The 64,786-nt window shown below is 52.8% G+C and overlaps 1 protein-coding gene across 1 annotated transcript; it reads right to left on the bottom strand.

Annotated features, from left to right (window-relative positions):
* Window positions 1-6,394: 6,394 nt before the first annotated feature.
* On the bottom strand, window positions 6,395-56,655 carry LOC101917439 (BCL6 corepressor like 1). The gene is given in 21 exon segments (XM_055817992.1): window positions 6,395-6,515; window positions 10,319-11,557; window positions 11,559-11,640; window positions 14,007-14,160; window positions 18,963-19,040; window positions 19,981-20,126; window positions 20,307-20,473; window positions 20,563-20,766; window positions 20,879-21,124; window positions 22,131-22,149; window positions 23,725-24,121; window positions 24,280-24,360; window positions 24,606-24,771; window positions 25,088-27,655; window positions 27,929-28,019; window positions 30,943-31,081; window positions 33,676-33,842; window positions 34,322-34,420; window positions 52,704-52,819; window positions 53,654-53,801; window positions 56,211-56,655. Coding segments are annotated over 15 exon segments (4,620 nt in total). The 5' UTR covers window positions 31,029-31,081; window positions 33,676-33,842; window positions 34,322-34,420; window positions 52,704-52,819; window positions 53,654-53,801; window positions 56,211-56,655; the 3' UTR covers window positions 6,395-6,515; window positions 10,319-11,422.
* Between the last annotated feature and the right edge of the window lie 8,131 nt (window positions 56,656-64,786).

Genomic DNA, 64,786 nt, shown 5'->3' with positions numbered 1-64,786 from the left:
CTCAAGGCCTTTACGTCCAGTTTCAATTTGATAGGTTGTGGAGACACAGTTCTCTTCAGCACATTCATGCCCAGATATTTCCAGGGCCCTTGCCTCTGAACTTCTTCAGGAGCTACAGTCAATCCAAACTCTGCTAAACTGTGCCTGGCATCCTTCTCAACTGTCTCCAGCAGCTCTTTTGACGGTGCTGCTAGCAAAATGTCATCCGTGTAACGATAACAGTAAACATCTTGGTATTTGTCTCTCACTGAGCTCAGGGCTTGGGCTACAAACCATTGACAAATGGTTGGCAGGTTTCTCATGCCTTGAGGCAGCACGGTCCAGTGGTAGCTTTTTGTGGGCTCAGAGCTACTTCTAGTTGGTACTGTAAGGGCCAACTTGGCTTTGTCTTTTGGATCTAAAGGAATGGTAAGAAAACAATCTTTCAGATCAGTAACTAAAATGTCTCACTCCACTGGTGTCACGGTGGCAGACGGCAATCCTGGCTGCAAGGCCCCCATAGAGGCCGTCACTGCATTGACTTTACGCAGGTCACGCAACAATCGCCATTTACCTGATTTCTTTTTTACCACAAATACAGGGGTCTTCCACGGCCTATGGGATTCTTCAGCATGGCCCGCGTCTAATTGCTCCTTGACTAATCCATGCAGGGCACACAGCTTTTCCTGGGGCAGGGGCCACTGATCTACCCATACTGGTTTATCGGTTAACCAAGTGAGACCAAGGCTAGGCTGTTTCGCTCCCTGTAGCACGTTGGTCCCAGTTAAAAATCCGTGGTGATACAAACTCCCCATTTGACGTGCGGAATTAAACTCTGTAACTCAGCATAGGCTATAAAGCAGGCACGTTTAATTCACCGGCGGGCATCAGGGTGGATAATTCCAAAAGCACCTGCTGCCCCGACCTCTTTGTGCACGTGTGATTTCAAGTATACATTCATACATATTCAATAGATGCCCAAGAAGAGGTTGGGTTAGGATAATGAGTCTACCCAGAAGTCACTAACATAAGTTTCCTCCCATTTGCACTTGCTCACTGCCTCCTGGTGGTGCTCGCGGGGGGTCGTTGAGGATGAAGGCTTAGTAGCCTCCCTCGCTCTGAACTTTTCACCTTCACTCTTCGCGCAGACTCAGTCGTGTCTTGAGTTTCTTCCGATCCATAAAATGGGACAGATGCGGTTTTCCTACCTCAAGGCACAGAGGTTCGCATACCGGTGTCTTCTTATCGGCACACAGAGCATCCCAGGTCCACCTTATCAGTACAAAGGGCCCCAGGACCGGGCCTAATTTGCCAAGTCCTACTGTGAAGCTCCTCGCCTCATTTGCCAAGTCACACTGTGAAGCTCCTCTTTGTGCATACAGTGAGAATTTTAATTATTCTAAGTTTCCCATCTCCTGTTAATCTAGTTATTTCTAAGCTTTCTGTCACATTGTCCTAAGCAATCTCGGCCCCACAAAGTGAGTGGTGCGGTGGTAACATATGGCCAGACGGAGGCGGTCTGTCCATTTGTGTTTTGATCTGTATAGGTTTTACAGACAAGCAGCTAGTAGTCATGCCCCCCAGACCTACAACTCCCGCTGCGTTATTTACCAAAGCCCTTTGAGGCGGCAGTCTTTGCTCCATATGACAGTTACGTCTGCTCCGGTATCCAGAAGACCGACCGCTCAACTTCACTTGTGCAGGAGTACCTCCCGATGACGCCACAGTGCAGGTCAGGTTAGGTCGTTGTGGAGATAGTTCTTGCGTCCAACACGCTTGAGGTATTCCTGTGGAGCCGAATCCTTCATCACCCCGCCATGCGGGCTCTGTTCGGGAAACACAACTCACAAAAGGCACAAGTTGAGCAAGGCCTGTATTTTTCGGAATTGTAACAGGAGGCACCCGTGTGGAAACTAAGGCACATATTTAACCTGTGAAGTCTGCATCAATAACACCAACATGGACTTGGATCTTGTGTAAAGTAGTACTAGATCGACCTATTAGTAAGGCACTAAGGCCCTTCCCTGTTGGCCCCTGAGCATTCAGAGGGACCTTAAACACTCCATGGCTGGCTAGAGTTACCGATTCACTGGTGCATCCATCCATCCCTGCTGATCCTTGGGTCCTCCCTGATAATTGCTCACATGAGGCTGGCTGGCTGGTTGGTGTGGCAGCCAGAGGTACTAGTGTCATTGCGCGCCTCCTCGCGCTCTTGTGAGCGTTTCCCTGGGCCGGTGCGTGGAATCCTTCTCTATCAAAACGAGAATGACATTGCTTTGCAAAATGTCCTTTCTTTCCACAGTGGAAACAAGGAATTTCTGACGTGGACAGTCTAGGTTTTGCCACGCATTTTTTTTTGGAGGGGCAGCCCTGTTTAAGGCGTGCTGACTTACCGCAAGAGTAACATTGCATTTGCACAGCAGCCGTTACTGCTATTTTGCGTTCCAAGGCACCTACCTTGGCACAGGCTGATATCACAGTTTCTAAGCTGGGTCCTCCTGGCAATCCTTCGATTGTTTTTTGACAATCAGCATTAGCACGATCTTTGGCTAATTGCCTTACTAGCATGGCACGCAGGTGAGGGTCAAACACTTGAGAGGCAACAGCATGTTGCAACTTTTCCACAAATGGCAAAAATGGTTCTTTTGGGCCTTGCTTAATTGCTGGATAACGCTCATTTGACTCTGCTAATTGTGCAGTTTTCATTATTGCTTGCGTGCCTATATTTTTTATTTGATCGAATACTGGGGGGGGGGCACTGAGCCTGATGTTGAGGGTTGGCATACTGCCCAGTACCCACCAACACATCAGGCCCATTACCAACCCGGGGATCATCTTGCGGAAGGTTTCGATTCGGCAGCCCTTGCTGTTGCGCAGCTACCCGCCAGGTTGCGTGGAAGACCGCTAGTTGCACAGGCTGGGACATGATCTGTGCCGTCTGAGAACTATCAAAAGGAGTCCAAGTGTCCGTGGTAAGCACACGCAAGAATTGCATTGTAGCCGGAGAATTCACCCCGTACTGAGAAACAGTGTTTTGCAAGTCCTGCACTATTTTCCAAGCAAACGGTGTATGAACGTTAGGATTACCAGCAGCCCCGCATCTCCTGTCGTAACAGGATATGCATGCGGCGCAGCGGTGGAAGGAGTAGTAACATCAAGGAGCGGTCCGTCTATATGTCCTACTAAATCCCAGTTCCCCTCTTGTAGTGCCCCATCTTTTACAGCCTGCCAAAATTGCCAAGGGTTGCGCGGCGTTACCGTAACGTTGGATACTGGATTTCTACCACCTCCACATTCTTCACCGCCTCTGACTGATAACCTTGTCATAGCTGGGCACAATTCCGGATTTTTGGCGTTTCCATCCTGTGGAGGCAGGGGAGGAGCTGAGGGGGCAGGCGGGAAAGGAGAAGAAGCTGGGGGAGGGGGGAGTGTGGGCTGGCACAAATGCCGTTGGGACTCAGGGGGGCAGGGATCGGTCCACCGAGGTTTCTCCTTGTTGTCCTTGTCCTCGGAATCGCTACCGAACATAGGTCAATGCTGCTGGGCTTATTTAGGGGCTTTGGGACATACAGGAGTGGCGTCTGGTAAGGGGCACGGACTCTCCCCCTCCCCCTCCCCCTCCCCCTCCTGTCTGTAGTTGGAGGGGGATCCAGGGCAGGTTTGGGTGATACACCCCCGCTCACGTCTTGCTGACTTTTCAAGCCCCTACTCACATCTTGCTCATTTTTTAAGCCCCCCACAGCATCTCTAAGCAGTCCCCGTGTAGCCAAATGCCCCGACGCCTCTTTGTCCTCTTTCATCACAGCTTCTGACAGTGTTGATCCTAAATTGTCACAGGTCAACACACTAAGAGCAGTCACGGTGGACGTTTCTACTCCGTGTCTCTTGGCCCTCAATACCATACTGCCTAACCGCAGCCCATCTAAAGTAGCTCCACATTTCTGTAACACTAACTTCCACATTGACAGCACAGTGGTATCTTCCTTAGAGAACTTAGTCCCCATGCTGTCCCTGGTGGCTCACCTTACCGGCGTCACGTTCTCCCGGGATCTAGCAGCCGCCTGCTGTGCTATTCCGCTTCACCAGGCTCCACCTCCCCAGCAACCCGCTGGTCACAGCCTCAGGATCTGCTCCTGACACCCCTTATCGGGGGCACAGTCTCAGGGTCTCCTCCTGATACCCCTTACTGGGATCATATCGGCACGCCAAGGTGACGCAAGTCAAGACGGACATAAAAACACTATATCTACGTGGCTGGGTTCAGACAAAATGGCCAGAATGGCCTTTATTATCTGTACAGATTGCTTATATATCTTAGATAGTACGTGTGTCAGACCCTGATAGGCTTGCTGTCGTCTTCCTCTTGCTTGCTCTTTGCTCTCGCTGTAGGTGCCCGTTTGCTGCGGTTCTAAGCTCCGGTTCTACACATCCTGTTCACATATTTGTCATTTTTGTGGCTGTCTTAAAGGAACACGACTAAGTCTTTAAAGTCAACTAACTCGTCTGCAGACACGCTGCAGACCCCAACACTCCACCTCCAGAGGAAAGGCACTGAAGAGCAGCCCGTGAGGGACCATCCATGCCAGTAAGCAGCTGTCAGCTGGGCTCAGGATGCTGAGCACCGCCCCCCGCCAAAGCCCAACTCACCGGCCAATGCACCACCCACCCCTGGCACTGGTCACGGAGCCTCCCCTCTCTGCTCAGTCCCGCGGCCAGGGGCAATCCCAGAGAGCCTCAAGCCTGTCTGGCACCACTGGCCCCAGGGAGAGCCCAGCTGGCTCTTCCAGAGCCCTGCTCCTCCAGCATGGCCCTGGGAACGGTGTCCAGGAGCGTTTCTGCCAGCACCTTCCCAGGAACGGACCAGCCTGGAGGGTCTCCTACCGCTCCCCCTTGCCCTTCTGGAAGTTGGTTCTGGTGATTGCTCAGGTCACCAGGAGTCTCCCCGCATCAGCAGGCCCTTCTAGAGAGCGGAGTGTGGCTTCACACTGGCACAGCACGGCTCCCTCCAGCCCTTGGATGCTCCTCAGCCACTCACACCACCACTTGGCAAACGGTATAATTAATACACTGAAAGGACCACGGCTGACCCGAGCTGGAGGTCACCCACTGCTCTGCTTGGCTGCCAGTCTCTTGTCTCTTTCTTCAGCAATGGTCAGGCGGATACCCTTTCCATGGGGCGGGGAGATCCACGGCTTGTTGCCCTGCGGCAAGAGAGAAGAAGCCACCTCACATCATGAAACACAGGCTCTACGTCTTTGTGGGGGGAAAGCAGCACAAGCCCCTTAGGAAGGTGCTGAAGGCGTACAGGCCTACATCTGCCCCTTCTGGTCGCGTCCATCAATTACGCACTTCAGCCAAGACAGAAACGCCACCCCCTTCCAACCTGGCAGGAGAGCCCATGGCAGACAGCGAGACAGCAGAGGCATCGCAGGGGAAGGGCGCTCTCAGCCAGAGCAGCTGCCCCGGGCACACCCAGAGCCCAGCGCTGCTCGGCTCCCAGTACTCAGAAGGTTTAGAAAACCACAGGGCTGCTCCTCGGAAACATCCCCATTCCTACACTCATGGATGCTTCCCCTTCCCAGAGCGCTCAGCCCGGAGCAGGCAGAACCACCAGGAGCAGAGCCACAGCTGATGCCAGTGCTGAAGCTTCACCGTGTGGGAAGGCAGCTGCCCACGGACAACACCCACGCCTCTCGGTGTCAGCCAGCAGCCCCCAGCAACGGGAGAGAACCCACCCGCATCGTGTCCGTGCAGGCTTACTTTGCCAAAAAACAAAGATGCTGGAGAGCCTGGTGGCAAAGCTATTGCCATTGGCGTCCCTCACCAAGTGAGACACTTCAAAAGGGGCGCAGGTGCTCACGGGTGGGGCGTGGGCGTCTCCACAGCCATTGCCCAGGGCTTTGTGATGCAGGCAGCGCATCATGCCCAGAGGCCAATGTGATGCGGGTCTCCACGGTGACCGTGGGGGTATTTAAGGGGCGAGAGCCCTGGGGTGTCCACTCCCAGAAGAGCGACTCCCTCAGGAGGCAGCAACTCCCCTGGGTGACCATGGCAGGTCAGCGGCAGACGCCGCCAAAGATGCCCACGCATGAGGAGGCGAACACCCGCCCCCAGCACCAGAGCAGGCTGCCCAGGCTGCAGACCCTGCATCAGGTGAGAGATGGGGCAGGACGGGGTGGTGGCGGTGGGACGGGGCCACATGGATCTTTCTTGGTGCTGCGGCTGGGCTTGCCAGCACTGGGGGGGCCGCTGTGCCAATGTAGCCACCTCCATCACCTGACTCATGCTCTTCCTGCCCACAGGTGGGCCATGGGCAGCCGCGGGCAGCAGCACCTTCCGAATCTTCTTCCCAGAGCAGGGAAGCTGCCAGCAGACCCCGACAGCTTGTCCCATCTCCTCGGGTCTACTGTGGTGAGTGGGATGCAGCCGGCAGGATGCAGAGCTGCAGGCGTGCCCCATGCAGCCCCACAGCCAACACCACAGCTGCACAGGAGACAAACCGGTGCCTTTTGAGGGATTCAGAAAGCAGCATGATGCTGCTGAAAAGGACAAGAAGAGATCAGGTCCGGGCAGCCAGGAGCAGCAAGGCCCCTGCCCCTAAGCCCGTGCATGACCCCCATGAACACGGGAGCACCAGTGCTGCTGGCAGGGTGTCTGTGCCAGCTTCCATGGGTACGAGGCATGTGGGGCCAGGGCACCAGGCACAAGCAGTACAGCAAGGCTCCAAAGCACCAGTGGGACGCTACAAGTGCATCCTCATAGGCAAGCCGGTGCGGAGCCAACAGAGGGCTCTTAGGAAGCCGGAGGATGTGACACATGTGGCACACTGCTCCAGGAAGGAGGAAGATCTGCCAGAGATGGAGTGGAGAGAGCTGGCCCGCAGGCAGCACCCGAGGAGGGGAACTCCTGCAAGCATGGCAGCCCATGTCCACGGGAAGCACTGGGCGAAGGCAGAAAGGGCCTTAGTCCCACAAGTGCCAAAGAACCACCCAGGGGCCCTGGCCAAGCTTGATAGCTGGGAAGATATCAGCACCAAAGAACTGTCCCAAGAAGAGGACATCAAGATCCACAGCATCTGGGTCAACCCTTTGTTCCCAGAGCTTTTGGAGGGGTCCTGCCGTCCCAGCAGCTCTGGCACACACGCGGCAGGAGTCACAGCTGGGCACCTGCAGGATGCGTCTGCTGACCCGGCACATTCCACAAACACCGAGCCAGCAGCTGCTGCCCTGGCTGCAGCTGCTGAGGAAGAGGAGCAGCGCTCGCCACTCGCTCCCACAGAACAGGAGGCGGCAAAGGCACCGGCTTCTCTCTTCAGCAAGCAGGGCACAGCAGCACAGACAGGGAGCCAGGCACCTGCCCCACACAGCCCCACAGCCCACACCGTGGCTCTGCAGGACGCAGCTCAGTGGGACGTAAGTGAGGTGCGGCACAAGAGGCCAGCGGAAAAGCAGGACTCAAAAAGCAGCATGATGCTGCTGAAAAGGGCAAGAAGAGATGAGGTCCAGGCAGCCAGGAGCAGCAAGGCCCCTGCCCCTAAGCCCGTGCATGACCCCCATGAACACGGGAGCACCAGTGCTGCTGGCAGGGTGTCTGTGCCAGCTTCCATGGGTACGAGGCATGTGGGGCCAGGGCACCAGGCACGAGCAGTACAGCAAGGCTCCAAAGCACCAGTGGGACGCTACAAGTGCATCCTCATAGGCAAGCCGGTGCGGAGCCAACGGAGGGCCCGTAGGAAGCCTGAGGTTATTTCACATGTGGCAGACTGCTCCAGGAAGGAGGAGGATCTGCAGAAGCTGAAGTCAAGATTCCTGGCCCACAGCCAGCACAGGAGGAGGGGAAGTCCTGCAGGAAGTCCTGCAAGCATGGCAGCCCATGTCCGCGGGAAGCACTGGGCGAAGGCAGAAAGGGCCTTAGTCCCACAAGTGCCAAAGAACCACCCAGGGACCCTGGCCAAGCTTGATAGCTGGGAAGATATCAGCACCAAAGAACTGTCCCAAGAAGAGGACATCAAGATCCACAGCATCTGGGTCAACCCTTTGTTCCCAGAGCTTTTGGAGGGGTCCTGCCGTCCCAGCAGCTCTGGCACACACGCGGCAGGAGTCACAGCTGGGCACCTGCAGGATGCGTCTGCTGACCAGGCACATTCCACAAACACCGAGCCAGCAGCTGCTGCCCTGGCTGCAGCTGCTGAGGAAGAGGAGCAGCGCTCGCCACTCGCTCCCACAGAACAGGAGGCGGCAAAGGCACCGGCTTCTCTCTTCAGCAAGCAGGGCACAGCAGCACAGACAGGGAGCCAGGCACCTGCCCCACACAGCCCCGCAGCCCACACCGTGGCTCTGCAGGACGCAGCTTGGTGGGACATGAGTGATGTCCTGCACGAGCTTGAGGCTGTGATCCAAGAACGCAGCCAGCAGCCGGTGGAACAGCAGCACTCGGCACAAAGCATGGATGCGGCGATGGCAGTAAAACCACGTGCAGCAACTGAGGATAGCGAGTCTACATTGGCTGCAGAGCCTCGGGGAGAGCCCAGCACAGCCTCTCCCGTCCCAGACGAACGCCAGGATGGAGAACACATGGCTTCTCCCATGTCTGGAGACCCTCCAGGAGAGGCTAGTGCAGCCATCGTCTCCCCGGCAGCACACGATCATGAAGGGGCTTTTTTGTTGCCTGAAAATGCTGTGGACAACACCGCCACACCACACCTTGCCCCAGCAGCAGAGAACGGAGACAATGAGACAGCTTGTCCCCTGCCTTGGGAGCCTTGGCACCAGGTGAGCCAGGGGCGCGTGGCCAGCACCGAGCATCCCCAGGTACCGGAGGCAGGCGCGGCGCCCGGGGCATGTGTGGCAGGGACATGGCTGGTGGACATCCTCTCCATCTCCTCCCCACCACCACCACCCCCCCGGCCCCCGCCCCCGCCTTTAGTCTTGCTCTCCCCATGCAGGCGACCTCCCAGCACAGAGGCGACACGCAGCCCTCCTCTGGCTGCAGGACCGTAAGCCCAGCCAACCCGACACCTAACACTGCCAAGCCTACCACGAAACCCCATCCCCAAGCGCCGGTTTCTCCCCGCATCCAGTGACGGATGCTTAGCTCTCCCTTTGTTGTTCCTGTTTTTATAGGAGGCGCCAGGGGTCTTGGCCAAGGAGGACGACAAGTGGGAAGACAGCCTGGAGCTCTTCCAGGACCCCCACGCTGATCCCCCGGAGGGCCAGGCAGCCTCCGAGCAGAGTGGTAACACATCGCCCTGCTCCGGCTCCAGGGATGAGCCCGAGGATGAGCCAGGTACGTCCGAGTCGAGCGCTGCCTCGGCCAGGGCAGGCCCGGTCCGGCTGTCCCGGCGCCCTGCACCCAGGCCAGGGCGGCAGGACTGCGTGCAGAGGGGCTGGCCGTTCCCTGGACACCCCTCCCTGGGGAAAGCCCTCGGTGGTGGGGAGCAGGCAGGACCTTGCCCATTACCTGCCCAGCCCCTTGCCTACAGCTCTCCTTCTTCCACAGGCATCGCCGCCCTGCCGCACACCCCAGCTCGACGGCGACGGCCCTCCCTCTTCCGCAGGGTGCTCAGGGCTCTGCGCAGGGCTTTCTCCTGTACCTGCATCACGGCACAGCGAGAGCAGCAGCGCCCTGCTGCCAGCGGGGCCCATGAAGGTGCCGGCTGCCCCTGAGCCCGTGCTGCATGCGGAAGGTGCAGCGCAGGGAGGCACTGGAGGGATGGCTGCCGGGACTGCGCCCCACGCATTCAGCTGCCCTGAGGACATCGTGGCGCCAGCCTCTGCTGGGCCCTGCATGCTTTCTGAGGCCAATAAAAGCTGACCATTTTCCCCCAGGGCTCATGTGTGCCTGCTCCACCCTGGCAGAAAGACCCGCGCAGGCAAGGCCCACGCCAGCAGGCAGAGCTGGAGAGCCCCTGTGCTCCCTCTTCTCCACGCTGAGCAGAGCCTGTGCCCTCCGCCTCTGCCCATGCCGCTGGCATTCCAGCTCCCAACCAGATGGGGCCTCCGCTGGCCTCGCTCCTTGGGATCCGTTTTTTGAGTCAACGTGTCACCAGGGTGTCCCAGCACTGGCTGGGGCAAGACCTGGGCTGGTGCTGGCAGCAAGCCGGCTGTCTGGCTTGACTACCTCAAGCTCCCTTCCCACTCACCTCTCTGCTATTCAAGCCAAGGACTTTGAGCATTTCATTTGTATCGTAATCTTAAGTCTGTTTTACCTAATGCTTGCCCCATGCCTCATCACCTTGGTATCCCAGGGAACCTCCCCATTGTAGGGGGGGGTGGGAGCATGTACATTAGCCACTTGCCCCTCCATTTATAAGACCCTCCTCCCCTGCTCTAATGCTCACCTGTCATTAGCAGCAAGTGCAGTGCTGCACCCCATCTGTGGTCAAGTCCGTCCCCCCCCCAAAGTGGTGCGTGATCAAGACTTTCCTTCTACTCCCACTGCCAGGGCACTCCTGCTGCCCTTGGTCTCTTCTTCTACAGCCATGTGAATGACCTGCCAGAAGCAATCACAGGCCTTGTGCCTCTCATTCTGAAAGTCATACCCAGGCAATGCTTTGCTTGCAGGGATCAAAACAGGTTTTGTATCCCTGGACCAGCAGCTCTTTTCGTCAGGCTGGAGTACATTCAGGTACCAGCCTGGTGCTGTGCTGCGAGGCTCTCAGAAATCTTGCTGGCTCTGCTGTGTGGCTCTCGGGCTCCTCGTATCAGCACCACTTTGCCTGCAGTATATCAAAAAGCTGAGCTGGCATCCTGCGCACTGCTATGGTCAAGGCAGGGGTAGGTAACAACTGAGTTGCTCAGCCGTGTTACTTCCCATTGCTAAATGTCTGCTGCTGACCTGGATATCTAGTTTTGGTTTGGGGCTTTCTGCTCTCACCAGCCAACACAGTTGGGCCATTTTCTACTCAGTTTTGCCTTTGCCTTTTCCTTTAGCCTCCTGTTGTGACCTTTGGACTTCCAGTCTTCTGAAGTGGCTTTGATCGGCACCAGTACCCACATGGACCTAGTTATAAATCCACGGCTTATTTCTTGCACTCCAGCTTCCCATCTCATTCCCTGTTCCCTTCTTTAAAGCCTCTCTGCATCTTTTCAGGAGCAGTTTCAGGATACAGGTACATCCTGGGCACGTACAGAGGCTAAGCCATCCCTGTGCCTTGGAGTGCACCTGGGCTGGGGAGTAGGGAAGCAGGTGTAAAATGGGTCTTTCCAAAAGAAACAAATAACAAATATTATGCACACTCTGCTCCCAAGGGTGAAGCCAGACAGAAAATGGCTGCCCCACAGCCAGGGTTGCCAGGCACTAAAGCTGGACACAGCTCACTGGCCACCAGCAGTGGGGTTTGGGCACAGCTGGGCTGAGCTGCAGAGCTTCCACTACCAGCACCAGTGCAGAAGCAGGTGTCTGTGCGCTGGGAGGAGCAGCAGAGTCTCCCCAACAGCTTGTCCTAGTGCACCAGCTCCACTGTCTCTGCAGCACCCTGTGCCAGCTCGGGACTCTCCTGTACCTCCTCCTGTGCCAGCACCTGGCTGAGAGAGACCTGACGCTGGAACTCCGCCTTGGGCAGTGTGGCGATCTCAAAAGTGTGGGAAGCGGGCCTGGAATATGCGGGAGGACAGCTTCAGCCGCTTGAGCACATCGGAGAAGAGGAACCAGTTGCAGGGCCTGCAAGGACAGCAAGGGGATAGTGGGTTAGGGGTGGAGGAGTATGCCCACCTCACTGCCTCCCTGCGACACAGCGCCGCTGCTGAGGCCCAGGCACTATTCTCCGTGGGGTCCTCCTCCGCGGGGCCTGGGCAGACCACACGTACAGGACCCAGGCTCAGAGATGCACCTCGCTTTGATCACTATTTTGCAGGTCACAGCTTTTTAAAGCACTCAGGACAGGAACATCGGTGTGGAAGGTATGCCACCAACGGTGTCCCGGCAGCATCCCCACCCAGCAATGCCACACCAGAGGCTCCGTTTCCCACCCGGCCATTTATCCTGGGTGCCGTATGTGTCCCTCTGGATGGACAGAAATTGGCAGGCACAGAAACTCACTAAACAGAAAAGTAGCACTTTTGTTGCTGCCTCTTCCAAGTCGCCTTTCGCCCCGCTGCAATCCCGGCAAATCCAAGAGCCATGGTGTCAGAAGGGGTGGAGAAGGGAGGACCGCTCCAGCGCTGTGCCCTGATGTAGCCTTCCCCACGATGGAGGGGAAACAAGTCTACTGGGACCCATCAATGCAAGCCACTGCTGCCCATTGCTGGAGAAAAAGAGGGCTAGGAGCAGCATCAGGAGGAGGAGAGAGGGAGGCTTGCAGCAGGTTTGCACGCGGAGATCCTTTACTACCCCCGCCTGCTCATTGAGGGCGGCCAGGTCTGTCCCAAGCAACGCAGGTTGCCATGCTGCCGCACAGCCAGAACTCTGCAGGAACGTGAGCAGCAGGACCCCAAGAGATGCACACTGCCAGATGCTGACTGCATTCCTACAAGGCCCTGCCTCCAACCCAGTGTCTCTAACCTGAATCTGAAGGAAAAGCACCACCTAAGGTACACAAGCTGCTCTTAACCTCAAGGAGCTGAAATGACTGATATGCTGCTGTCTGTGAAGGGGACACCAAGCCTGTGACCACCTGTGGTACAGAACAGCAGGCATCAGACAGATGACACAAAAACAGCTATTCCTTTTGGCTTTACCTGTGCTGCTTCTCAGTTTTGTGTTAAACAAGTCGTCCCTTAAACCCGTCTTTTCCAAAACCAAAGGGGTCTTTCCTTGCTCGATTCCCCCATGTATAGGTCTCCCTCACCTGTAGTCCCTCATTCTTTCTCCTCTTTTCATTAACTCTGGGGGAGAGGACCAAGGACCAGCCCCATGTTTACTCCTGCCCTCATTTGGATAAATCCTGCCGTCAAGTCTTTGCTGACTGCAACAAGAAGCCAAGGTGACCACCTCAGAGATGGACTTCTGAGAATCACAGAATGACAGCATCACAGAATGGCTGGGGTTGGAAGGGACCTCTGGAGATCACCCAGTCCAATCTCCTGCTAAAGCAGGTTCTCCTAGAGCAGGTTGCACAGAGTCACGTTCAGGCGGGTTCTCAATATCTCCAGAGGAGGCTCCACAGCCTCTCTGGGCAGCCTGTGCCAGTGCTCTGTCACCTCCAAGATAAAGAAGTTCTTCCCTCGTACTCAGATGGAGCTCCCTGTGCTGCAGTTTGTGCCCGTTGCCCCTTGTCCTGTCACTGGGCACCACTGAAAAGAGTCCCATCCTCCTGACACTTGCCCTTAAGGTGTTTGTAGACGTTGATGAGATCCCCTCTCAGTCTTCTCTTCTCCAGGCTAAAGAGACCCAGCTCTCTCAGCCTTTCCTCATCAGGGAGATGTTCCAGTCCCCTCATCATCTTGGCAGCCCTCCACTGGAGCCCCTCCAGCAGTTCCCTCCCTCTCGAACTGAGGGGCCCAGAACTGGACACAGCACTCCAGATGCGGCCTCACCAGGGCAGAGTAGAGGGGGAGGATCACACAATCAGTCAAACAAATTCCATCTTACCCTATATCTTCTACTTGCTTCTCTGACTTGGGGCTCACAAAGTGTCGTTTCTACCTTCACATTATTCTAAGTAAGAGTCTGTCCAATGCTTCATTATGAGATGGCTCATGACAGGGAGTGTGCCACAAGAGGGTTACTGCTGCAGCAGCAGCAATTTGCTCCTTCTGGGGAAGCTACAATAGCACCATTCCTCAGTCTCTACCTGCAGAACAGGGATAAAGGTATCATCTCCTTTGGAGGAGTGCTTTCTGGTCTACAGGACACAAGTGCAACTCTGTATGGCCTGTCTCCTTAGCACACAGTCAGCTTGGGCTCTCAAAGTTTCCCAGGCGGGTATGAATTTTATATTTCATGTTATCTCTCACCTGGAGAGCAGCCTAAGGCTTTCTTGTACTGTTGCTAGCCTCATAAGCTCAAGGGCTCTGTTCTGTGAGCTCGCCCTCCAGCCCAGCATTAATGTCACCCAAATGCTCTCTGCTCTGGGAAAAGATACTCACCCCCGAGACACTGACACTTGGAGGTTATAGCTGGGAAGCAGTGGCTTGTCTGAGAACTCAAACATGAAGTTGTCTGCTTCTTGCTCCTCTTCCTCCTGGTCTGAACTTCCTGGAGGGTTGAGCAGAAGATCACATCCAATGCTATCTTTCCCCTCTGCAACAAGCAAAAGAGACATTGGCATCACTCACAGTTTCACACCAGACAGTGCTCATCACTCCCTGGGGAACAGCTCTGCCCAGCTGAACCGGCTACCACTGCAATTTCCCATGAACCTTCCCACAACATCACAGCAACTGTAAGAGCCAAGTCCCGGGGGCTCTTCCTGCTCTCCTTCGAGCCCCTCATCTCAGAGGAACTCTGTGTGAGCGCTGGCTGCTCTGCACAGCAAGACTCCACTTGGTGACCGCATCAGGTAGAAAGAACATCTTATGTCATAGCAGCAACCTTTAGGTTTACACTGATCCCGCACACAAGACGAGGCACGGCCTGCTTGCAAAACGAGCCACTTTGACTGGTAGTCTTTTCTTGGGCCAAACACGTGCTGGCCCCCAGGCTCTCCCTGAAACAGCCTCAGTCCCCTCTGCTTTGCCAGCACAGCTGTCCTCAGAGCCTGCGCCAGAGCAGGAGGTGGATGTATGAGGTGCTTTTTCTGCACAGATCCTATAAAGGAAGGCACTGCGCTCTGCTTGTTGAGTACTTCTCCATCCGGATTCCACTCTTGACAACTGTCAGCAGGTTATCTAGAGGTGTGTGCCAGCAACCGTGTCTAAGTAAGGACTGCAAGGCTGTGCCACCAAACTGAGCAGCAGATCTAAAGACTAATACAACCAAACAACACCAAGCATGACTTCAGAGAATCAGCCCTGCAGATTTCTGGCTTGAAGCTGGCTGTTCCAGGAGGTACCTCAGCTTCAGCAGGATTTGTGTCCATAAGAGATGGCAAATAGCGCACTTGATCCATCAGCCATTTAAAAGCAGTTAAATTTACCATTCACTAATCTGAATTGAAAAACCATCTGTTGAAAAACAGCTTGCTGTCTGGATTTCATTGTTAAGAAGTATCAATAGTCTTAGGTTTGCAGAGTGGTTTTTGTCCCGCTGAGATAAAAGAGAGTAACTCCAAAAACTTCCAGAAAATAGAGTTCAGATTCTACAGAAAGAAGTCAGACCAAATGTGCTAGTGAACAAATAAACCAATCACGCAAAAGTTCAATACCACCTGCAAGAGAAAAGGCTGGGGAAAAAAAGAAATCTTATGGTGTGCTGCATGAGAAAGCTCCACGCACCATACTGCTCTACAAATAAATCCAGCACCCAGTGAGAATGTTATTTTAATAAAGAAACAACAGCAGATGACAGGAGATACAGGCTCAAACAGGGTCTCAGGAAAAAAAAGAAGGAATTTCTTAGTCCTGCCAAGGGAAAAAAAAATCCCTAAGAAACAGAAAAACAGAGTACTTAAATCTTCAAAACTCATTGTAGAATAGGACAAAAATAAGTGACATGAGTATTGGTCTGACATCACTGCTAGGCAAAGCTCAGATGCTATCACCAAAAAAATTCCAATTTCTTGAGCAACCCAGGGAAAAAAAGAATTAAATGCATTTAATGCGGCAACACAGTCCAATGTCTGTCCTGAAAACTCTTCACACTCGGTCCTGTCCGTTAGCCCAAGTGAAAGCTGCGACAAGAACAGAAACATTCTGTACCACTGCAGAGTAACAGGGAGACAATCAGACACAACAATGCTACTCCCAGGTGTAGAACAAGACCCTGGCGTGGGACTTTGTATCTGGAACTACAGTAGTGTGAAGTCCAAGATGCTGATGACTTTACCAGACTCAGACCTCAGAGATCCCACACCCTGGCTTCCCTCATTATCTTTTGGCTCCCAGAGATGTGCAGACCTAAAGGAAAATGTGGACAACATTCTTGCCTCAAAGAATAAAAACAGATCAAGCAGGGGCCTGGGATTTCTCCTCCACCCTGAGGGACATGCAATGCTTTGTGCTTCAGTTAGTGGACCTGATGGAAGGCAAATTTTGAAGGACTGAACCACTGAAGGAGGAGGACTTTTTTCTGCTGAGCTGGTTTGCTGCCTATGACAGCTGGGAGCAGCTCGGTTACTCCAGAGCTGAATGAGGTAATCCCCTGCCCTGGGCAGTATTTGCTCCTGGTGACCCGAGGTGACTGCTGAAGGTAACCAAGCCAAAAGGACCCATTTCAAAACACTCAGTAAACGCCACTGTAAAGAAACCAACCCCTTCTCACAGGCTCAGGCATCTTGCCCTTCCTTGCCAACTCACACAGTGCCCTGGCAAAGCACAGGTGACAGTGCCATTTCACCACTGCTGTAAGCTGATCTAGGTGTGGATGGAAAGGAAGGTCCCTTTCTGTGCCCGCTGAAAACAGACCTGGCAGGATAAAGGATTACTTCCCAACTGAGTTAGTTCCTTGCCACAACTTGCCACGCAGCCTCCCAAAGGCAGTGTCAAGGGCAGCACTGGGAACACTCCCTGCTGAGGGGCAAAAGAAGGGGCGGTGTGACTGAGCCTCTCACTGCAGCGTGGTGGTGATTTGGCTTGGGATCTCTGTCACCCTCTCTCCAAGCCAGAGACAGAAATATCCCACATCATCACCAAAGCCACAGGGTTTCAGAACATTTTGCGTCACTGACATTTCTGCAGGGATATTCGCTGATGTCTGGGAGGAACCTATGTTCTCCCAAGAGCTGTGCAGAGGTAACTGTTAAAGTTTGAAGCACCTGAGATGCAAGCATCAGGCCAGTCCACACTGGAAGGATCTTTACGGCAACGAGGATGAAATGACATTTCTAGGGAAGGGTACAGGCAGATAATGTGGGATTTGTCTGGCTTGTTAACCAGCTTCAGGTAGCGCAGGAGAGATGGAAGACAAAACCTGACAGATGGCACCACATGAATTACAGAGACCCAGCCGAGACGTATCCACAGTGGCCAGGATTTAGTGTGAAGTCCCAATGCAAGAGGTAGGACATGCCTGACAGGGAAAGTAGTCTTTTTCCACCCTCAATTGAAGAAATACTCTGAAAATCTCGACTAAGGTCCAGGGGAAGGAAAGGAAGTGCAGTGCCCAGCGCTCCCTGGGGAGATTTTCCATGTATTAGCCAAGTGTCTCAGCAAGGCCTTTCTGAGTGGTAAACTGCCACTACCGATGGCATCCCAGCACTCCTGCATTCCTCCAAGAAACACCAAAGACTCAATGGTCGTTTGCTTATTGAAAAAAAAAAAAGCCTTTTTTTTTTTTTGCCTATGGGGTGGAGGGCAGAAATGTGGGAAGACATGATGCAAGACAAGATATTTCAAGACAAGACAAGGGCTAGGGAAATGAAAGAACTGAGACAAGCAGCTAATTTGAACAAAACACAATTGGCTTGCTTTTCCAAGATCCACCCGTTCCATTTCAGGCATTAGGGTATATGAAAAACAAGATGGCACATTTCTAAATTACTTGCATGTGGCAGTGGGCCTCCTAGAGAGGGTATGACAATTGGCAGTCTAAATCTCATGCCAGGATCCTCAAGAGGAAAGGACGCTGATGAACAGGACACAAGCAGATACTAGAACTCAAGCACATCAGCTCTCTGGGCAACCAAGAACTCAGCATGCTGTAGTAATCAAAGCAAGCCAAACTCTCCTACCCACAAAACCACACACAATTTTCCTCCCTTGTTTATCAAGAGGAATCCAAGTGGGAAACAGTGACAAATCAAAAGAGGTAATATCTTTACTTTTAAAATATTCAAGTCAAAGAATAACTATTTTTCTTGTGGTAAAGAGGCTTCTTCTTAAAGGACTGCGATAGTTTCAGGAGTGAGAAATTCAGAGGAAGGAGGTTGTGGTTTGAACAGTCTTCTTGGTGCGCCTGAGGTGCAAAAGCCTACAAATAAAGTGTTCTTAGGAGTAGAGAATTTCTTTTACTCTGAAATGAAGAGACACCACGGTCCTCCAAGGATAAGTCCTCTACCAAGAGTACCCTTCCATATGTATCTGATTTTTTTTCATTTCTAGGAGGATGTCGGGAATGACTATGTGAGCAACTAAAATCAACAGCCTTCTAGCTTGCCAGCATACGTAACCCAAGTCTTTATGAAGGGCTTGACAGTGCTGATCTCCTGTCTCAGAAGTGGTTGGGAGGGACACTGCAGTCTGCCCAGTCCCCCAGCTAGATCCAGAACATCTTCACTCATGGACCCCTGGGGAACGGAGCAACACAGGGAACAATTTGTGGACCTTGTGCCTGTATCATTTCAAGAAAACTTCTAAGATGGTAACCACAATTTCAGAAAGTGACAGTAAAAGGTACAAATCATGCCTTCACTGGGAAATGCCCAGCACTGTAAGAAGAGGACCTCACCTGGATGAGTGCCTCCCCTCCAAAGCGGAGGAGAGGGATGGGCAGCTCTGGGAACCTGGAAGTTCAAGACTTCTACACCTCGAAGGAATAAGTATGTCCTCTGCCTTCCTTGGGTTTATCTTGATGACTGGTTAGCTGGGGAGTAGCAAGAACTGCTACAAGAATAACATGCTCCTGGATCGATACCCAAAGACCCTCAGGAGGCACAGCAGCATGTGGATTCTAGCCTTGCACACCGTGTTCAGCCTATTTGGAGGGATCTACACGTGCAGCTTCCCAAAGAAAATGTCCTTTTCAGGAGCAACTACCAGCATGCAACATGACAGCAAGATCTCTAAGACATGAGCTGGGAAGGACACAGACAGACCTGAGTGAGTGATGTGTCATTACCTAGCATTACTTCTCTCTGCTCTGGACTTTGGGTATTAGCTTTTCCCCACCCCGCCACCCCACTGCCCATGTAAAGCAATATAGGATCAAACAAGACGAGGCTTCAAAGTTTTAGCCCCTTCAGTAATGTATATATGTACAGTACATGAAAGGGCATAGAATGAGCTCACCTAGTACAGAGCTGCTGTAGAAGTCCCACGCTGTTCGAGGATCCCCATCAGTGCGCCCCTGGAGATCCAAAAGGTAATCTAAAGAGAAAAAATGGAGAGGATTAACGTTTAGCTACTGGTCAAAGCATGACCCTGGCATGCATATCCATTGATCTGGGGTGAGCCAGTTCACCTCTGCTGCTTTTCCCCACTTTGCAGTTAGGCATTATGGGAAAAGCTGAAACCTGACTTGCAAGAAGGTACCTCAGGAGAGGACAACGCGACCCTGTGCCTGAGAACATGAAACGGAAGTTGAAAAGAGAAAATGGACAACACTAAGTGGGTTGGAAAGAAAGGTTCTTAGGGTGGATTTGAGTTCAAAATTACATCTCCGACACCTGCATGTATAGTTAAGCCTGGAGGAGCTCAGACAGACAGTGGCAAACAAGTTTTTTTCAACACGGGAGACTTTCTGCCTTGTATCTTTCTGGGAACCACTGCTACTCTAGCTGTCTCTTCCTTGCTGGGATGTAGAAGCCACAACACTCATCTTGCTTCTACACAAACAGCACAGAAAGCGGGTACGCTTCATTCCCGGCCATAGGGAGCCAAAATGGTCCTTTCTAACAACAGCAGGCAGGCAGCATTTGGGCAGAGCTGTTTTCAAGTAGAAGGCATCATCACTTGGCAGCAAAAATATGCTCACTCAGGTTATGCAGTGCAGTGTAACTGGGAACTGTGGAACAGTCTCCAAGCCTCATACACAGTACTGTCTTCAGTTGTGTGACCACGAGAGGTCACTGCCACCTCCTTGCATGTTAAAGACTGAAAAGTGACTTGCATCTTATTTGGAAAACCATATACAATTCTATAATCAAGGTTTGGGTGGTAAAACAACATACACATGACAGGACAGAACTAAAATTATTCAGTCACCTGCTGCTCAAGTACTTCTAAAACATCTGATACCTAGATTTGGTCCCGTATGCTGCCAGACAGGACGGATGGAAGCACTGCTGCTCCCAGGCTTGGCACCTACCACAGAGGAAGCGCTTCATCACTTCACTGGTGGCAAGCTTCACAGCTGTCTGCCCAGAGTAAGTGGCCAGAGTGGGATCAGCACCATAGGAGAGTAGAAGCCACATGGTTTCCAGGTTGTCATTTGCTACTGCATCATGGACAGGCCTGCAAGGACAGAAGCATTAGCAGAAAAAGAAGAGACTAGATGGGTCTGCAAAGCAAACGCTCTGTTTTGAGTTAAAACAAATCTAGCAATGACCAACAGCTCATCCTGAAAAACACGCCCTGCTCCCTGCCCCTACGCTTCTCAGTGCTTCCCCAGATGTTCCCCTCTCACTGGCTTGCTTTGTGCCATCCTGTGCACTGCAGTTCACGTTGGCACCATGCTCTAGCAGAATGTGGACGATGTCGATCCAGCCTCGCGCACAGGCTTCATGCAGAGCTGTGTGGCCAGCATTGTCACGATGGTTCACATCACTGCTCTTTTTCTGCAGGCAATACAGCACTACGTCCTACATGGACAAAAGCATTGCGGGCCTGGTTACACACAAACCCAGACAAGGCAGCCCAAGACACAGCAGAAAAGGGCACCAAAACTCACCTTATAGCCCAATCGAGCTGCTCGCTGCAGAAGGGTCTCCCCTGCATTTTTGTTCACAATCAGCCGCCGAGCTCCAGGAGGAACGTTCTGGGCCATGGGCAATTCAGCGGAACTCCCTGAGACCCGACGGGACTTACAAAGCGTCCACAAGTCTTGGGGCTTCTTCAGAGAGCGCATTTTGGGCTGGTTCCAGCAGCCCTTCCCCTGAAAAATAATGGAATACAACTCCTTGGCACATGTGGCCGTGTCTTACTAACAGGAGTCCCCTTCTCTCTCTTCTCCCCACACGTGTTCCCCTCATCTGTCCAAGCCATACCTTCCCCTCATCACAGATCCCTGCCAGGTGTTTGGTTTTACATTTGCGTTTTCCTGATGGTTTCTCCAGCTCTTCTTGGACAGGAGAACTGTTGGAGGGCTCCAGGAAGAAGCCATTCCGAAAGTCTGGGCGTCCTTGAGATTTTTGGGGCCTGCTCCTCAATCGTAGCTCTGTGCCTTTACCCTTCGCAGACTCCTTCTGCTTCCGGTACCTAAAGTCTAAAGGAGAAACGGGAATGAGAAGCTTCTCTAGGTATGGCACGGAAGGCCAGCAACCCAGACCTCTGCCCCCAGGCAAAACAAACTGCCAATCTTTGATGGCTGCAGATCCATGGCGGAGGCACTGCAGTAAGTGGAAGAGAGTGAGTGCACAGATTCTCCCCACCAGGGATGGACTCAGCATGGACACAAGACACAAGTGGTCCTGGTCCAAAAAGGCCAAGCTTAATGAGAGCTGGGGCTTGCACACAACTGACTAAGGCTTTTCCTTGGGTCTAACAGGAAGCCCAGTACAAAACAATCCAGCTCGTCAGCACGCTTCCCAGTAGTTTGATAATTGCATGCTGCTCTATGGTGTGTTCCCCTACCTGTGAGGCCGAGCAGGACTCACATGGGATACCCCTTGGAGCGACAGAAAATGCTGGAGGCATCCCCCTTAAGCTGCCTGCAAACAGTCATTGTGTTGCTACCCGCAAAACCAGACCTTGCCTTGCCCTCTCACATCTTCCCCTTAACTTAGTAGCACACTGCAATTTCAACTAGTATGCATGCAGGTAGGAAGTACCATGAGGCCTCAAGGGAAATCCAGTCTTTTCTCCCTTGTGTTATACAGAGTTGCAGGGTTGCTCATTACAGAGTCCCATGCATCGTGCAAGGACAAGCGCTCTGCTTCCCTGAAATAGCAACATCCCGTAGCAAGGGCACGACAGCAGCAGGAAAACAAAGTATGGAATAAGAAAGCAAAGCCCTGTGAACAAATAACCACCCAGACTTGTATGATGCCATACACCTCCCTCTGTGCAGATGATCAGTGCTGGAATAAAAAAGGTTACAAAGGAAGAGCCCTGCACAGACCAAAGGACAGAGGAGGCATCTATACACAGCTCTGCAGTGTCTCTCAAGCCTGGCTCTCCCCGCAGCTTTGGGCACTTTGTTTGGGAACAAAGACTTTGCTTCATTTCTAGGTGAAGAGCTAGGGGATGCCCCAGTGGATCACTTCAAGGAATCGAAAGGATAAACTCCAGGAACAAAACTTTACGTCTGTTAGGGACACTGCTGCCTTCAGTGCCAAGGCAGGTTTTGCAGCACTCCAGTAGCAGCATCTTCAGCTTCCAAGGTACGCCGAGACTCTAGATTCTCCATGTCAAGCACCGCAATATAACTTCCATTTATGTTTTGCTACTGCTAGGAAGCATGGGCCACAGATCCTGCACAAAGAAATGGGTTTGGCCAAAATACCAAGGTAGAACCACAAATAAATCTCAAAGCAAGCACATCTCAAGTACTGCTGTGCTGTTCTGTCTCCACATCTCAGGAAGAAGAGAGTGGAAGTGGAGAAAGGCAACCAAAACAACGGAGGAGTGGAAAAGCTGCCCTACAAGAAAGACTGGGATTCCTCAAGCTGGAGAGGAGAAGGAAGAGGAGGATGTGACCAAAATCTGAAAGAATCATTCAAAGGTGGATCAGCTGCGTGGAGGAATCCTGTTCACCCAATCCTGCAGCACAAGACTAAGGAGCACTCCATGAAATGAGTAAGGGGTCAGTTAAAAAAACAGACAGAAGAAAGGCCTTTGCACAGCACAGAGAGAACTTCAGGGCTTCATTGCCACTGGAGGTGATGGAGGCAGATGTTATCTGCAGGACAAAATAGGACTTAGGCAAATCCATGGACAACAGACCCATCAATGAGCTGTAGAAGGCCTGAGCAGGGACAACCCTAGTTTAGCTGTTCTGCATACTGGGGAAGCCTAGGCAGCCGAAGTCCAGGAAGCAACCATGCTCAAGTCCTGGCCCTGCACAGCCTCTGTGCTTGCCGTGGTCAGAAGAAAACTGCAGGCTAGACAGACCCCAACACAATGCAGCATGCAGGATTGTACTTAGGCAAGGAACAGGAGACATCTCCTTGCTCTGAACAAAGTGGAGCGCACCCATGAGATGTGGTCTGGGGCAGAAGTTCTGACTTCCACCACACAAAACACGGCATTTGTTTTCAAGCTTAAGCACAACTCTCAGGCTACAACTAAGCAAAATTTTAGCAAAGAATGCAGCACGCAGCAATCACTAGCCTGCTTGCTGTTTTGGAAGTAATCACTGGACGGAGATTTCTGCTGGGCTGTCTGTAACACTGTCCTCCTCTTTTACAGCACTGCAACACTTTCACAACTAACCCAGGGCAATATACAAGGACTTGAGATGCTCCTTCTCCGGTATCTGATTCCTTCTGCCAGCGTGCAGTGGCTCTGTATTCTACAGCAAAGCTTTTAAAGTAGCCCATCAGTGTAGGTTAAATACTCCTCACTTGGCAGGTTGCCTGTCCATGTCAGGGAACACCTTCCCAGCAATGAACAGCACCCTTGGGCTGTAGAGGAGTCAGGTAGGAAATGGCATGAACCTAAGAAGAGTCGAGAACATGGCAAGGAAGAGCCAAGTCTCTTGACTGGTATGTGAAGAGAAAGGGGTAAAATGCTGACACATCAGACAACACATAGTGACATTAATAATGACGGAGTTTCATCATTACCAAAATCCCCACCAAAATCCCACATGTAACAAAAAAAAGTGCAATAAAACAACAACACCCCGCGCTGGGCCGCAGCTTCATACTGGAATCCCCTTCCCAGATTGTACCTGCTTTGGATTTTCGCCTCCTCTCTCTCGGTCAAATATTCCCCCATCTGGTATTTCCGACTTTTCTGTCGTCTCCTTTTCTTCCTTTTGATGTGGCTGTCATCTTCCTCCTCCTCGTTGGGCTCCCACAGCTGCCTGGGTGATGCCACTCTCCAGGGCAGCTCCCGATTCCTCCTTGTGTAACAGCTGCTCCTCTCAGACAGAGACCTGTCCCTGGCCCTGCGACTGTGATAGCGTGATGTCCTGTGGGATTTTCACAGCCTGCGACGTTTCAAGGATGTCTCCTCCTCCCCTTCCTCCTCCTCTTCTTCCTGATCCTCCTCCAACAATGGTAAAATCTCCTGACCGCTCACATCACACTCTCCTGTCACACCAGCCGAAGAGCCAGTGATGCTTCCTGCAAGAAAGTGAGATCTCTAGCTGACAAAAAAGCCAAGAGTATCTACAAGAAAACCCCTGCAAGGCAGGACAGAAGGCAGGGACAAGGCCACGTAAAAAGGGAAAGGCTCACAGTCCACCCAGGACTCCCAGCTGGGTCTCCTAGCACCAACTCACCCGACTGACTGCATGTCCGACTGCTCAGCACCACCGGAATGAAATCCCCAAAGTTGTTCTTGGGCTTCTTCTCAAGGTAACCTGTGGGGAAAACTGCGCCTTGAGAAAACATGCTACAGATCTGTCCACGCAAGTCTGCTGGCCTGGGAAGGGCTGTTCAGCATCACATCGCAGCTCTGTTTTGGATCCCAACCCACTACGGGAAGCCACTAGCTCCAGAGGCTGTTCAGCTTCAGAGTAGCAACAGTTTGGCCACATGGGCATTAGGGTGACAGGAACCGCTGCAGCCTGACCCCGCAATAATACATTGCCATTCACAAGGGTACCTTCCTCGTGGCTGTCCCCACGGTGTGCTGGCGATGGGAACTCCGTCTTTGCTGGCCTCCTGCGCTTACGCTTTACCCTGAGACTGCTGTGATCTTGCCCTGATCCCAGGCTGCTTCGGCCTTCTCGCTTGCCAAGGTCATGCAGATCGTCATGGTGTTTTCGCCACTGTGAATGGAGGACATGGACTGAAGCCTGAGCTGCCAAATGACTGAGCTGGAATAGCAAAGGAGAAGGGACAAAACGCTGTCCCCTACTCATCATGCTGGTGCCCTCCAGCACTTTTGACACCCCAGATCCATTTTTGCTCTAGATAACCTGCAGACACGGGTACATTAATCCACTGCCAGGTAATGCCAAAGAGCATGGTCGGAAAGCCCTGTGCACTCAGCTGTGCCCTCCTCTGTGAAGAGCTCCCTCCTCGCCTGCAACCTCGCCTGCTAACCTTTGCCATAACCCAAGAGGCCCAGCCTATACCACCTACCTTCTGGCCATGCGCACTCCGGCTCCCCGATTTGCCTGGGGGCTCCTCACCATCCTGGGTTTGACACTTCAGTCTCTTGTGGGCCTGCCTGGCGTCCCCACCATGCTGCCGCTTGGACTTGCAGTGCACGCTGCCCTCTTGCTTGATTTGGCCTGCTCCTTTGAGTTTGACCTCACCAAAGGCCTGGGGAGCAGTCCCAGCTCGTAGACAAGTCCCAGAGGTAAATGACATGTCACAATCCACTCGCTCCTTCCTGACCCTGCACAGATTCACCTGACGCACACACTGGAGGGGCTCTACTGCTGGTGGCTCCTGGGAGCCTTCGCAGCCTAGCTCCTTGCGCTGACTCTCTGTGGGCACCTCTGAAATCATTCGCAGGCTCTGCTGCCCAGCTGCAGGCAGATCATGCGACAAATATGCTGCTAACACTTGGGTTTTAGGCTTTGCGTCCAACTGTTTGCGGCTACAGCTCCCCTGAGGAGCCTCAGTCTGTACATTACCCTCCTTACTGGAGTCAGCCTCTGGCCGATCACACTCTTGACTCTTCTGTGGAATGTCCAGCTTCCCCTTCCCCCCTTTCACATCCACAGCACTGGTCTGAAGAGATGGACCAGCAACCAGTGGGACTGGATTGGCTGGCTCCTCATAGAGCTTGGGCAAGGCCCGGCAGCTCTTGCTCTTGGCTACAGCTTCCCGTTCCTCGGGTGGGAGCCTGGGCAGCCCCTCTGGCAGGCTCTGGGCAGCTGTGCTGGACTCTGTGGGCTGCACGCTCGGGAATGTTGGGAGCTCACCTGCACCAGCTGGCTTACAGGAGCTGTTCTGGTTTGGGGGCAGCTGCCCTGCTGTAGAGATGCCGATTGAAAGCAGGGGGGGTTGATGATAAGGAGACCAGCCAAGAGGCAGAAGCTGAGGATTGGAAGGTTTTCCATTCACAGGGCATCGTGGGTACACACTTCCCTGGCCAGGATTCCAGGTGGACATGTCCTTGGACTGACACAAAGGAGCTCCTGGAGCAACTCTACCATGAAGTCTCCTGGCGGGATCCTGCTGTCCTTCTGTGCTGACCTGGTTGGACTTCTTCCCACAGGGAACCCCAGCACTGCGAGGCTCTCCCTGGTCAATGATGGAAATAGGCTCCTGCTTGGGAAGGTGGCGTGGATCTCTGCTGAAGCTCATGCCAGGGTCCTTGCTGAGCAGCAGCGAGGCAGGCACCGGGTTGGCGACGCCGACATAGGTGCCTGGAATGGTGCTGATGAGCGTGGTGTTCTTCACCCAGGAACCCTGCTCGCCATTGCGCAGGAATTCAGGGAAGATGACTAAGGGAGGGGTGGTGCCAAGACACAAGGTGACACTGCTGCCCGTAGTCTGGGCTGCACGCTGGGACCTGGACAGGACTGTGGTGAGGAGAGCTTTGCCACTGGTGTGCACGGGTGTGAGGATGGGCATAGGAGGTGTTTTGCGTTGACTGGGTGGAGGCAGTTTCTGACGATTGGACTTGGAGGAGAGATCGAGAGGCATCTCGCTGCACTCTGGAGAGGAGACCATCTCACGCTCGAGCTGTGGAGGGGACTTCAGAGGAGAGAGTGAAGTGGCAGCCCCCGGTACTTGCGGCTCGGGAGCTGCCGGGGCTCTGGCGTGCGCACCAGTGCCGGAAGACGGAGCAGCACTCCCGCACGATGCTGCCAGCGCAGCCTGGCTGGATGAGAGGGAAGGGCCAGCGGTGCATGAGGGAGCGCCCTCAGCAGCAGCCTGGGCACTGCTTCCACCTGAGGGCGAGGGGCAGCTAAACTGATTCACCTCCACAGACACCACTTTGGCGTCTGAAGCCAAGGGTCTGGTGACAGAGAAGGGGTAGGGGTAGGAGCGCAACTCTGGGGAAGCGATAATGCCTGGCAGGCAACGCTCGTGTATGTAGGAAGGCAGGACAGGGAGGGTGAGGGTGGAGGAGACCCCCAAGGTGGCTGGCAGCGTAGCCACACTGAGTGGCTGCCCGCAGCTGGGTGGTGGGATGTACACCAGTGACTGGCTCGGGCTCAGAACTGCCCCAGCCTGAAAGGTCAGGGGTAGTTTTTGCATAGCAGGGGCCTGAGATGTGGGAAAGCACACTCTGTTCAAAGTAAAAGTAGCAGGAGTGGAGGCAGAGGTGTTGCAGCTGGAGACAACCACAGACAACGTCCCTTCTGCCAGCGTGCCTGGCCCCTGTGCTCCAGTGCTTGGGGTGGTTTTCTCCTTCCCAGCAGGCTCGCTCTCTGGAGCCACGGAGCAGGCTGGAGGAGCATCAGCCTGCTTGTCACTGTGAGGCTCTGCAAGTGTCCAGGCAGCATCAGCACCACCGCTCTCCTGCTCAGCAGCTCTGGGGACTGGAGGCTCCTGCCCTCTGCCATCCCCCTGGCTCAACAGAGGGCCCAGGGCATCATCTTTCACAGTCTTTCCCACACGCTCAGGGTTTGGGTTGGGATCAGGTGGCTGCTCTTCCAGTTTGGGCCCCAGCTTTTCCTCCACCGTGTTGCCATCAGCATCCAGCCCCTGGGCACTGCTGCCACCACTGCTGACTGCTGTGAGCTCCACCTGCAACAAGAAGGGAGAAGAAGGTGTTCCTGAGATCTGTGAAAGTGGCTCCTAGCACAACAGGCAGGACCTTCTCTCTATGCCCCGCTCAGGACACAGAGGCAGAAATGGCAAACAGTTCTTGCCAAACTAGAGCGCTGCTTTGCCTTACTGCACCTAAGTGCACCACCTTCAAGAAGGAGCCTGCGGGACCCATTAGGGTAGATGCTTTTGTTTAGCTTGTTCCACCAGGGAACGCCTTCTTGAACCCAGATGTGCACACGAGGAGCTCACCTTGGAAAGGCTGCTGCTGACGCAAAACTCTTGAGACCCCAAGTGCTGGGAGCTGCTCGTTTTAGACTCCTCATCAGAAAGGGGGGCTCTCCTAGTCGAGGAACAAGACACAGCATTACGAAAGCCCAAGACACCCTCCCAGGATCCTACCCCTCCCTGTCCCCACATGGGACAGCAGATCAGCTGGCAGCCTGAAGCAGCATGCCTGCTCCAGGTAGCTAGCTCCTCATCAACACAGGTTATGTGGCCACTGCAGGCTGAGGGGATGAGGAACACTGCTGTCCACTGTGGCCTCCCTCTCCCAGAGCTCTGCCCGCTGGATAGCACCTCCTCACACAGAAATGCTTACCCTACACCACCTACGGGCCTGACAAGACCTTCTCTGTGGCACAGCAGCTCTGTGCACCCTCCTTACCCATGGCCATTTTGGCACACACACCCTGGTGTCACCATGGGCCAGCCCAGCCCTCCCTGGCTGCGCTGCATCACAGTCCGGCTCCACACATCCACTCCCAACCCCTCCGCTTCCTGTTCTGCCCCACCACACGTTTCCAGTCCCATCCTCCCCCGAGCCCCAGCCTGCCCCTCTCTTCTTCCACAGGCACCTCCGCACTCCCCATTCCTCTGTCTCCCAGCCACGCTCACTCCCTGCCCTGGGACTCCCCAGCCCAGCCCTGCTGCTCCCCGCCAGCCACAGGTGGACATCTCCCCCCAGCGCCAAAGCTATCTGGGCTCAAGCCGTCCGTAACAGAAGCAGCAGGTGCGGGCAGCCGCCTCGGTGTGCAGTGCCCTGCTGGCCTGCGCGTCTGACCCTTTCGCTTTGGAAGACAGTTTCTGAGCGGAAAGCCTGAATTTGGGGTACGGACTGTGAGCTCTGTGGAAATGGAGCACACCGAGGAGACAGTTGTTCTTGGCATCTGCGAGAACCCTGCACAGGAGACAGCGCTTGTGTCTTCAATGCCCTGGCCTGGGACACTCCTGCCCCAGCAGTATTTACCCCACAGGGATTCTCTGCTCTTGAAGGAACCAACCTCCAGCTCAGCTTCTGCTGCTGACATGATTTTTCTGGATTTGCTCCCCTAACCCCCAGGCTTTCACCACAAAGTAATGGACACAAGCTACAGGAGCCAGCTTTCTCCTCAGGCTCCCGCAGCCCCAGCACAGGCACCGCGCTCCGGGCTGCCTCACAACCCCCGTGACAGCCTGGTCCCTTCGAGGGGCTCCTGCCCCCTCGGCAGCAGTTTGGCAGGGCCCCTCCAGCCCAGACCGGCCACAGCAGGCCGGAGAGGCCTGTCACTAGCGAGGGGAGATGGGGGGCCGGGCCGGGCTGTGGCGCGGGGGCCGGGCTGGCAGGGGCCAGGCCGCCTCAGCACAGCCGGCGGGGCTCGGGCTGCCGCACAAGGGGGCCCGGACGTGGCCAGGCCCCGGGGCCCAGCCCCGCGCTGGGGCAGACCCGGCCCCGCCGGACCGGGAGGGACCTTTGCGGGGCGGGGAGCGGGGGTCCCGGAGCCAGCCCGCCGGCGCAGCCCGGTCCCCGAGGAGCCCTGCGGCGGCCGGCCGGGCGGAGCGCGGGCGGAGCGGGGCCGGGGCCGGGGCCGGGGCCCGCCACACACAGCCGGGCGACGCGCCGGTGAGACGCCAGGGGGCGCCCGAGCGCAGCTGGCTGCCCGCGGCACGGCGGGCGAGCGGCCGGGAGCTGGACAGCGGGACCCGGCCCTTCCCCGCCACCGGCACCGCCTCCTCCCGCCCTCGGCTACCTGCCAGGGCGGCGGGGCCGGCGCTGCCCCGTGCCGGGCCCAGGCCCTGTCAGCTGCCGGGACGGCCCCGAGGGCAGCCCCGGCCCCGGTGCTGCGGCCTGCCCCGCCTCCGGCCCCGAATGCCGCCGACCGGGGCTCCTCCACAGGCCGGCCCGTGCCGCGGCGTGGGGAGCCCGCCACACCCGGCTGCAGGGCACGGGGACAGCACGGCCAGCCGGTGCCAGCTGCCTCCCACCTGGCCCCAAGCGGGGCGGGCAGCCACGGGACAGCGCTCGGCTGCAGCCGGCCCGGTGTGCCCGTCTCACTCGCACCCCGAGCTTTGATGTTTGTTGTCAACTAGGAGTAGCTCCACCTGGTTTAGGAGAGGCGGAGGGCAACGCCATCCCCAGCTCTTATCTGAGGGACACACAGCAGGCCAAGCGGCTGCTGAGGGCTGAAGATGATCTCTGCCCGCATGTCTGCCTCAAGCCACAGTCTGAACTCTTCCCTGTCCCACCGCTCTTCTGACCGGCCCTCGGAGGACTCGCCGCCAAAAGCCCCAACACCCACAGTCAGGAACGACAGGTGCGTGCTGCCTTCAAGCCCGTCAAACTTTTCTGGCTCTGGCAAATGCAATGAACACACGTAGTAGCCTCACGGAAGCCACAAACTGATCAGTTTTGAGAACTCCCCCAAGAGCTGTGGAATAAAAAGGTGATGCAAAGCCACGGGGCAGGCCAAGAACTCATCTTGATCGATTCTGCCTCCCAGTCACTAATCCTCCCTAATCTCCTATTTGGTGGCGTGTCACAACTCTCCCTTCTAATCATTTGGTCTGTACTAACCCTCCTGGGTCACCGCCGACAGGTCGTAGCTACTTGGCTCGCAGCGGGTCAAGCTCTTCCCCTCTCTGGCAGTTAAGAGCACACGTCTGCTGAAGCCAACAGCACATGCAGAAAGCTCAGCCTCATCACCCACCAACATCATGGATGCACTACAGCTACACGCAGCCAGCAGTTCCTCTGCAGAGAACTCCAGCATGCTCTGCTTGTGCGCCCTCCTTGTTGGAGCACGGGATGTGGGGACCAGCACAGAATGCCACTGTTTAACCACACACCCATCCCCTCCCTGCAGCTCTTTCGCACCTCAGTCCATTTTACACCACAGGAAGAACAGGTTAAGCCAGCACCAGCTCCCTTCCCGTAGCCTTTCCCGATCCCTAACGCACTTTCTCCACTCTCTTCCTCCTTCCCCTACCACGCCGCCCACGCACCTCACCTCTCCTCGTTGAGGCCACACATGCGAATCCGGTCTGTGCTGCTCCAGTTGTGCACCCCACTGTAAAGAGGTGCTGTAGAGATCATGACAGCTGCTCATCACCAACCGGGACTTGCTGGGGCTCACGGGGCCACTCTGCCTACAAAAGAAAAACAGAGGATTAGTAACTCTCCCTGGGATGCTCGCATTCAACCATGCTTGAAAAAGAGCCATCCGCAGCTTCGCTGTCAGGCAGGTTTGGTGCAATACCCAAAATGCTACACCTGTGCCTGGAAGATGGCTAGAAGACATCAGTAGCGCCTTGGGACAGAATCCACGGTACGCTCATCCTCAGATTAAACAATGTTATTGCCAAAAACCTCTAGCTACCCTGAGAGTTTCACACAGGTGTCTTTGCACACATATGCACCCCTCAAAAGAGTCCTCCACTCTTCTTCTTCCCCTTCCAGAGGAGCCTCCAGACCCCGGTAGTGAGCCGCAAGACCAAGCTTCTTCATGATGGTCTGTTACAATGCTGGCATCCCCATAGCTTCATATAACTTTCATAAACCGGCACACAGCGGGCTCAAGGGGGAAAGCCTCAAACAAGAAGGCAGCTGGGGTGCCCTGCAGGGGAGCAGAGGTTTGCCAACAGGGCCATCAGTGCCATCAAGTGATTATTCCCTCCCTCTGTCAGGAAGGTGCTGGTATTCAGTATGATTACGGGTGGAAAACATGAGGAAATCCAGAGATCCATGAGCATCCAAGATTCACCATCAGCTGGAGGAGCTTTTGAGGGAGAACGTTGCAGCCAATCGTGCAGCACTGGGTGTTCAAGCATTAAGGCAGCTTTGCTGCTCAAGTCCTATCAGGGAAAAAGCAACGAAGGAAGAGAGGCTCTACTGTGCTAACAAGTGGACTTGGTCGAACCAAGTAGGACTGATGCCAAAAGGCAGAGAGAGATGCTGTCAAAGAGGTTCTCGCTTCAGAGAAATACTAAACACACGAAAGTAAAGCAGGCATAGAGCCACAGCAATGCTCTTGGTGCAGCGGGTGAGAGTGGGAAGAAGCTGAAAGTGACACATGATCCCAAATCTCCCTCGGTTGCCTTTTCCCTGAAAAACCTCCTGGTGACAGGAGGACTGAACAGGACAAGAAGCAGCTTGCACCATCCGTTCATGCTGAAACGAGCCACGCAGGGATCTACCAGGCAGCAGCTCAAGGGATCAAGATGTGGAACTGAATGACACCTCTGAACACAGCTGCTGCCAGATATCCTCACCCCAGCCCAAACATGCCAGTGAGGATCCTCCAGACAGGAAAGAAGGGTCAGGCACCCAGGAGAAATCGGAGCAAGGTAGCTTGTTTGCGAAAAAGAAGCAACTGTCCCATCTGCACATATGAGGGCACAAGTGAGCAAACAAACTAGGGAAATCAGAGGTCAGGAGAAGAGGGGGAAACCTGCTAAAAGACACAAACCGTAAGATGGAAGAAATACTGTATAATGGAGGGAGACCCGGGCAGATGCTAAGACAGAGAGCAGGGTCATACCCAAAGAGAATGAGAGGTGGCTTGGAGCAGGAAGGGGAGGAGTCTTGTGATGCTTGGAGAGAAATGCAACATAAAGGAAACAGGGGAACAAACTATCTGCGGGGATTTCACCATCTTAGGCTAAACTGAAAGAAGGGAAAGAGAAAAGTTCTGCCCCTGAGCACAGTGGCAGGACAGATGCTTCAGAAGATATCAAAAGGGACCTTCTGTGCAATGGGGGAAGGAGATGCACACGGCTGCACGATGTAGAACAGGAAGGAGTTGGAGATGAGCTGAAGCCTCAACTAAGCACAGATCAGGCATGACCCGAGAACGGGCTTGGCAAGGGAAAAATGATAGTGGCGTGGTACAAGGAGCTGGGAGAAACAGCACATTTTGAGTACTTGAGTGAGAACCGGTCAACAGAGGAGGCACAATGGCCATGAGAAGACAGCCAGCAGGACATAGTAACAGAGATAGTAACAGGACATTAGTGCTTTGCTACTGTTTGCCTGCAGTTTACATGGGAATTAAGAGATCCGTTCCTCTAGAGCAGCTCTGATGAGACACATGTATCAAATTCTGGAGAAGTGAATGATCTGATCTGGTAACCTAAAGCCTATTTCCGTTACATACCCTAATCAAAAGTCTGTTAGAGTAGACCTTACGCCCTGCTGTTCCTTGCCTTTTTAATGTTAGTGCGTTCCATCCTAGGGATTTTAAAAGAATGGCTTTTAAAGCAGCCTTTCCCAGCAAGCCAGATGTTGGATGAGTCACACTGGAATAAGGGGAGGGGAGTCTGTGGTGTATCCCTGTGGCGCATCACTTTAAGATAGTGCAGTGCACTCTAGGGCAAATAAAAGAACAGCAAATCAGGAGAGTTCAGCTGCTGTGGCTATTTACCGTACAGCAACTTCAGTTCAAGCCATGCTGATAGTTCTTGTAATGCCTTAAATCAAACAACAGCTGTCTGTGGTCTCAAAGTATGACATCCTAAACATCTGCTGGTTTCCAGGCTTGAAACATTGCAGCTGCCTTACCTGAAGGAAACGTTACTGTTAGCATACCAGGAATCTTGGTGCTACTGTCATGTGACATTTTCACTAAGGAACTAAGTGACTAGAGATTGTCACCTCACAAAACACTGAACAACTCCCTCTGGCAAAGATCCACTTTCAAGTACTTTGCAAAACATTGTGGTTATTATATTTTTCAGTTCCTTACACTGGCCGCAGAAATCCAGCCACAGGCTATTCAGTTTTATGCTTTACCAGCCTCAGGACTTCTCTCAGGACAGCTGGCAGTGACAGGAGAAGTCACATCGGTGTCTCCTCCAGCAGTCCCCTCATCCAAGCTGTCCTGGCACTGCTCCTGCTGACACATGCTTTGGCCTATGAGAAAGACCAACAGATGTGAACATAATGGAAGAAACCCAATAATCCCGCAAAGCAAAGAGTTCATTTCTGAATGTTCAGGGTTTGGTACTGAAGGGCACAAGCTATTCCAGACTTGTGTCTTCACCATCAGGTACTCCCTATGCCAACACAACAAAGGTTTCCACTGGCACTGGCCAACTGAAAGAGCTGATACGAGGCATGTTTCATCTAATTGGCAACTGACTGTCACTTTTCCATCATTTGTCCTTCCTCCTCCAGTTCCCTACTATAAGTGCCCAGTTTCCAAACTTCACTCCAAAAGTTAAAGTCTTGCTGTACCTTACATCCTCACTCATCTCCAAGATCAATGTCAATTTGGCAGGCTGCAATGCGCACTGCAAAGAAAACCTTGGAAGCCACTCCTGCTGTGATCAGTCCAAATACACTTGCATTTAAAGAATATGAGTAATTGGGCCGAATTACCATGCCATTACCAAGTAACAGAGCTCCCATGGATCACGTCACAGTATTTTGTGCTTGGGTCATACTCCTGCAAGGCAGTATCATCTTCAAAATCTGCTCTGCAGATTCTCCTGGCGGGGCAGAAGAAGTAATGAAGGCGTAAGAAGCACATTCTGTCCTTACAGTGGAAATTCATTAATAAGCCCTCATCACGCATGAGCAATGACAGTAAGGATACCAACCTTTGAAGACACTGCTTTTGTCTGGGAGAAGCAAAATGTCTCATACACACACACACACACACACACATACACACACACACACCCAAGAGTCTCTTGTTTATGTGTTCTTTAAACCTTGGGTGTTCCCCTTACCTTCTCAAATGGCTCTGTAAATGACAATATTTAGGCCTGCCGAACTGCCTTTGTCTTGGGAAACAAAAAGAAGACAGAAGCAGCAGGACTCCCCTTGTATTTTAACCATAACAGTTGTTCTCTCAGGTGCCTCAATGATCACATACCACAGTAGCATGTTCCTATCCCTATTGTTACCTGTAAAAGCCACCAGAATGTGAAAAGCAAAGGCATTTAAAATGATCTACAAGGTGTCCAGACTGGAAAGCTTCAAGGAGGCTCTCAGCCTGGGAACACCTCTTTTCAAAGCCTATTTCCTAGAAAAGAAGCTGTGGCGAGGGCTGTCCAGATCAGGACGTAACACAAATGCCTGCTGGGAAGCGTGTAGGATGAGAGAGAAGGAAGGTTACGCCACCACTGTGATCTGAGACACAAGAAATAGCTATCTAGCCATTTTGAACATAGGTTGTTGTTCCTCTTCCCTGAGTTGGTGGTTTGGAAGCAGAACAAGCCTGTTGAGCCCTTTGCTCTTCATTCAAAGCTGTGGCGGAACAGTGCAGAGAGGCTTTAGCTCTGGGGAGCCGGAATCGAGCTCACTGCAGTGAAGGGTCACTCCTGGGCACTGTTCAAGCCCATTCCTGTGACTGTGCTGAGCCCAGTGACAGCAGGGCTGGGGTAATCATTCACACACTTCTTTTTTATTTTTTTTTTAAATACATTGTCGTGGTTTAACCCCGGCCAGCAACCAAGCACCATGCAGCCACTTTCTCACTGTCCCCCACCCAAAGGGACGGGAAGGAGGATCGGGAAGGAATGTAAAACGGGTTGAGATAAACGCAGTTTAATAGGTAAAGCAAGAGCCACACACGCAAACAAAGCAAGGAATTCATTCACTGCTTTCCTTCGTCAGGCAGCTGTTTGGCCATCCCCAGGAAAGCAGGGCTCCATCACGCATAACGGTTACTCGGGAAGACAAACGCCATAATGCCGGTTGTACCCCCCTTCCTTCTTCTCCCCCCAGTTTATATACTCAGCATGACGTCATATGGTACGGAATACTTCTTTGGCTAGCTTGGGTCACCTGTCCTGGCTGTACCCCAGTTTCCCGTGCCCCTCCAGCCCTCTTGCTGGCAGGGCCTAAGGAACTGAAAAGTCCTTGATTTAGCATAAACATCACCCAGCAACAGCTAAAAATATCAGTGTGCTATCAACGTTGCTCTCACACCAAAGCCAAACCACAGCACTGCACCAGCTACTAAGAAGAAAATTCACTCTATCCCAGCTGAAACCAGGAGAGAACCCCAGCACTGGACACAGCACTGCAGGTGCAGCCTCTCCAGGGCAGAGCAGAGGGCACCCCAGGCAGCCCTGCAGACACATTGGGTGCCTTTGTGCAAGCCACAGAGTGCCACCACTGCAGTGCGATGAGCTCTGTCCTCCCTCTACCCAGCAGATGCAGAGCAGCCCAGGCACACAAGGCACATCACACCACGGTCTCCATTCCTGCACCTGCATTCTCAGGCTGCTGCGTTTTCTCTCCACCAAGCTGTACTCACCCCCTGGGTGGTCCACTCAGGGAACACACCAAGCAGTTTCACAGGGGTCCTGTCAGCAGCACCTTGTCATTCCTGCAGATCTCCTTCATGCCCACCAAAGGCCCTCAGGGGCAGCAGATATCTTCAGGCCTGAAGAGAGCTTTGCAAGCTGGTGTTTCCAATGTCTAATGAGGGCAGACAGGGTCTCCACAGGTCTCACAGAGCTTTCTGGACCCTGGAAGCCCCGGCAGCTGGTGCTGCTTGGGCTCCTTGTTGCCTTTACTAATAAGAGCAGTGACATTTTGTTGTTTTTGTTGGTTTTCTTTTTAAATTTTTTCTTTTTGCTTGCCTTTAATTTGTTTACTTTTTTTTTTTTTTTTTTTTGTCCCTTAGGCATCTTCAGAGCAGTAATACAAGTCAAATAAGGAAACACTCTGTCCAGGTCATCTTACAGACAAGATGCCTTCACAAAAGGAGCCTCTTGGGGCACAGGGATTCTTCAGCCACATTCACCCAAGCGAGCCTGCTGACTGCAGCGTTTTGAGAAGCATAATGGAATGCCGTGTGCCCAAGCACAAGAGCTGTAGCTGAAGCGTGTGAGTGAGGAACGGCAGCAGAGGCACACCCTGCTTGACATCCAGCTGCTGGGATCCTTCACTTCCCTGGGTGGCATTGGGTGCTGCCCGCAGGTGTTCCCTGCAGCCTGACCCTGCAGCCAACTCAGCAGGGAGGGAACTTTGTACTACGCCTGTCAGATGCCAGCTGCAGGAACAGCGCTGAAGGAGACTTGGAGCAAAGCTGCCTTTGTCCTGGATGGCGAGGTCATGGTGTGACAGCGAGATCCAGCACTGCACTGGTAGCTGGCCTAGGGAAAAGGTGCTGGAGCCCCGCTGGTCCTGCCATGGCAGGGGCAAAACTGGCTGCTCCCAGCAGGCAGGGGCAAGGCAAGATGCCCTGAGCAGGGCAGGGACAAAACTCAGTGCCCCAAGCTGGGCAGAAGCAAAGCTCACCATCCTGATTGAGGCATGGGCATAAAGAGCCCCCTGCACGGGGCAAGAGTATACCCAGGTACCCTGTGCAGAGAAGGGGCAAAAGCAGCCTCCCCAGGCAAGAGAGGGGGAACACCAGCCATCCCCAGAGGCACGTGATGATAAAAGCCACCCAAGCAAGGCTGTGGCCAAACTGGATGCCCCACGTATCTTGGTGTATCTTGGGGGACAGATGAAATTCTTTGGCAGTGAACCTGTACGAGCCCAGGTGCTTTGCTACACGAGCATCACAGATGCAGTCCTGTACCTGGGACCAGTGGAAAAGAAACCCTCTAGCAACGTGACTGTGCCAGCCACAGCTGTGCACGGGCAGCTTACAGCCCTGAGCGGGTGTTCACTTCTCTGGCTGTGTGGCACAGGGAAGAGGTGGGAGCTGTGCTGGCGGTTAGTCCCTTTGCCAGCAGCATGTGGGGAAGCTCAGCGGCACCGGCTGCCGGCTGCAGGGGAGGTGCCCAGGCTGGGGCGGCTGCGTGGCCACCTTGTCTCCCCGTGCAGCCCCGTGTCACAAAGGGGCAGTGATGTGGCGCCCACCCGGAACTTGTGACCTCACCAGGCCAGGGCTTGACATCCTGAGCAGTGGGCTAGTGAAAGCCAGTTGGGCTGAGCTGCCCTTCGGGTAACTCATCTCCTTCATTGTCTGCTTGTGTGGTTACCTGTTTCCAAGCATTTATCATTTACTGCTGACTGCTCCTCAGCTTCCACCCTCTTTCAAAGGTAATTATGGTGTGACTTTTGGGAGAGATCCTAGAGGAGGTAGGTAGGGGATAAAAGTGTAGGCTGATCTCTACCTCCCAAGCTGTGTGCTGGGGTCTTCCTCCTTTCTAGGCTGGTCAGACAGGCGCTGTGGGTAGAGTTCCTGTTTGCTAATTCTTATTTCTTTGCCATAGTCTAGGCTACGGAAGTAGGGAGGTCTTGAGCCCAGCCTAGACTGACCAGAAGCCCACCTTGCACTGAAGGAGCGGGAAGGAAGAATGAAAAAGGAGCCCGGCATAGGCAGCTGTTAAAGTAGCGGCCAAAAGCTGGTCACTCCTGCAGACAAGGTGGAAGAGGGTGGGCTGGAGAGCTGGGGGGCTCTGCTGCTAATGGTAGCCACAGGCAGTTACCACTGGAACACTTTTGATGGCGAGTGCTGGTCTGTGGGTTTCGTTTGTGTTTGGTTTTAATGATTTTGTTGAGCTCCAGTGATTTCATTGCAATCAGGTGACAGGATTGGCGCTGATCTTCTCTTTCTGGAGCGCGTCCTGACATCCTTGGTCAGCTTTCCCCTCTGTCCCTGAGAGGAGCAACGGCTGCAATGGAAAATGACTCCCGTGAGTAACGGCTTCGCCAGCAGGCTTGGGCTTTGTGAACCCCCAAATGCAATGGGCACGGCTGGTGCTCCATCCCTGAATACTGATGTGCTGACAGCCTCGAGGGAATTCCAGGGTGTTTCCTGAGAGCAGCCAGACCTACCCAGGGCATTTCGACTGGACGCAGGAAAACACATTTGGTCACTCCTCTGCCATTCTATACAAGCCTTTGAATGATGACATTGCTAGTAGAATGACCTGAGGTCAGTAGGGTTCCCTTCTGGGCTAGGTGCTTGCTTGTTTTCATCAAGTTACAGCCAGCAAAAGGGAAGACTTGACCTGATAATGCAAGACTCTAGAGGGAAAGACAGGTAGCCCAAGCCCAGAAATCAGAGTGTGGGTTTGTTGGACTTCCAGCAAAGTAAGCAGGTGAACAGACCATTTTCCAAAACGCTTTCCTCACCAGTGAATTCCAGTGGCAGTGTTGGGCTTCCCGCAATGTTTCTGGCTTGGGGGTTGGAGCTGGCTGTCCTGGGTGCGCCTGCAGACAACTCAACTTTTCAAATATGCTTTTGCGCAACAGTACCGTCTCAACTCTTCTCAAACATCATTTCCCTGCAGTGGTTGCCGATGGAATGGCTCTGCCACAAAGGATCCTCTTTCCCCCAGAGAAGATTTGCATGGAGTGGCAGCAAAGACAGAGAGCTGGAGCAGGCCTCTGGAACCCAGGCACTACGTGCTTTGTCAACGTTGTCCTGCAGTGCCTGACATACACCCCACCTCTTGCCAGCTACCTGCTCTCTCGAGAGCACAGCGGCTCCTGTGAGTATTTATAGGAACATCTCCTTGTCAATCTGTCGGGCACTTCCCAAGGACCCCCAGAACCTGGAATTAGAGGCAGGTGAAAAGTAGCCTTTCTTTGTCAGCTGCTCCCAAGTCAGTGTTCTTGGAACACTCAAGCCTGGAAGCTGCTTGTCGTATCGAGGTGTGTGCACTGTCAGAAAGATGCCTCCTTCTAGCCCTGGGTGTCGTTCCCTATTCCTGCAAGTTAAACTCTCTGCCGGTTGCACAGAAAATTTCTGTCAGTGAAGCTCTCAAGAAAGTTTACTGTGCACTAAGATGTCCTGGGCTTGTGGGGCACCTTGGGAGGAGTGGAGGCTGTTCTTAGAACTCCAAGATCTCCATGAGGTTACCCATTGCTATGGGTATTTTTCTAACCTGAGAAGCTTGCTCCCCTTCCTCGCTCTTCAGGTCGCCAGCAAGGCTTCTGCATGATGTGCATCATGGAAGCACATGTTAACGATGTCTTGCACACGTCAGCCAGCGCCATCATGCCCACGGCCATCATCAATGCCCTCCCGCGTAAGTCATCCCAGGTGCTTTGACACGTTATCCTCTGTTATTATAGGACTGAAGTACTAACTTCTTCTTTTTTAGAAATAGGAGAATGTTTCAAGCTTGGCATGCCAGGGGACGCCTGTGAATTCTTCCGCTGTACTGTAACTGCCATGCACAGGGCTTGTATGAGTGGACACAGCGAGTAAGCACAATCAAACTACCTTTCAGTGTTCCCAAGCCTTTTGGTCTCCTTGATGTATCCCCATCAAGGAAACCCTATGGCCAGGGCTTCCAGACAAAGGAAAACTCTTGGAGGAGGTAACTCTCTGCCTTCCCATTTCCTTCCAGCTGGGACATCTCTACTCAAGCAACTACCATCATCCATCAAATATTTGGGGGCTTTATGAGATCCAGAGGTATGTTTCCACAAGCATTGCTCTCCTTGGACTCGTCTGTGCCCTGCTGTCTGCCTGTGAGAAAGAGATGAGCGTGTGGCTGGCTCTAGTAGGGATGAAGAGCATCAACCAGCACAGTCAGTCGACTTCCCCTATTGCTGAGCATTTCCATTTGCCTTCCAGTCACGTGCTGCAGCTGCAATGCCGTTTTTGATTCCTGTTTGTCCTTCCTGGATATTTCTTTGGATATCAAAGTAAGAGAGTTTGTCACTGTGCTTCAAGGCGTCCGAAGCCCCTTGTAGCTTTCTAGAATCAACACAGTTATCTTAAAAATGTCTGCTGTGAACACAAGAGAGCTCGGTGGGGGGTGGGAAGCGGTATGGATGGTGTCCTTCTGCAAAGGCCATGGCAGTGGTCTCCCTTGGAGGTGCTGGCTTTAAGCTGCACAAGCATGCATTATCCCCTCAGCACCCCTGAGGGACTCTCACCCTTCTTCTCTTTGCCCTCCCTCAATACCCATCTGGCTCCTAGGCTGATGGCTTGTGTTGTTTTCATTACTGACGACCCTGCACACCGTCAGTAGCTGAACTGAGCGGTGGCACGGTGAGGTAGCTCTTCGTAATGCCAGGAACCTCTGGGAAATGAGGGAAATGTTTGGCATCATACCCTCTTTCCATCTCCCTCTGGCCATGGTTTGCAGGGTCACGGTGGGTCTCCTCAGCGGCAGCCACCTGTGTCTTGTGGGCAACTCCTTCTGAGTGCTTGGGCGAGGGCATTTCCCCCAGCTCAGAGCTCTCCTTTCTCACGCCTCCAGGCAGCCTCATCTGTCACCGCGGCTCTGGAGAACTTTGTGAAACCTGAGCAACTGGGTGGTGAAAACAGCTTTCGATGTAGCAAGTAAGATGATTACTGACAACCGATTAATACTTGTTCCTGCGTGAAAGTGCTGCGTGTCATCGAGCAGAAGTAGCTTCAATGCACAATCATGAGAGACAACTTTTTTTTTCATATGGCCTTATGGTACTGAAGAGTCTTAGCATAGCGTAAGGATGTGCGAGACAGGAAAGGTTGTCTGGCCGCCTTGGGGCAAGACAGGGTGCTTTTCAGCACTTGGCTCTCTGCTTGGTTTCAAGGTGTGACAAGATGGTTACAGCCTTCAAGAAGGTTACAATCGATCGCGTGCCCAGGGTTCTCACGCTGCAACTGAACATAGCTGATGCCACTGGCGAGAAGATCCACAAGGTGTGTAGGCAAGTGGAGGGCAACTCTTTCTCTTCCTGGAGCAGATTTGCCAAACCAGGGCACTCTGTCACAAACTGTTCAGGTGGAGCTTCTCGTGTTCCCTTCTGGGGAGAGGAGAGCTCCCGTGGGAAGGCAAGCATATACTCCGCCCTGACCAAGCTGTTTCGGCCAAGAACAGTCTCTTGCCACCAATGCCACCAGCATGATGTCTTGCTTCAGGGAAAACCGAGTGTTGATGAGCCCCAAGGATGTATTTCTACACTGCTGGCCTCTGGTCTTGGCTGGATATTTCACGTAGTATTCCAGGATCCTTCCTGAGCCCTCTCGGTCTCTCCGCAGTTTGTGCAGTACCCCCCGTGCTTTGATCTCCGGCCATACATATCTCAGGCAGCTGCAGAACTGCTCCATTATGCCTTATATGCTGTTGTGGTGCACATCGGTGACAGCTGTCGTCAAGGTCACTTTCTCTGCTACACAAAGGTAAAGAGCCACTTCCTTCGTAGCGGGGAGGAATGTGTGCTGGGGAAGGCAAACTTTGATGGCAGTGTTTCTGGTAGCCAGGGTTTTGGGGGAGAAGGTCTCCTTACCGGCTGGATGGGATTTGGGTTGGTGGACTCTTGCTTCTCCATTTTTCTGCCCGTGTTGTTCTGGAGAAACTATGCGGTTCATCTCCAGATGTCCTTGCCTTTCTTTGACAGGCCAGCAACGGGCTGTGGTACCAGATGGATGATGTGTCTGTGAATTGTTCTGACCTGAACACAGTTCTCAAGCAGCAAGCCTATTTGCTGTTTTATGTCAGGTAATAGGCAGTACTAAAACGTGTCCGGAATGCATTTCCTTTTCCCGGTTTTGCTGTTTTTTCTTCTGATCCTACTGAGTCTGTCTTAGGAGACAGTGACTACCTGCGTCATCCAGTGCTGATGCATGTGAACTACCCCCCAGCAGTCCTTACCTTCCCTTGCTGGGCTTTGGGCTGCTGCCCTGATGTAAACTGCTCCTTGTCTGCTATCGGTAGCTGGCCGATAGACAGAAGAGTACGTGAAGGGGGCCTACAGGGAAGATGGAGAGGGACTCCTTATCAGGGAGTGTAGTGGTAGGGTGAGGGGCAGCAGTTTTAAACTTAAGGAGGGTAGATGCAGAGTCAGTATTACAAGAATTTGTTTACGGTGAGGGTGGAGAGACACTGGAAGAGGTTGCCCTGAGAAGCTGTGCATGCTCCCTCCCTGGAAGTCTTCAAGGACAGGTTGGATGGGGCTTTGAGCAACCTGGTCTACTGGAAGGTGTCCTGGCCCGTATGAGGTGGTCGGAACTAGATGATCATTAAGGTTCCTTCCAACCCAAACCCTTCGGTGATTTTATGATTCTATTAAATGGAGGCCATGGTGCATAGGAAGACAAGGTCTTGCTGTGACAGGGGTAGACCCCGTGGGAAGACCCCAAATGAATTTCCCATTTGTAGACTTGACATGACTTCTCACTGTCATAGAAACCGTTCCAAGTAAATGAGCGAGCCCCAGTGAAAGCTGCAAGAGCAGCCCTAAACAGACATCACTTTTTTTTTCCTTTTTTTTTCTTTCCCCTCCCCCAGATGCTCTGATGTGAAAACTGGTCAGCAGACTTCATCCTCATCTGTGCTATCATATGCCTGCTCATATGAAGCCTAGAGAGTGAACAAAGGAGGGGAGAAGTTAGGGAAGACTCCATTGTAACTTCAGGGATCAGTCGACGGGCGGAACTTGTCTTCTCCCACACAGGAATGGCTACCGGGCAAGAACTTTATTCTGTGACTAACGCACGCTAGCTGTTGTTAGCCGTATGGTTTTCAGCTTCTTTTGCAGTCAGTGTGCTATCACCAGCAACCTTTGAACCTTATTCTACCACAGACTTGTACATTGGATAATAAAAGCCTTCAGGTGAAGTCCATGTTTTGTATAAATCCTCAGAGATTTGAGTAGTCAATACATGGGATTTGACTCAGTGACGCTGTCAGCGGGGCTCCCTGAAAAGGTTGGTCAAATCACCCCCTGATACGGTGGTCTGTCAAAGCGCAGATGGTGGGCAGGCTGGTCAGGCACAAGGGTCTCGTCTTTCTTGGGAAACCGACGGGCTGATCAAATAGAAAGGGCTTGAGGAAACCTCACTTCTTAACATGACACCCCCTCAAGTTCCAAATGTCCCCATATGCAATTCCTTCCTCCATTTTCCAAATGACGCTGAAGGAACTGGGGAAAAAATGTACTCAAATCTCAGTAACCAAGATGATTTTCACAGAATCACAGAACGGTCGGGGTCAGAAGGCACCTCTGGAGATCACCTAGTCCAACCCCCTGCTAAATCAGGTTCAGCCAGAGCAGGTTGAACAGAATGACATCCAGGCGGGCTCCGAATATCTCCAAGCAGAGAAACTTTTACTTGAATGTGAACAGTCTTGGGGAAGGTAGTAAAAACGCCTTCCAAACCTTTCCTCTTATGTCACAGACTTGTTTTGCAAACATCTGCACAGCAGCAGCGGTTGCCATGGCTATCTCCTCCTGGAGATAACATTCACAGAGACCAAAACTCTCACCCTGCCTGAGGCTTGCTTCTTCTCACTCTCCCTCTCAAAGACCCCAGACTGAATTCCCAGTGCTATTTTCTTTTTAAAAGAAAGGTCAACCAAACAGCCACCTGCAGCAAAACCAGGTGGAAGAGGCTTGCTTTGAACCAGACGTCAGGAGTTTCCCTATGCTGCAGCTCAGTCCATGGGCCATGTGGTCCATATGGAGGTACCGTCCAGATCACTGGGTTATCCTTAGGTCCATTTCAGATTTCACAAACTGACAAGGCATTTTTACTTGCACACTACAAATAACCCTTACACCAGTACAGCTACGAGTATAACAGCAGTTACAGAATGCTGTGCAGGAAGTTTCGGAAATTGTAGCCCCAGCAGTATTTACCCCACAGGGATTCTCTGCTCTTGAAGGAACCAACCTCCAGCTCAGCTTCTGCTGCTGACATGATTTTTCTGGATTTGCTCCCCTAACCCCCAGGCTTTCACCACAAAGTAATGGACACAAGCTACAGGAGCCAGCTTTCTCCTCAGGCTCCCGCAGCCCCAGCACAGGCACCGCGCTCCGGGCTGCCTCACAACCCCCGTGACAGCCTGGTCCCTTCGAGGGGCTCCTGCCCCCTCGGCAGCAGTTTGGCAGGGCCCCTCCAGCCCAGACCGGCCACAGCAGGCCGGAGAGGCCTGTCACTAGCGAGGGGAGATGGGGGGCCGGGCCGGGCTGTGGCGCGGGGGCCGGGCTGGCAGGGGCCAGGCCGCCTCAGCACAGCCGGCGGGGCTCGGGCTGCCGCACAAGGGGGCCCGGACGTGGCCAGGCCCCGGGGCCCAGCCCCGCGCTGGGGCAGACCCGGCCCCGCCGGACCGAGAGGGACCTTTGCGGGGCGGGGAGCGGGGGTCCCGGAGCCAGCCCGCCGGCGCAGCCCGGTCCCCGAGGAGCCCTGCGGCGGCCGGCCGGGCGGAGCGCGGGCGGAGCGGGGCCGGGGCCGGGGCCGGGGCCCGCCACACACAGCCGGGCGACGCGCCGGTGAGACGCCAGGGGGCGCCCGAGCGCAGCTGGCTGCCCGCGGCACGGCGGGCGAGCGGCCGGGAGCTGGACAGCGGGACCCGGCCCTTCCCCGCCACCGGCACCGCCTCCTCCCGCCCTCGGCTACCTGCCAGGGCGGCGGGGCCGGCGCTGCCCCGTGCCGGGCCCAGGCCCTGTCAGCTGCCGGGACGGCCCCGAGGGCAGCCCCGGCCCCGGTGCTGCGGCCTGCCCCGCATGCCGCCGACCGGGGCTCCTCCACAGGCCGGCCCGTGCCGCGGCGTGGGGAGCCCGCCACACCCGGCTGCAGGGCACGGGGACGGCACGGCCAGCCGGTGCCAGCTGCCTCCCACCTGGCCCCAAGCGGGGCGGGCAGCCACGGGACAGCGCTCGGCTGCAGCCGGCCCGGTGTGCCCGTCTCACTCGCACCCCGAGCTTTGATGTTTGTTGTCAACTAGGAGTAGCTCCACGTGGTTTAGGAGAGGCGGAGGGCAACGCCATCCCCAGCTCTTATCTGAGGGACACACAGCAGGCCAAGCGGCTGCTGAGGGCTGAAGATGATCTCTGCCCGCATGTCTGCCTCAAGCCACAGTCTGAACTCTTCCCTGTCCCACCGCTCTTCTGACCGGCCCTCGGAGGACTCGCCGCCAAAAGCCTCAACACCCAGTCAGGAACGACAGGTGCGTGCTGCCTTCAAGCCCGTCAAACTTTTCTGGCTCTGGCAAATGCAATGAACACACGTAGTAGCCTCAAGGAAGCCACAAACTGATCAGTTTTGAGAACTCCCCCAAGAGCTGTGGAATAAAAAGGTGATGCAAAGCCACGGGGCAGGCCAAGAACTCATCTTGATCGATTCTGCCTCCCAGTCACTAATCCTCCCTAATCTCCTATTTGGTGGCATGTCACAACTCTCCCTTCTAATCATTTGGTCTGTACTAACCCTCCTGGGTCACCGCCGACAGGTCTTAGCTACTTGGCTCGCAGCGGGTCAAGCTCTTCCCCTCTCTGGCAGTTAAGAGCACACGTCTGCTGAAGCCAACAGCACATGCAGACGACTCAGCCTCATCACCCACCAACATCATGGATGCACTACAGCTACACGCAGCCAGCAGCTCCTCTGCAGAGAACTCCAGCATGCTCTGCTTGTGCGCCCTCCTTGTTGGAGCACGGGATGTGGGGACCAGCACAGAATGCCACTGTTTAACCACACACCCATCCCCTCCCTGCAGCTCTTTCGCACCTCAGTCCATTTTACACCACAGGAAGAACAGGTTAAGCCAGCACCAGCTCCCTTCCCGTAGCCTTTCCCAATCCCTAACGCACTTTCTCCACTCTCTTCCTCCTTCCCCTACCACGCCGCCCACGCACCTCACCTCTCCTCGTTGAGGCCACACATGCGAATCCGGTCTGTGCTGCTCCAGTTGTGCACCCCACTGTAAAGAGGTGCTGTAGAGATCATGACAGCTGCTCGTCACCAACCGGGACTTGCTGGGGCTCACGGGGCCACTCTGCCTACAAAAGAAAAACAGAGGATTAGTAACTCTCCCTGGGATGCTCGCATTCAACCATGCTTGAAAAAGAGCCATCTGCAGCTTCGCTGTCAGGCAGGTTTGGTGCAATACCCAAAATGCTACACCTGTGCCTGGAAGATGGCTAGAAGACATCAGTAGCGCCTTGGGACAGAATCCACGGTACGCTCATCCTCAGATTAAACAATGTTATTGCCAAAAACCTCTAGCTACCCTGAGAGTTTCACACAGGTGTCTTTGCACACATATGCACCCCTCAAAAGAGTCCTCCACTCTTCTTCTTCCCCTTCCAGAGGAGCCTCCAGACCCCGGTAGTGAGCCGCAAGACCAAGCTTCTTCATGATGGTCTGTTACAATGCTGGCATCCCCATAGCTTCATATAACTTTCATAAACCGGCACACAGCGGCTTCAAGGGGGAAAGCCTCAAACAAGAAGGCAGCTGGGGTGCCCTGCAGGGGAGCAGAGGTTTGCCAACAGGGCCGTCAGACAGTGCCATCAAGTGATTATCCCCTCCCTCTGTCAGGAAGGTGCTGGTATTCAGTATGATTACGGGTGGAAAACATGAGGAAATCCAGAGATCCATGAGCATCCAAGATTCACCATCAGCTGGAGGAGCTTTTGAGGGAGAACGTTGCAGCCAATCGTGCAGCACTGGGTGTTCAAGCATTAAGGCAGCTTTGCTGCTCAAGTCCTATCAGGGAAAAAGCAACAAAGGAAGAGAGGCTCTACTGTGCTAACAAGTGGACTTGGTCGAACCAAGTAGGACTGATGCCAAAAGGCAGAGAGAGATGCTGTCAAAGAGGTTCTCGCTTCAGAGAAATACTAAACACACGAAAGTAAAGCAGGCATAGAGCCACAGCAATGCTCTTGGTGCAGCGGGTGAGAGTGGGAAGAAGCTGAAAGTGACACATGATCCCAAATCTCCCTCGGTTGCCTTTTCCCTGAAAAACCTCCTGGTGACAGGAGGACTGAACAGGACAAGAAGCAGCTTGCACCATCCGTTCATGCTGAAACGAGCCACGCAGGGATCTACCAGGCAGCAGCTCAAGGGATCAAGATGTGGAACTGAATGACACCTCTGAACACAGCTGCTGCCAGCCATCCTCACCCCAGCCCAAACATGCCAGTGAGGATCCTCCAGACAGAGGAAAGAAGGGTCAGGCACCCAGGAGAAATCGGAGCAAGGTAGCTTGTTTGCGAAAAAGAAGCAACTGTCCCATCTGCACATATGAGGGCACAAGTGAGCAAACAAACTAGGGAAATCAGAGGTCAGGAGAAGAAGGGGAAACCTGCTAAAAGACACAAACCGTAAGATGGAAGAAATACTGTATAATGGAGGGAGACCCAGGCAGACGCTAAGACAGAGAGCAGGGTCATACCCAAAGAGAATGAGAGGTGGCTTGGAGCAGGAAGGGGAGGAGTCTTGTGATGCTTGGAGAGAAATGCAACATAAAGGAAATAGGGGAACAAACAATCTGCGGGGATTTCACCATCTTAGGCTAAACTGAAAGAAGGGAAAGAGAAAAGTTCTGCCCCTGAGCACAGTGGCAGGACAGATGCTTCAGAAGATATCAAAAGGGACCTTCTGTGCAATGGGGGAAGGGGATGCACGCGGCTGCACGATGTAGAACAGGAAGGAGTTGGAGATGAGCTGAAGCCTCAACTAAGCACAGATCAGGCATGACCCGAGAACGGGCTTGGCAAGGGAAAAATGATAGTGGCGTGGTACAAGGAGCTGGGAGAAACAGCACATTTTGAGTACTTGAGTGAGAACCGGTCAACAGAGGAGGCACAATGGCCACGAGAAGACAGCCAGCAGGACATAGTAACAGAGATAGTAACCTGCAGCAAAACCAGGTGGAAGAGGCTTGCTTTGAACCAGACGTCAGGAGTTTCCCTATGCTGCAGCTCGGTCCATGGGCCATGTGGTCCATATGGAGGTACCGTCCAGATCACTGGGTTATCCTTAGGTCCATTTCAGATTTCACAAACTGACAAGGCATTTTTACTTGCACACTACAAATAACCCTTACTCCAATACAGCTACGAGTATTAACAGCAGTTACAGAATGCTGTGCAGGAAGTTTCAGAAATTGTAGCCACATAAGGTAGACACTCCTGATCTGGCTCTGGTCAAGCTGGGATGAGCACTGGGAACCACAGAACTTGGCCAGCACTCGGTCTATTAGGAAGCAGGTTAAATGAGGCAAAGGAGAAGCTCACAACTCTGCTGAGCTGGGTTCTTGGCACCAAGGTACCTCTGTGACACCTTCACTGTGCTGCAGTGTAAACTTGGCCTGCGATTTTCAAAAACTGAAGATCCATCTTTAAAATGCAGCTCCTTGGACAATAAAACTGTTGTGTCAAACAAGCACACGCACCCCTCACCAATGGTGTTTTGGGGTTTTTCTTCATACCTTTGCTGCTTCGGCACAAGCCAGCAGTACAGAGGGCTTAGGCTACACTACGAAATGTGGCTTCTGTTTTGGGAGCTCTAACTAAACATGCAATGGACAGTCTTTAAGTTGGGAAAGCTGACAAAAAGCTTAAAACCAAATAAAATACAACACTTCTTTCATTTTTATAGAACTCCTTAGATTTGCATTTTTTATATAGAAATGAGAAATCAGGGGTTAGTCATGCTTTTTATGCTGTCTAAAGGCTTTATTCAGCAGTGCCTCCCCTGTCCATTGAGAGGAGGTTGTGTCCATCTTTTTTCAGATTCTCTGTAGCTGGAAGAAGTTTTTTTGCCAGCCACTGCAGACGAGTTTTCCTAAAAGGCACAACTGGTCCATTTAAGTATTCCTTCAGCATGATAATGATTTCAAAACTGCGCCTGCTGGTCTGAACCCGGATTTCATGTTCTACTTCCCCCTAACAAAATAAATATAACATTCTTTTCTGTAGCTGCTGCATTGCAACAGGGTCTCCAGGAAGGGATTCTGCATCCAGCCCATCATAAAGAATCACACAGAATTCAAGAGACTATTTTAAGACCAACACGCTCTACACTGATTATACACTTCAGTGGTGAAGATGAGAATGAGGAGTACAATGAAGAGGAAGAGAACTGTAAACTGTTTTTTTCTTTCTTTTACAAGGAAGAAGAATGGTGGGGTTTTTCCAACTTTTGCAATGCACTGCACAAATGATTTCTTAAAATAAGCATTACATTTCTAGAAAAGAGCTGTCAACAAGTTTTTGAAATAGTTTGCCACTAATCTTCAAAATATTGGAGCTGATAGCCACCAGCTGTAGCTGACGCAGTCTTTTCTAATTCCTGTGAAATGCCTAGCTGCCTATTTCCATAGTGGTATCATTCCTAAATCTCCGTTTCTTTAAAGAGAGTTTAAAATGGGATCCACCAATCAGGTGATCAGGTCCACAATTCAGATGGTCATCAAAGAGTCTGCAAAATTTCTCAAATTTCAGGTACTTCTTTATGGGAAGCATACTCTTTGCTACTTTAACAGAATGTGTATGTGTAGGTGTAGGTATTTACAAAGAGGCGTTTTGTAAAACGTTAGTTAAAACGTTGACTGTCTCTCACTTAGAGATGAGAGATTCTGAGGGAAGGAATGGATTGCACGTTCCCAGAGAGTGAAAGCGAGAGAACACCCTGCTCCCACGCGTTCCCTCCGTAAATGCCTGTGCTAGTTCTCAGGCGGCCCCAAGCTGCTTTTCACATCCCCCCTGCCCTTCAGGCTGGCTGGCAGGGCTGCCTGTTAGCACTCCCTCACTGCCTTTCAAGCTGCGTAAGCCCCAATCCCATCAACAAGACAAACGGGAGGGCTTTGCTATCCTTATTATCCTCAACGGAGACAGGGAAGGAGCACTCATGTCACCAGCTCTGCTGGCAGGCATCACAGGACAGCAGGTCTGAGCAGAGGGTTTGTGTCAAGCCCTCCCTGGGGACACGTTGATCCCAAAGGTTTCCTTTTGGGTGTCAAAGGGTGATTGCTTAGAAAAGGAGCGCTGAGGATGGCTTTGGAATCATTTAAGATCAACAAAGAGTAGCTTCTGAGTACGTGTTGGGCCTGCAGTTCCGTTGCACTTGGCAAGAGCTGCTGTTAAGGACTCCTTTTCCTGGCCAGAAGCAGAGTTTGTGGGCAGACAAAAACCAACAGAAAATCCAGAACCAACAGAAAATTCTTAAATCCCTTGCTGAGGAATTATCAAAAGCTTGACTCCGTTTAGTGCTTCTGGGTCTGAAGCTGAATTTCAGCAAGCAAAAGCATCTGCGACAACTCTTAGGTTGCGTGTCCTTTTGATGCTGCAAAACATAAATAATGCTACTTGCATGCATCTCAGTTAAATGTACCGTGGCTAGCTTCTTCAACCAGTCTGGAGCTTAAAGGTCAGCTTCAAAATGCTGCCTGGTGTACTTTTTTCCAAACATAGCTTCAGTCCGCTTGGAAGAAAATGCGACTGGCTACACAAGTCTTGATGCAAGGTAGAAACAAAGCCTATTTGTAGCCTAACGTGAGCATCAAATAATAATTACCTGATCAACAGACTGACAACCTGGCTGAAGACAATGCTACCAAAGAGGATAAAGTACAGGCTACGATGATACAGTCTTGCTGTGAATACAACCCAGTCAAGTAACTGTCAGGTATGTTCTTTGAAGGTTATGGGAACATTGTAGAGATGTTTGTTTTAAGAAGATAGATACATGCATATGTTTTCCTTTTTCTTTTTTTTTTTTTTCTTTTACAAAAAACTTCTAGTTACATGAAAGACCCCTGGGATCCACGTCCACCATCAAACATTTGTTTTTGTTGTGGAAACCCTGGCCACAATAGAAAGAATTGCCCAACAAAATGGGTCAGTTTGTGGGGCACTTCTGATGCTACCGAACATTTTAGGGTTTTTACCTTGGCATTTATGTGACAAAGACATGAACACTCCCAGTCAGAATTGTTTCTCTTGGGGTGAAATACAGAGGTTATATGGCAATGTTGCAAAGCCCTTCCAAATTCAAGGGAAGCCTGGAATTATGAATTACAGCAAAGCAGTAGTTAAGTCACAGTGCAATTTGATGGCATCACATGAATTTATCAGGACATTTAAGCTTTTGAAAATACTTCAAGGACAAAATGCTTAAAAGTTTTTACGATGGCTGGACAAAAAGTGGGATGATGCAAAAAACAAGGGTTCCTTTTGTCACTTTTCACTAAGCTTGCAGAATGTAACTTATACAGAGATACTATAAAATGGTGCATAGGCACAGCATGTTAACCATAACTGAGGATGTGTGTCATAGGTAAAGCGGTTGATTTGGTAACACATCTGTAGTGAGAATGATGTTGCTGTCTGCTGGGAGAGGGGGGGAAGAGAGTAAGACATTCTGCCCCTCTACGCCTTGCCCTTAACATATTGTTATCATGCCTGAGACAGATATTTTTTTTTTTTTAATCTAGGAAGAAGGAGATTGAGTTCAAATCTCTATTCTGTGTGCTGCTTTTTAAAACCCCAGGGCATCTGTCCTTTTTGGAGTAAAATGGTGAGTCTAGCCTATAGCAGGCCAGGGAAAGGCTGCTGAGTACTTCCTTCCCTGCGTTTTCTCCTGCCCTTTTTGACTGTGGCACTGAAGGCCACTGCTGCTTGGGAGCCCCCATCCCTAATACAACAGCCCAACATTCCTGTTGAAGCTGAGTAAGCTTGGTTTTGGTTAGCTAACGAATATGAATTCGTTCTCCTGAAGCAAGTGGTGGAGTCATAGTATACTACCGCGTGTGGGTTAGTGTCCCACAACCCAGGGGAAAAGTGTCTGAGCTGCAGCAGCTAGCAAACTAGTTGTCCAATACAACAGTTGAAGGGAAAGTCTGGCACTTCCCCTGTTCCAGCCTTGTAGTCCTGCTACTTCTTGTCGTGCGTGGTGAGCATAAGGACCGCTGAGCTGACTGGAATTGGCTGAAATAAGGACTGGTCGAGCTGACCAAACTTTTTTCTAGGTGAGTCTCCCCTAGAAAAAGACCATTACTATAGTCATAGAGCAAACACCCTAAAAATCATTCTTCTTGTTTAAGTTTTGTAAGAAATATATATATATAAAGAAATATTTATAGAACTGTATAGATCTGTGCTAGAAAACCTAGGACATCTACTTACAGGTAGCTCAGTAGAACTCCTTCTTACTGATTCAAAACAATCCATCCAAGACACAAGCTGAGGAAAAACTTCTTCTGTTTTTGAGTCGATTACTGTACTCTGGCAGCAGCACATTGCTGGAGACAGAAGAGGAGAATTAATGTCTTCTGGAAGAATACAGTGTCCAAAAGAAATGCAAACCCAGCATCATTAAATCTGCACCCCAATCCAGAATGTTAACTGTGTCCTCAGCAGCATCAAAACAGGTTTGCAAATGCATGAAATTTATAACTATTGCATGTATTGTTGCGATGACATAATGAAAATAAAAGGCATACCCAGTGACTAATGTTCACTCTGATTGAATACTTATTTCCATTGAATTTTAAACTCATTGGGTAAAAAAACTTGCTCAAGTTTTTTTTTTTTTTCCTGGAAAGGATCCCTTTAGCAAGTGTTGTGACCATTCCTTAAATGGTTTTCAGTTCATCGGTTCCCCTAAAGAATTCTCCAGTTAACCTCATTCTATTATGCACGTGTGAAATATTTTTTTTCCTTCCTAGCCTGAAGTTTTCTTTTAACCTAAACGTAGATAGCTTAAATTGATATCACCTAGGCTCTTTTATCTTTATGCTACTCTTTTCCAATAGCCATGATGTTTTGTTTGCCTCTCAGATGGGAAAAGTGTGTGGTTGTAGAATGGTAGTGCATTTTTGTCTGTGGGGCATATTGGAACCCCACGGTTACAGCTCTGAACGTTAAAGCTTGATCTGTTCACGCATTCCTGCTTGGCAGCATTTAATCCTGGCACAGAAAGGGAATTCTGAAGTCCCTGCGTAGGTGATACTCAGTTCAGTTGAGCAGCTTAGCAGCAGGCTACTTCTAGATCTAACAAAAAAGAGTGAACAGAATAGTGATTTGAATTTTAAAAAAACAAGGGACGGACACACACCAGAATACAGTAATATTACCCAGAAATCCTGTGTCTTTGCATCTCACGTACATTCTCATTGTTTCTTCACTCCTTTCCTGTTTGCACAGGTGAAATGGATCAGCACTTCATCTGGCAAGTTGTTTTTCTTCCCTTCCTCCTGAAGGGGAGGCAACTCCCTGAAACTCCTGGAGAGCAGACAGAGATAAGGAGCATTAGATGCGGGAGCTGGAGCAGTATCAGAAGACTGAGGCCTATGAAGTCTTTAGCAGGAGAGCACAAGACAGACAAAAAGGCAAATCACACAGACAAGGTATTGAACGGGACAAAAAGATGTGCCTGGAACAACAGAAGATTCCCAGCTGGCTGTGCAGACTGACTCTCGTTTACAGCCTTTGATTTAAAGGCTTGTTAAAATGTGGATGCTCATCTCAGGGAGCTCACCTGTGGGCATGAAACAGAACATTTTTATTCCCGCAGATCCAGGTTTCATAAACATGGCATATAGCAATATACACTAGAAACAGCAATTGTCATCAGCAGTGGCCAAACCATTGTTAATTGTTCTCCATTGTTCTGTTATTGCTTGTTAAAGACAATGTGTTTTGAATTAGGAAATTTAAAGTGCTGAAGCAGCTAAAGTGGCAGAACCAGGCCTCGTCCCCAGTATAGCCCTAATCCAAGCCTGGTTTAACACCCAGTCCAGTTAATCAGTGGGAGAACAGAGAAACAACAGATCATCCATTTGTGCACACAGGTGCACAATTTCTAGAAAAATTAGTAGATGTGACTAGGAATTGCTTGTTCAAAGACTAAGTGTGCTTGAAGGAGTGTGTGAGTTAAAGCTGGCAGAGATCACGATCCGAGGAGGAGCCTGGAACCCAGGCAGAGACTGGAACCGAATAGATCAGTCAGCTGGGACAGGGTCAGGTGAGGGATTTGCAGAACTGACACGACCAAAGGAAACTTCTAAAAACTTCGGACACTGACTAATGATTTGGTAAGTGTATATAAGCCGTGCTGTATCCCTTTGCTCTGCCACTCGCTGGGGTGGTAGCCCAGCTCTGAGTTGTGATTAAAGCAAACCAAATTTAACAAAGTTGTGATTATACCAAACCAAAGCTGCCGGCAACTAGGTGAAATCACCTGATGAGACTTGGACATGGGTAATTCCAGACACAGACCTGAAAGTGCTCTTGCATTTAAATTTTAAAAATCGCAGACTGGTGAGGAAGGTAATCAATCTGATAAGAATGGAAAATAGACCCAGCATTGGAAGGGGGGCAGCCCTTGCTGAGGTTTTAGAGAACTGGGAAAAGATACCCCTGGCACAGGCTTTGCTGAAATGAAAATTCATTATTTTGTGCCAGGAGGAATGGCCATTCCTGACTCGTACTAGAGGAGGACCCATGGATGTGTGGCCTCCTAGAGGAACTTCTAAGCCTCATAAAACAAAAAAATTTTGAGAATAATTTTAGAAGACTTTGGCAGCCAGGATATTGATTATTGGTATATTCGGTATAATTTGGCACAGCAAAGACATGAATCACCTAGAAGAAGGGTCCTAGCTAATGCAACTGCAAATTATTTTTTTTATTTGTTAGTTGTTTAACTTATTCTCACCCTCACATACCCTTCCCCTGAGTCGTTTGCCTCAGTATCATGTGTATTCTGTGTATTAGTTAATAACTGTTAACTAGTTATTTTGCCCCTTCCAAATCTTTCATCTTTGTGCATTACATGCCCAAAATGTGGGTGAAAGGACAGGATAGAGGCTTTTCTATAGGCTTGCTTTCCAACTAATCACCACCAACAGAGAGAGGAACAAACTCCAAAGCAGGGAACATCTTGAGGTTTGCCTGTGGCACACTGTGAGCTCACAGGAATGACTTAATTGCCACTCATCCTCTTGGCTTCATACTACTACTATAGCAACCTCTGGACAACACTTTTCTTATGGTACATACGCACAACTGTTCCAGTACTTCTAATCTCTCCCCAGATCAGCATGTCCCTGACATCAAGTTAGTTTCAGTTTCCCTTCTGGAATTTAACTACTACTTTTAATTAAACAAGGACCTCACAGATGAAGACAAACTACAAGAAGGAATGTCAAATGCATCTATCAAAAAATAAAACCCCAAGCCACTTTCTTGTCAAACTTTAGTTCCTTCGTGTTTTACTCACCAAGAATCAGTGCGGGATGGCACACAACGTATAGTATAAAGCAGTAAGCATAATGCCTTCAAAGACACCATGTACTCCCAGAGGAGTACAATGTCACTTTTCTGACTCACAAGGGAGAAAATGAATTGTGGCCGCTGAACATCCAGCATTCAGAAAAAGACGGAATGCAGCACCAGCCTGCGGACAGGGCTGGCTGAGCTGGAGGGACGCGTGCTGCTCTCTGTACACGAGGCCAGCCAGCTCTCCCCAGCCAGCTGCGTGCAGCTGTGCAACACAGGAGAAAACCAGAGGCACTCAAGAGATGAAAACGGCAAATGGATGAAAATTTGTGATCCTATCGCAAAAAATCTGAGGAGGTAAGGCATACTTCAAGGACAAAACTCCATGCTTTTGCTCCGGTGAGAACTTACTGCTATTTCATCTCCCCTCCTCAGGCTTCTGCTCAGCGTTTCCAGCAGGATCAGAGGGCTCATTCTGCAGCTGCCGAACCTGGGACAACTCCTCTGCCCCATGTGGGTTATTCACTGACTGTCAAGTTCCACCACCGAACGAGCTCGTCTGAAAAAGCCCAGAACAGCAAAACCCTTGAACCGTCGATGCCCTGCCTGGCAGCCACCCTGACAGCGGCAGCTGCATTTTACCCGAAAAAAGCCTCCTGCAGCATGTGCGCTCCCGTGAGGGGCCCGTTCTCTCTAATCCCCCCCGGAGCAGTCTCCCCCCGTGCCCGGCCGACCCCCCCCTGCCGCGGGGGCTCCGCAGGCGCCGCTCCCTGCCCGCACCGGGGCTACCGGCACCCGCGCCAAGGCAGCGCCCGGCGCACCGGGCCCGGCTGAGCCGTCACGGCAGGGCCGGGGGCGGGGGGGCTGCGGGCCCGGCTGCGGGGGGCAGCTGCGCGGGGCGAGCGGGGCAGCGGCAGGCTCGGGGGAGCTCTGGGGAGGCGCCAGCCGCCGCCGCCGCCGCCCCCCCCCCCGGCTCTCGGGGCCCCCGGGCCGCCCCCCCCGGGGCCGCGGCGGAAGGAGCCCCTCCTCGGGCCCGCTCGCCGCCCCCGCCGGGCTCGCCCCCCGCAGCAAAGCGCCCCCGGCGCCGCTCCGGCCCGCAGCGCCGCCAGCCCCCGGCACGGCCCGGGGAGCGCGGCCGCAGCCGAGTGCCGGCAGCCGGCACCGCCCGGCGCTCCCGACACGGCGCGGCCGCCCCCCGGCAGCGCTGCCCCCGGGCCCCCAGCGCGGCTCCGGCCCCCCCGGCCCCGCTCCCCGCCCCGGCCCGGGCCCCGCCGCCCCCCCCCGGCGCCCTCCCCCGCGCCCGCCGCTCGCCGCCCCGGCCCCCGCTCACCTGCCCCGGCGCGGCCGCGGCCCGGCGGCGCTCAGCGGCCGCTCCGCTCCCCGCCCCGGCCCCGCCGCCGGCAGCCGCCCCGCTACAGGGAGGGGCCGCCGCCGCCGGCCCCGCTGCCCGCCCCGGGGTCCCCCCGCCCCGGCCCTCAGCCGGAGCCCCGCGGGGAAAGGGGCCCTGGCCCGACCCCTCCCCCGGGCTCCCTCGCAGCCCCTCGCCCGGCGCCGAGGGGGCGCGGACGCACCCGCGGGCGGCGGCGGGGAGCGAGCCCCGGGAGCGAGCCTGCTGCGGGGCTGGAGGCCCCCGCGCCCCCCCTGCCCCGGGACGCCTCGGCCGGCGTTCCCCGAGCCGCGCTCGCCGTTCCGGGGGGCTCGGCGACGCTCCCCTCCGTGCCCGCGCCGGGACGGGCTCCCCAGGGCACGGACGCCCCCGGCCCCAGACCCGCCCCCCCCCCCCCCCTCCGGCATGTGGGCACATGAAGGAGACCCCAGCGGGGCGCGGAGGGGCTGGGGCGGGTGCGGGGCGGGTGCGGGGCAGGGGGAGCTGAGCTGAAGGGGGCGCTGGGCGAGCGGGGCCGCTCGGAACGCGGCGCGTCCTCTCGCAGCCCGAGCGGGCTGGACTCTGAACGCCGCTGTCACGGCTGCTCGTTGCGGGTTTGCACACGTGCCTGGCACAAAAGCAAACGCTCCGGCTGGTGCTGGAAAATGTCTTATCCCTTCCGTAGCTGTTCCGCCTGGGACAGAGTTAATTTCCCCCTGGTAGCTGGCACAGACCTGTGATTTGCTGTGGGATGAGCCCCAGGCTAGTAACACGCTGTTGCGTGCTGCCCGGCAGCGCCCTCGCACCAGCGAGAGGGCTGGGGGCACCGGAGGCTGGGAGGGGACACGGCCGGGACAGCTGACCCACTGGCCAAAGGGCTGTGCCATACCTTATTTCATGCTCAGTGTATAAACCGGGGGAAAGCTGGCCAGGGGGCCGTGCTCGGGAGCCGGCTGGGCAGCAGTTAGTAGGGGGCGAGCAACTGCGTTGTGCGTCACTTGTATACTCTAATTCTTTTCTTATTCCACTTCCTTTTCTGTCCTGTTAAACTGTCTTTATCTCAACCCACAGATTTGACACCAGCAACACTCCGCCACCACCCCCCCAGTTCTATCCCCCAACCCGCTGGGGTGGGGGGGCATGGGGCAGGACAAAATGAGCCAAAGTGCCACCTGTGTGGTATTTAGCTGCTTGCCAGGTTCAACCACACCACCGCCCTTGCAGCACCGCTCAGGGAGATAACCCCATGAGGCCGCAGGACGAGGCTGTGCCATCATCAGAATCCAGGCTTACGGATCCACCGCAACAGCCACAGCCCTTGTGCTGCTGCTGCATGTCTTGCTCGCTTGGTCAATAAAGCCCAAAGTGTAAAACTTCAAAGAGCAAAATGAAAAATAAAGAACAAATCTCGGTAATTCACTTTCTACTAAAAAAAGTGTGGGTATGTTTATGTGCATCCAATAAAAATACTTACAGTGTGGAAGTGTTTGATTTTTGTTTTGCATTATTGGAACTTGCATAGCTGTGAACTGGTACTATTAAATTACCCATCTCCAAAATACAGTTATAATTTGACTAGGGTGGGGTTTTTTGTTACATAATTGGGAGTGACATCTGGCCAGCTGTGCTGCCCAAGAGAGATGCTACTGATCTGCCAGGGAAATGTGCCATTGCAAGAAGGAGACAAAGTACTTCGGAGCACTCCTTCAAAATATTGGGGAAAATCCCATAACATTCAGCTGCACCTTTTTAAACATTGATGCCAAAATGGCACAGAGTAACGGCTCCGAGACAAATTTTGTCTGTAAGTAGCAGCTGGTTCACACCGGACAAACTAGCCCCAAAGTTTTCAGTGAAAAGTCAGGTAATTTATAGTTTTCATGAGAGGTTACAAAATCTTTACATACATATTCATTTGATTTCTACATCTAATCATTCTATTCATAATAGGTGGGATCTAGGTGGAGTAAACCTTTCAATTTTCTTTGTTCAACGATCTCTTGACTCAGGGTCTCCTTATCTCCTTCAGGTGCTCACCTTACCTTTTCTAGTTATTCAGAGTACATTCCTTTAACATGGTCAGTGGAACCTTTTCTAATTATTCAGACTACATTCCTTAACTTTAACACCGTCAGTGGAACGGAACAGGCCAGCCATGCCGTCTTCACCTTATCTCAACACAAAGTTTTTCATCTTACCTCACACAAACGGAGCATCACCCAGAGCATTGTACCAAACCCATCCTGACTGATCTTTTTAAGACCTTGCTCTGTTTCAACATTGAGAACAAACCCCTAACTGCTTAGGGACACCTAATAAATTACGTGCTACCCCCCCAATCGACCCCACAACCCCAACTGACTCCAGCCCCTACACTTGACACCACCCCACACTCGACCTTAATCACCAAATCGACCCCACCCCCCCACTCGTCCCCACCCCTCGAATCGACCCAACCCACCGACTCGACCCCACCCCTCACTGGACACCACCCCCGACTCAACCCAACTCCACAACTCGACCCCACATCCCCACTCGAACCCACCCCCCGACTCCACCACACCCCCGACTTGACCCCTCCCCCCCATTCGACCCCACGTGCCCACTCGACCCCACCCCCCCACTCGATCCCACCCTCCCTCTCAAATCCACCCCCCCACTCGACCCCACATCCCCACTCGACCCCGACCCCTACTTGACCCCACCCCCCCATTCGACCCCACCCCCCCAACAGGACCCCTCCCCCCCACTCGACCCATCTCCCCCACTCGACCCTGACCCTAACCCTAACCTAACCCTAACCCTAACCTAACCCTAACCCTAACCTAACCTAACCCTGACCCTAACCTAACCCTAACCCTAACCTAACCCTAACCCTAACCTAACCCCAGCCCTAACCCTAACCCTGACCCTGACCCTAACTCTAACCAACCCTAAACCCTGCTGCAGTACCCAATTTCTGTCGCTAGATGGCAGCAGCGCCCCACCAGCCCTGTGCTGAGCACCGGCCGGGCGAGCACTGGGCGGGATCTCAGCCCAGTTTACACCACCGGACCCCGGGAGCGCTCGCTGCGGCTGCGGGGTTCCCTTCGCTCTGCCCTTTGCCCACTCGCAGCCCGGGCATTAATGCTTATTGCCTCCGTATGCAAAAGCACCCACGTGGCTCAAGCTGTTAAATGCTTTCTGCATGACGCATTCCATTTTGCTGTGGGAAACAGGGGTGCATTTGCTCTGTTTGCATTTGGAAGCACGTTAGTAACAGCGATTTTAAATATATTTTATTGAAATAGAAGCGATTTTGCAGGAGTGCACTTTATGAGTAGGACAAAGCGACTGCTGTGAATGTGTGGCTTAAGAAAAGCTCATACAAGTTTTCCCCTGCACAAGTAAGCCATTAGGAGCTGCTGCACGGTTTAACCTCTTGAGCCCATAGCCGTTCCCTGTGAGGGAAAAGTGAAGCGTTACCGGAATGAAGGGGTGCGGAGTACGCGGCAGGGCTGGAAGGTGGGACAAGGGAGCGGGGTCTTTCCTCCGCCTGCCTCTCCCCGCCCCCCCCTCCCCCAGGCAGCCGCTGTGGGCACAGGCCTCCGCAGAGCCCCGGGGGCCGGCAGGCCGAGGGGAGCCCGCGGCGGCACCGAGCCCCTGCCCGCCCCGGCGCGGAACGGCAGCCGCAGCCCCTCCTCGGCCGGCTCCGGGCCGCGCTGCCCGGCGGGGCGGGGGCGGGGCCGGCGGGCGGGAGCGGGGCCGGGCCGGGGGGGGGGGCGGTGGGCGGGCCGTGGGCGTGGGCGCGGGCGCGGGCGTGGGCGCGGGCGGGGCCGGGGCGGGAGGGCGGGGGCGGGGCCGGCGGGCGGGGGCGGGGCGGGGGGCGGGGGCGGGGCGGGAGGGCGGGGGCGGGGCGGGAGGGCGGGGGCGGGGCGGGAGGGCGGGGGCGGGGCGGGAGGGCGGGGGCGGGGCGGGAGGGCGGGGGCGGGGCGGGAGGGCGGGGGCGGGGCGGGAGGGCGGGGGCGGGGCGGGAGGGCGGGGGCGGGGCGGGCGGCCCCGGAAGGTGGGTTCATTTCCGGCCCGCGCGGCACCCTGGGGCGGCTGTGGCGGAGCGGGGCCTTCGCCGGGAGCCTGGAAGACTTTCGGGCCGGGGCGTGCGCCGGCGCGCTGGGTGAGCGGTCGGGCTGTGGGCGGCCGGGGACTGGTGGGCGAGCCTGGGTGCGGCCGTCGGGCAGCGGCCGCCTTGGGGGGACGTGGCGGGCCGGCGCTCGGCCGCGGCAGGGAGCGCTTGGTGCCGGCGGCGGACGGGCTGAGGCGGGCGGCCCGGCCCGGGACCGGCGGGGCTGCCGGCGGTTCTCGTCTCCCCGGCAGTGGCGGCGGTCAGCGGGCTGCTCACGGTGCTGCCTTTTTTTTTTTTCTCGGAGCTGCACTGCTACCTCAGCGAGAAGGCGAGGAGCGGCGGCGGGGCGGCCCCGGTGCTCCCTTGTGGCAGCGGGGCCCGGGAGGGGGGTCGGCCCGCGGCGCCCTGCCGCCCCCCCGCCGCCTCCGGGCTGCCCGGGCAGCCGCTGCAGCCGCCGTAGCTCTGCGCGGGGCTTTGTCTTTCCCCCAGCCGCTGGCCGGGCCGTGGCAGCGGGCTGGGGCCGCAGAGGCTGCCTTGGGGCCTGCGGTAACGCTGTCGCAGGGGGGTGGCTCAGGAGCCTGTTCAGCCCCTGCGAGCGGGCAAGGGAAGGAGAAGCAAGCCGGCGGTGGAATCCCCACTCCTCGCCCCCGAGTGCTGATTTCTCTAAAAAGTATTGCAAAGGGCAAGCGTTTAACTGCTGGGGAGGGTTGGGAGGCAGCAGCTCAGGTGTCTCGCTGATCCTGTGTCATGACAGTCAGCTCCTGGGCCGGAGCAGCCGAGGGGAAGAGGCCTTTGGATTTGCTTCCCAGTGAAACGGGGCTCTTTTGTTTTTCCTTTGTACTTAGGTTCATCTGGAATTGTACGTTGACAAATCAAGGGGAGCTAAACTGAAGGTCAATCTAGATGTTACTTTTCCACATGTGCCTTGTGCTTGTGAGTCAGACTGCTGCCTGTGAAGGGATAACTTTTGTACTTAGGGGTAGGGACATGCATGACTTCTGCCTACTAGATGTTTTAATCACTCCTACCATCATGCAGATGATTGTTCCTGAGTTGTCAAGGAAGTTGGTAGTAAAGACAGTAGCAACAGCATAGGAGGCAGTAAGATTTTCACTGCTGCAGCCTCATATTTGATGTCCTACACTAAAAGCATAAAGAAAATCTGAGATAAAGTGATAAGTTGTGTGCAATTACATAGATGAACTGAAAACTTAAAGCCAACACAGGAAAACACAAAGTGGTATGCATTTTTCAAAGAAAAGACAAGGTTTGAGTCTGAAATATGGACTCTTGCTTATGATTTTGGTTAAAAGCCATAGAAAATAGGCTAAGGGAGAGGAAAGAATTGCCTATTTCAGCATTTGTAATCTGTCAAGGTGTTAGGAAAATTAACACTACCACAGAATATACAAAAGAAAGACATAATATTTTAGCTTGGTGACTCCATAAACCGCCTGATTCCACATATGTGCTCCTATTTGCTTCTTAAGATGTTATTTTCTTTTTTAAGATGGATACAATGATGTTTGTGTTATCACTTCATTCACAGTGCATTTCTTCAGAATATGCTCGTTTGGAAAAAGAAAGTCATTACCAATTTGTATCTTTCCTGGTGGCTGATCTCACAGCTCTTAAATCACATTGAAGGAAGAATGTGAATCTTCAGACTTGTTTGCAGAATGGGGTGGGTGTGTGTGTCTTTCCTTTGATATTTGGAGGCATAGCAACAGATTACTCTCCTCAAGAACATTCAGAAAATGGTTTTACTTAAGTGATCTATGATCACTCAACTCAACAAAGTAAAAAACCCTAGTGCCACAAGCCTCTAAATACATATGCATGTAACTGCATTTGAGCGCACTGTTAAAACCAGTGGTCCTACCTCTAAATATAAAAGTTAAGGAGGAAGAGAAGTTTGTGGTGCAGAGGGTGCGAACTCATAAGGGTGTTCCTACAGATTCTGTATATGGGAGAAGTGTTTTATTTAAATGCGTCTGGACAATAAAACTGTAGTAAAACCACTTCTATATGCTTTTGGAAAAGTATTTTGTAATTTCTAATTACTTTCAAACGAAGCAAATGCTAAGGACTAAATTAAATCAAAACAGAGTAGTGTAAACACTACGTCCTGGTGTTCCCTTACAAAAAAATCCTATTACTTAAGAAAGTATTTATTCCTGTATGAGGTAGTGGAATTAGCTCATTCCACTGGTGGTGGAAACAATCTAACACTTTTATAATAAATGTGGCTGTTTGCAAATATTAGCTTTCTCAGGCTGACAAGCTAAAATACAGATGTTCTAAGACAGCTGGTGCCTAATATCAGTCTTAGTTTCAGAAATTAAGCTGTACAAGCTTTCAGTCACTGTTGATTTTTTTTTTTAGTGCTACATATGCAATCTACTTTTTCACCATTATGTGTATATGTGACAAACAACAGTCTCAACTTGGAGAGTTTTTACTTGCTTTAATTTACTGCTAATTAACACTGATTTTTTGATCACCAAGTCAGGTACAGGGGAAAAAACCCACAATCAATCAAGCACTTAACACTCTTCCTCTCCCTTCCCCAGGGTCACCTTAACTCAAACACGGCTCCTCCCTACTTCCTAGTGTAAGCTTGCTTTGTTTACGCTGTAGGTTATTAAATCCATCCCAGTTCCGCAGGGAGGTGATAGGCAGTACAGGATGTCAGGATCATGTGCATAATGGTTTCTCTCAAATGCCCTTTGCTTTTTCCTGGTTTCCTCTCCCACCCTTTGCTTCTTGCCCTTTTTCGCAGATGGTCTTTGCCTCTTCAGGTTTTCCTGCAGCTCTGTCTCGTAGTGTCCCTACTGCAGCATGGGTCATCCATGGGCTGCAGTCTTTCAAGGCTGTTCCTGCCCAGCATGGTGCCTCCTTACAAGACCCGGTCTCCAGATGGGTGCTTCCACCCCCTCAGCAGCCTGTTTCTTTCTTAAGCATGTTTTTTTTTTTTTAACAATGGTGCCAGGACAACAGATGATATTGTGATTACTTCTGTGCCACCAGTAAACTTGACCTGAAAAAAAATAACTAAACTCATCTTTAGGAAAGTAGGAGAAATGTTTTTCTCTATGGTTCCTAAGATCACAATAGTAATTGGCATCTGTACTTCTGCAATGTTTACACATAGCAGCAGGAGAAATTATGTCTGCTGTTGTCTCCCTGATGCATGGCACCTGCTGCTACAACCAGAAACAATGAGAGACTGGTGGAATGACCACATCCAAGTTTCTTGTGATGCTTTAAACCAAAGAACCACAAAAGTCTCAACATATTGTTGTGGGATTTACTGAAAGAAGTTCAAAATACATTTCTACGAGCAAAACCACAGTGGTGACAGAAAGACACTTTCCAGAGCTGTAGGGAACCCAAATTCCATATGGCTTAGCAAGAAGATTGAGAGAATGGAATATGATCCCACAGTAGTTTCCGCTCAGTAGGGTTATTGCCAATTTAGAACAGAATCTAAGTCCAAATTTACAGAAAAAACATTAA

The sequence above is a fragment of the Falco peregrinus genome, chromosome 13, assembly GCF_023634155.1.
Source record: "Falco peregrinus isolate bFalPer1 chromosome 13, bFalPer1.pri, whole genome shotgun sequence".
In the NCBI taxonomy this organism is placed as follows: domain Eukaryota; kingdom Metazoa; phylum Chordata; class Aves; order Falconiformes; family Falconidae; genus Falco; species Falco peregrinus.
This window is presented reverse-complemented; position numbering and strand designations above follow the sequence as displayed.